The 72,089-nt window shown below is 35.2% G+C and overlaps 3 protein-coding genes and 1 long non-coding RNA gene across 8 annotated transcripts in view; 1 reads left to right on the forward strand and 3 right to left on the reverse strand.

The window, feature by feature from the left end:
- Positions 1–13,628: 13,628 nt before the first annotated feature.
- LOC115959241 (serine/threonine protein phosphatase 2A regulatory subunit B''alpha-like) lies at positions 13,629–29,372 on the forward strand. Its single transcript, XM_031077580.1, has 13 exons — positions 13,629–14,639; positions 18,746–18,988; positions 19,119–19,224; positions 19,352–19,451; positions 20,828–20,933; positions 21,085–21,175; positions 23,553–23,694; positions 24,147–24,294; positions 24,654–24,763; positions 25,740–25,896; positions 25,988–26,113; positions 26,226–26,376; positions 28,624–29,372. Exons 1-12 carry the CDS (start codon positions 14,490–14,492, stop codon positions 26,364–26,366), a joined length of 1,620 nt encoding a protein of 539 aa, XP_030933440.1. The 5' UTR covers positions 13,629–14,489; the 3' UTR covers positions 26,367–26,376; positions 28,624–29,372.
- Positions 29,373–30,278: 906 nt separating this feature from the next.
- On the reverse strand, positions 30,279–46,026 carry LOC115960425 (TMV resistance protein N-like). 5 transcript variants are annotated; one of them, XM_031079325.1, is made up of 9 exons: positions 45,242–46,026; positions 36,475–37,552; positions 36,062–36,370; positions 34,899–35,975; positions 34,015–34,812; positions 33,695–33,818; positions 33,082–33,257; positions 32,366–32,546; positions 31,032–31,432 (listed from the first exon to the last, which is right to left on the reverse strand). In XM_031079325.1, the coding sequence occupies exons 1-5, from the start codon at positions 45,745–45,747 to the stop codon at positions 34,078–34,080; spliced, it is 3,705 nt and encodes a 1,234-aa protein (XP_030935185.1). In that variant the 5' UTR covers positions 45,748–46,026; the 3' UTR covers positions 31,032–31,432; positions 32,366–32,546; positions 33,082–33,257; positions 33,695–33,818; positions 34,015–34,077. The 5 variants fall into 5 exon arrangements, with proteins under 5 accessions (XP_030935182.1, XP_030935185.1, XP_030935181.1 ...); XM_031079321.1 differs by having other exon boundaries at positions 33,082–33,330; XM_031079322.1 differs by lacking the exon at positions 31,032–31,432 and adding an exon at positions 30,279–30,636 and having other exon boundaries at positions 33,082–33,818.
- A 7,044-nt stretch (positions 46,027–53,070) lies between these two features.
- LOC115962331 lies at positions 53,071–55,033 on the reverse strand. The gene is made up of 3 exons (XR_004085382.1): positions 54,932–55,033; positions 54,223–54,397; positions 53,071–53,250 (listed from the first exon to the last, which is right to left on the reverse strand). It is a non-coding gene; the product is annotated as an uncharacterized LOC115962331 (long non-coding RNA).
- A 12,816-nt stretch (positions 55,034–67,849) lies between these two features.
- LOC115961728 (TMV resistance protein N-like) overlaps positions 67,850–72,089 on the reverse strand; it is a 4,334-nt gene continuing 94 nt past the window's right edge. Inside the window, exons 1-3 of the mRNA XM_031080654.1 lie at positions 71,987–72,089; positions 71,895–71,903; positions 67,850–68,363 (exon numbers count right to left, since the gene is read on the reverse strand). The exon at positions 71,987–72,089 is cut by the window's right edge and continues 94 nt beyond it. Of these exons, the coding sequence (XP_030936514.1) occupies positions 67,850–68,363; positions 71,895–71,903; positions 71,987–72,089 (626 nt within the window). The remainder of the gene's footprint in view (positions 68,364–71,894; positions 71,904–71,986) is intronic.

A 72,089-nucleotide genomic window follows, 5' to 3' on the forward strand; every position in this document is an offset into this window, starting at 1 on the left:
ACGAGTGGATGATTCCCATCATCCGTTACTTGAAAGAAGGATGGCTCCCTGAAGATAAGGCGAAGGCAAGGAAGATACAGATCAGGGCAACTCGCTTCGTCATTATTGACGACGTGCTGTACAAACGAGGGTATTCGCTCCCATATTTGAGATGTGCCAATTCAGAAGAAGCAGATTATATACTTTGCGAGATACATGAGGTAATCTGTGGAAACCATATTGGGGCAAAGTCTTTAGCAGGAAAGGTGCTAAGAGCAAGATATTACTTGCCAACCCTACAGAAAGACACATACAACATCGTCAGAGCATGCGACAAGTGTCAACGCTTCACAAATGTCCAAATGAGACCAGGAGAGATGATGACACCCATATCCTCACCATGGCCCTTTGCCCAATGATGAATTGATATTATAGGTCCATTCCCTTTAGGGAAGAAGCAACTCAAATTTCTAATCGTGGTAATTAATTACTTCACAAAATCGGTAGAAGTAGAACTAGTGACGACAATAACAGAGGCTAAAATCACAAGCTTTGTGTGGAAAAACATCATTTGTAGGTTTGGGGTCCCATGTGTCATAATATCAAACAATGGAAAGCAATTTGACAACCCCAAGTTTCGAAAATTTTGCCAAGACTTAGGAGTTAAGAATCGCTATTCTTCTCCAAGACACCCTCAGGCCAATGGCCAGACCGAAGTGACGAATAGAAATTTGCTCAAAATTATCAAAATTAGGCTTGAGGGGGAAAAAGGGGCATGGCCTGAAGAACTACAAAATGTCCTTTGAGCATATAGGATGACCACAAGGGTTCCAACAAGAGAAACACCATTCAGACTGACATTTGGCACTGAGGCCGTCACTCCGGTGGAAGTAGGACTGATGATCTATCGAGTCAAAACATATGAAGACCAGAAAAATCTGGACCTAATTGACGAAGTCAGAGAAGAAGTTATGAAGCGAATGGCCAAGCACAAAGAAGCAATGGCCAAATACTATAACAGAAAGGTCAAGGTGAGAAGATTCAACACAGGGGACCTTGTCCTTAGGAAGGTGTCACAAGCAATAAAAGATCCATCTCAAGGAAAACTTGGACCGGCCTGGGAAGGCCCCTACGAAATAATCTGTCATTCTAGAGAAGGCTTATACTAGTTGAAGTATTTAGACAGCTAAGAATTGCCTCGACCATGGAACATAAAACACTTGAAGAAATACTACCAGTAAGGAACATTTTACATTTCCAAGTTGCTTAATCTTCATTTCTATGTGTATGACAACCATTACTTTCATCATTCATAAGATCAATAATACATGAAAGCATTATCCATGCGTATTCATCAATGACTTGTCAAATGCGATTATTCATGCCCTATCACTATCAAAATGTGTGCAACGCTTAGGAGTTGTCCTTGGGAGACGTCTTAAGGATCTCCATCATTAATATTTCAAATTAAGAGCGATTCACTCACAACCAACGGCGTCATAAGCCATCAAAGTTGTTGATACACAACTACCAAAGTCGACTAAACTAGAGCTATTCAAATACAACCAATAAATTGGCATTCAAGACGAAACAAAAATGGTTAACCTAAAAGACGCTCCAATACCACAACTCTAAGTCATGAGTAGAGCGCAACATCATCATTCAAACATAAATAGCTATCTAAACACAGCCCAAAAATACCAAGTTGTTCAAACACAACAGAGACCATCATTAGAATATAACTCAATAAAAAGCTGTTCATATACAAGCTAAGTACGGAAAAGCTGCTTAAGTGCAAGCTAAACATAAAGGTAGTCTCAACTAACATCATCACAAAGATTGTCCAAGCATAAAGGAGTTGTCTACTACAGCTAATAGCAAGAAGTCCATAAACCTATCTACCATCATTAAAGGAATTGTTTAGTTGCCCAAAACAACGGGCCCAAAAAGAAATATTGTTCTTGCCTTACAAGGAAATAAAAAGAAAAAGAAAGTAGAAAAAAATAAAAGGTTACTAATCTTTGGGACAGGGTTTGCAAGGGTTACAACAATAGCCTCCTTCACTCCTTCTGCAACGTCTGTGGCTTCCTCCATCACATTCTCTACCGTGGCCTCAGAAGGAAGATCAGACATAAGCTCTTTTTCAATGTCCTCAATAGCCAAGCCAGAGAGGTCTAAGCCAGGGTGATGCTTTGCCATCCACTTCACAAGAAGATCAAAGCCCTCCACGTAGTACTTGCATAAATCATCAGAGTACTCATCAGAGTCCTTAAAATCCTGTACCGCTGTGGCCCTAACATTTGTAGCTTCAGCTCCAGGTTGTTGATCTGCTTGTCCTTTAGCTTGTAGAAGTCTTTCTCCACTTGTAGGCTTTTCTCCAAGGTTGCCACATGCTCATTGTCATTTTTAGCTTTGGTAGTAAGGATAGCAACCTTATTCTTGAACGTCTCGTTCTCAGCAAAAAAAGACTTGATCAGGGGCTCGGATGTAGCCACCTTCTTCTTCAAGTCCAAAAACTTCCCAAAGACGAACAGAGATTCACCCAAAGCTTGCAAAGAACCTCTCTTAGCAGAAATATAGCAAAGAAAAAGGAGAAGTAAAGACGGCCTACAACGCTCACTTGTATGAGCTTCTAAATGTGAGACGACATCACCTCATTAGATGACTTCGCCATCAAGGGACTCAGATCGTCCACAAAGCGCGCCTCGTGAGCCTTCAAAGTCGCTGCATCAGCATTATCCCATAAAGTAGGAAGGAAAGATTTACCACCTGACTTCTTCTTCTTCCTAACCTCCTTTCCACTAGAGACAATCATCTCGAGTAACAAAGTGGGAGAGGCAGGACGCTTGGCAAGAGGAGGCGTTTTGAAGGTTCTTGCTTAACCACCTCACCAATTTTCTTCTTGGACATGAGGCCACTGATAATTCCTCCCTTGGCCTTCTTCTCTTGAGCTTCAGCTAATTTTTTCTTGCTAAACCTAGTCGTCATTCCTAAAAGGACAAAGAAAATGTCAAAAAAAAAAAAAGATGAGAAGAAGACAAAAGAAGAAGAAGCACTCACTCTTTTTCAGAACTTCCAAGTCTTTCCAAACCTTAGTAGATGGTTCCGGACCTAAAAAATGATGAAATAAAGATTGAGGAAAAACAAGCTCGTCAAAATCTTTGATGGTCTCCAAATATTCCTTTAATCTTTCCACACATTGTTGGTACCTCTTATTCATACGAAGATGTTAGGAAACTGCAAAACATGAATACAAGTAAGTTACCTATTACTGTCACTCATAACGAAAGGAAAAAGCAATTGAAAAGACGAGAAAGACACACCAGACACAGGAACTCCCCAACTACAAAAAAACTTAGGGGCATCGTCTAGGTCCTCACTAGGGAAAGAAATTTGGCTTCCAGTTTCGGAGAGACGATAGGTAATCAAGGATTAACCTAGAAGCCCTATCCTATGGCTTAAACTCATAATAGCCAGAGTCCTTAGATTTTCTTAGATGGTAAAAATGAAGGAATTCATCTTTCTTGATGATATCCCCATCATTGGTGGACATCCATACCACCATACAAGAGACAAGGATTTGCCAAGAGTTTGGCACCAACTGTGTCGGAGCAAGATGCAAATAAAAAAAAAGCTCCCTAACAAAGGGATGAATAGGGAAACGAAGGCCACTAGTAAAATCGGCCTCATAAAAACAAACCTCATCAGCATAAAAGAGTGATAAGTCCTTTCTTCGTCACTCGGAATCCTAATTTTTACAGAATCAGGGAACTGAAATCTATCCCTAATCCGTTTTTCATCCTTTTCGGAGAGAGAACACGAGATGTTGCAAGCCTTACAGGGGGCAGAAACAAAAGTGGCCTCTGAGACCACGCGATCATCAGACGAGGATAACCCTGTCTCCAAGTCACTTGACCTTATCTTAGTCATCCTCAACAATCTAGCTACCTTAGCAGAATGGGATACTAAAGGAAACAAGGAAGAACGAACAAAAATATACGGACAGTCCTTTCCTATGAAAGAACTAATCCTTTCAAGACACTCCCCCCTCTACAAACTCAAGTAAACTACCTAAATGAGCAAAAAAGAAGGCTATAGAAGGACAATTTGCTCTAACAGCAGAATAATCTACCATGGAAGAATCAGAAAAGAAGGAGCGCGAAGGACTTACCAGGGAATTCAAAATAGAGAAAGGAAGTTCACATAAACAAACCCTAGAATGAAGAAATGAATTAGGAAAAATACAAAAGAATTAAAAGAGGAGGGAAAAGTGCAAAGTAAGTTCCCAAAACTCACGTGGGAAAACCGAGACATGTTCGCACGTTGAACACATCCTGGCCGTACACGTGGCACTCAACCACCCAAATATCAAATTGTCATAAATGCGCAACACACAAAATACGAAGTGTTAGACGAATTTGTTCTTATCTCGTCTAAAAGACGAGATAACGAACAAGGGGGCAGCTGATGAACCAGAAATTTATGGTCGTCATTATAAGAAGGTCGTCATTCATCCAAAGAAGACATTATGCATTTATTACGATCATTGATGACAAAACGTAACTGATAGACCAACGGTCATAGAATGAGTTGTGGCCTCCAAACAAAGATTTTGTAACGCACTAGCTGTTAAGCATAAATACAGCACATCATTGCCCATTAATGAGGCATACCACTATAAAAGAGAAGATAACAGAAACATAAGGTACGCCCAATTAGACACAAATACTCTACGAAATATCTCTCAGCTCATTTTCTCTCTAGAATCTTTCTCTCTTACTAACCTAATCATTGGAGGCGGTTTGGCCGATGCCATACTAGCGTGTTACTCTTCCTCTTTGTTCATTTTTATAGGATTCTTACCTACAGAGACGACCCTATTCACAGTATCGTCCATCCGCTACGACGAGGAGTTCAACTGTTGATTTTTTACATCATCAGTAATTATAACATTAGTATCAAAGGAAGTCCTAGGATGGAGGCATCCCACATATAGGTGCTGTGATATTGTTCTAAACCACTTTCATCTGAGATTCATCTAAAGAAAAGATCACATGTGCTACTTCATCGTAATAACCTGTTACTTTGACATGTGCCCCCTCTAAAAAGCCCTTGTCCAAGGTCATTGTTTTCATGTGTTCTAATAAAATTATGAAGAACCATTGTCGCAACAATAATGCATTTTTAAATGCGTATATCATAGGATGACATATTTTTCAAAATTCTCCATCTATTATTCCAAACTCCAAATGTTCGCTCTATGACAGAACGAAGTGATAAATGGAGATAATTAAATTTTTCCTCTAAATTTTGTGGTGTTCGACCTTACTGAAAATCGAGGAGGTAGTACCTCTCTCCCTTAAATGGTGCAAGGAACTCTTTCTTCATAGAGTATCCTGAATCAACAAGATAATATTTTCCTGCAAATGAAAATGTTTATTACATTAGCATTTTCACTATATAACACATATTTAATTGAAGAAGGTGACCTTCCTTTCTAGTCTACCATGTCTACTCCAAAACAATTTTAAAAAGGCCAAGAGAAAAAATGTTAAATTATTATTATTCAACATTTCAATGCCTGTGGTTAAATTTTTGAAATGAAAAATCAGATTTGTCCAATGCTGTTTTAGTTTATTTCCTTACCAATGTGAAATTTTTGTAACAATGGTTGAATATGAAGAAGTTGAAACTTTATGTCTGAATAAGAGAGAAAATTTCACCATGTACCAGCAATTGCTTCTTTAGATTTATGTCTATCTACTTCAAGCAATATTTAGAAAGTACCCAGTATGAAATCAACAAGAGAAATATGAATTCATCATTCCAAGCAAATAATCTTATGGATAATGGTTCATCGTTGCTTCAACAAATGTATTTTATTTCCATAGATAGCTCATAGTGGCATTTCAACAAACAGTTAATTGTATTTCAATTAGAGTCACTTCAAAGATAGGAAGACACGCACAAAATTAAATGAAATACAGAGGAACCCACGAATAAGTCACACAAAAATACAAAACCCACAAACAAACCTACACAATTCCATTGAAATTTTGTTCATGCAAAATTCGGCCACGCTCAACAAAAAGGGAAAACACACCGACACATCAGAAAACTCCAAAAATTTAAATACAACTTATAGGAGTCTGTCGTTGGCATCTCTCCCTCACAATGGCGACATTTGTTTTGTGATTGATTTTCTCTCACAGCCAAGAAAATCACAATGATAAAGGCTGTTCTAGAGAGTTTGTATCACTTTGTCTGAATAAAGGCTGTTTTAGAGAGTTTGTGTATCAGATGCTTCGCATAAATTGGGGCAGTTGGTGGTAGATGTAAAATTTAAGATATTGAGGATGAAGTTGGGGCATTAATAAGGAAGAAGAAGAGAGATCTTCTTGCAAGATACGGCTGAAGAGAAAGCAGAGATTCAAAAAATGACCATTGCTAAATGCACTGTTTTTGTAAAAAATAAGCTACGTTTTTTCTTTCAACTATGAGCCCCATGAACAGTGAAAATGGACTCACAAAAATAATCAAAATGCAAAAACACAGCCTACTTTCAGCATGCCAAATGCATGCTTAGTCCATGCAAGGTGATAAAATTTGCATTCGATAATAATCAACAATCAATTTTCAACAAACCATAGATCATGTGATTTATTTGCATGCGTGCATGTATATATAAACACACAACCATGTGGTCAATCATATCATGGAAAATTTTGATTTTGATTTTGATTTTGATTTTTTTTTTTTTTTTTTTGATGTTCATATTCTCAATCAACTATTTAAACTATATTCAATCAATACATCAATCAATTCTTATCATGAGATATGGAATCATTTATCATTGCAATTACTCTAATCATTTCAATTCATGCAAGCTGTATGAATCATACAAATTTTTGGACCATAAACATCATATTAACAAACTAAAACCTTAAATAGGTTAAACCATATCATCAAATAAAATCATATTAGTGTAAGAAATTTAAAATTACATAAGAAACTTAAATATGTGAAACATGGTATACTTGTAAGCTCACGCACTAACAATAAAAAAGCTGACAAATGATCTTTAGATTAAGATTTCGTTAATTTGAAAGGTGCAACTATTCATTTTCTCAAATCTATCATGAGTCTTGTCATTGTTCCCAAAGAGGAAATTGTGCCTTGGTTTCCTCTTATTGAATGGTTGGAGGAACGAAAGTGGTTAGATGATCCTATGAGCCAGGGTTTGGTGTTTGATAGATGGAAAAATGTTGAAATATTTTTTTTGGGCAAGTGGAAAGGAGTTTCTAATCTAAATTTCATGGGGTTGTAATATTTGTTTTGAAAATGGAGACTTGCCTGTAAGACTTTTTCTCTAATTCTCTCTAGCTTTTTCTAGAAGCTTATTGGTGTCTTTAGAGTTGTATATCCTCTATACATATATAGGAGTCAAAAGTGCTAGAGTTCAATTAGAACTCTTTAATTTTAGAGCCATCTCAACTCATATCTTTCCCTTAAGGTGATACAATAGGAATGCAATTAAAAAAAAACAAATAATCTATTGAAAATTTGAGTTAGAACAATGAAGTGTTGATGAAGTCATTATGTATTCCAATTGACATACTGTGAAAGAAGAAATTAAACAATATATGTTGGTTGTCAAAAGTGGCCCGAGCATGTGAAAGAAGTTAAAAAATATATATTGATAAGAAAAAGAAAAAAGAAAAAGAGCAAATAACTTTTATGACTGATTTTGATGATATGACTTTTAATGAAGAAGAGTAGGATGAGGTTGCTGAGTTAATGCTTGTGGCAAACAGGTACAAAATGTAGGTGGCAGTGGCACTAGTAAAAAGAAACCAAGGCATGTAAGTCCTATGGATGCATTTGTCACCCCTCCTAAAACAACACAAATGGGAAAGAGTGGAAAGGGAGTCCAAACAATAATTAATGATGCTAGCAAGAAAGAGTTAATAGAAAAGACTTGTGTTGATATAGCAAGATGGATGTATGAAGTAGCAGTTTCATTCAAAGATGTGAATTATGATGGTTCAAAGTTGCAATTCAATCAATTGGATGATATGGAATTGGTATGAAGACCCCAAGTTACCATGAAATGAGAGTTCCTTTATTAAAAAATGAAGTGGTCCACACCGATGAAATAATGAAGAGCCATAAAGAATAATGGGCAAGAACTAGATGTTCCATTATATTTGATGGATGGCAAGAATTCAATCAATTGGATGATATGGAATTGGTATGAAGACCCCAAGTTACCATGAAATGAGAGTTCCTTTATTAAAAAATGAAGTGGTCCACACCGATGAAATAATGAAGAGCCATAAAGAATAATGGGCAAGAACTAGATGTTCCATTATATTTGATGGATGGCAAGAGAAAAGTTATAGATCTTTGATAATTTTTTTGATAAATTGCGCTAAGGGAAGCATGTTTATCAAGTCTATTGATGTATCTTCATATATGAATACCGAAAAAGGATGTTTCAACTACTTGATAGCATGGTGGAGAAAATTGAAGCAGATAAATTTGTACAAATTATAACTGATAATGACTTAAGTTATGCAATGGCAGGTAAGAAGTTATTTATAAAACTATTTATTTTAATCTCATGAAATTAGAAAATAGTATTCATATTGTATCTTCCTCTTTATCTTAATTGTTACTAATTGTCATGCTTATATTTTTACATTATGAGGACGATTATTGGAGGCAAAATGACCTCATTTGTATTGGACCCCATGTGCTACCCATTGTTGGATTTGATGTAGGAAGACATTGCAAAGCTTCCTACAATAATGAGAACAATAAAAAGGGAAATTGAGCTTACTGGGTATATATATATATATATATATATATATAATAAATGTCTCATGAACATGATGAGACGGTTTATAGTGCTAAAGAACTTGCTTAGACCTACTAAAATTTGCTTTGCTACTTCCTTTCTCACATTATCAAGTATACATAAGTAAAATGAAAACTTGAGAAAGATGTTTACTTCTGAGGATTGGACTTGTAACAAATGGGCGAATGAGCTAAAAGGAAAAAATGGTGGCTCAAACAATTTTAATGTCTACATTTTGGAACACTATTATCTATAGCCTTAAAGTGTCAGATCCTTTTATTTGTGTGCTTCGATTAGTTAATGGGGGGAAAAAACCTGCCATGGGATACATTTATGAGGCTATGGATCGAGCTAAAGAAGCAATTGAAAAACCTTTTAATGAAGCAAAGAAAGATAAAAATAAATCTTGGAAATAATAGATCGAAGGTGGGAATGTCAACTCCATCGGCCTTTGCATACGGTTGGCTATTTCTTGAATCCAAAATATTTTTATGATAATCACTCTAAAATTAAGCAAGATGAAGAGGTGATATGGACTATACAAATGCATACAATGGTTGGTTCCAAACATTAATCAACAAGATACGATTATTGAAGACTTGACATCATATAAGAGAGACGAAGGCCTCTTTGAGTTGCCTATGACTGTTAGGTAGAGAAAGAAAAAAGCACCAGGTATTTGCTTTGTTAGCTTTTGTTAGTTATTACGTATTAGTTTATCCATTTTATCAAATGACAAAATTATTTAGTTTTTGTAATGTTTCAGTTGAGGGTTAAGAGTTAAGAGCATTAAATTTTCCTTAATAGCTAATTGGTGGTTCCCTTATGGATAGGGATAGCAATTTTGCTCCACCCCACTTGACCTGTTCCTCCCTGCTTCGTCCCGTGCGGGTTTTTCTTGCCCCGCAAAGGTGGTGGGGCAGGGATGGGGCAAGATTTTAGATCCGCACCAAAAGGTGGGATGGGGATGGGTTTACACTTTTTAGACCCACCTTGCCTTGCCCTGCCCCGCCCACGTGAGTTAAATTGTAAATTTTCCATACTCTAAAACCCTATTATTTAAACAAAAATATCATCAGCTTATTTTATTCTACTTAACGTGGCTCTCTACCTCTTTTTTCTCTCTAGCAAAGTTGGAAATAAGATATCAATTTTAATGGTTTTTTTTTTTTTTTTTTGTCTTTATTAGAAACAAATTTATGTACTATTGAATCATTGATTCTATTCAAGCATCTTTCTCAACATAGATTTCATCATGAACATAATAGAATGTTTTCTATTTTTATGAGATAAGGGTCTAAATGTTTGTGTTTGTGACATTGTGTGTGGGTGTGTGGCTGTTATGAGGTACAAGTCTAAAGTAGCTTTGGTCTGAGTCTATATATATGTGTGAAATTTATTTCATGATTTAATTAGAATGATATCATCATCTATGCATATTAATATGACTATATGGATTATGTAGGTATTATATTAAGTACAACAAAGCCTTGAAGCGAAGATATAATTTGCATATCACAATTGATTCAATTTCCTTGAAAGATATAGATGACAACAATGAGTAGTTGACTGGAATAGTAGAAAAAGATGAACTATATGAATTTGCTGAAGATGATCTTGTATTTGATGATGATATTTTGACATGGGGTAGTGTTGCTAGAGCTTCTAGAGTTAAAGAAGAAGGATTCAACTTGAGATTAAGAATGGGGCCACTAGGGCAAGCAATAGGTTCAAGTTCTAGTTTACAACATGCTCTTCATGATGGAGAAAAATTTGATGAGGACTACAAATCTTATGATGACAATGATGATTGTCCCTTGCTTAATGAGGATGATGATTATGTAGATTAGGATTGCATAGCATATTTGCATTGATTTTGTTAGGCAAAGATAACATTACTTAACATTCTAGTACATTTTAGCCTTTGCCTTTTTGGTTCTATACTTCTACTTTGATTCAACCATGTTTTGTAATCATGGCCATCAAATATCATGGTTGCATATATTTTGTAAAGCACAAGAGAGTTATATAAATTATATAAATGTTTTATCGTAATTTTTATGATCACTTGATTGTTGTATTGTCCATTAATAAAAAATTTAATTTATTGATTTTTTTTTAAAATGTGTGCTTTACATTGATCAAGCACACGATTTTGTTTTGCGTCTACAAGTTCCATAAGGCCTTTGCGTTTAAGCACACTCAATGCTTTTAACAATACTAATTTAATCATAATCTTAAGAATGTTTCCACAACAACTCAATATGAGTTGATCTTCTAGTTCAGTGGTTTATTTTTTAACACATTGTATCATTTTAATCGTTAAGAGTTCCAACGATGATTACATTGCTTATCTAATGGTTCATTTGACGTTTGTTGGGGAAGTTTTGCTCAAGGATGATTTTGGGATCTAACCTGGAACTCAACATTGGCTTAAAGAGAAAGCCCAACAGCTAACAGTGTGTGTGCTTACTTATTTCAAATAAGCCCAAGGCCTAAATCGTGCTCTTTAGTCTTTACAAGGCCGTGAATTTGGTTATAACCATAAAATACATCATGCAATGATGGATCAACACAATAGAGATTCCATTACAAATTGATGCTTGACAATATTCTAGCAATTAAAAATTAGCAAGGTTCGGTTGAATTAGACAAGTATAGACAACCATTGCATTCCATCGTCCAATAATAAATCCATGCAAACCACGAAATCAATAATATTGCATACATCATAACTATCAATAGTAAATTATTAATACATGAATATTGTCCCCATAATGAATCATAAGTTAAAAGACGGTAAACTTAGTGCGGTTAAAGGGAGAGAGCTAGAGAGTCCAACCATGTGTAGCAATAGCTTAAACAAGTTTCCTCTATGTCAAACCTGCTTAAGAAGATGATCTAGTGATGAGATATTATAGGATTCTAGTGAAGGTGTTCATGGGAGGTTTGGTGAGTGAGTGAATGAGTATGGAAGACAAGGAAAATAGGGTGTTTAGGGTTAATTCTAGCTGCTATAACCAACTGGATTTTCTCAAGACTCTTACTTAACTGCTTCTAACTTACCTGGTTCCTTCTAGCTTAGCTTGATTGCTTCTTGGTTTCCTTTGTTCTAACACCACCCTTTTATGGAGTGATCTTGGTGATAGTTGGTGGAGATAAAAGGGGCTTAGACTAATCAATAGAAGGTCTCTTCTCTCTTTCCTAGTCTTAGCAAATAATAGTAAATTCATTTCCTTTAGACCATTTGGTCTTCTTTCCTATTTGGTGAAGGTGTGCAAATTGCTAGACAAAATGCAATGTCTAGCATCTAAGTCTTAGGTCTTTGGGTTTTGAGAATAAGAAGTCTCATCATCTTAGGTTATGTTATGAGTAAGGAATGCATGCTTAATGTATTACTTGTTGCACATTGCCAGAGGCCCAGGAGGTAAGAGAAGACATCTCAAGTCTTATGCTTCCCATTTTAATGGACCTCCGCTTGACAACTCTTCATGCCCTCCAAACTATGTTTCCTTAAATTTACCTTCTTGTGATTCATGAATCAATCAATTACTTATTTTATGAAGGATTTCCAAAGTTGGTTGAAAGAGTCAGAGAACTTTTTTCTTCAATAGAGCTTTGGTTATGGTTTTCACACTATGGCCAAGTAAAGGGAGTTGCTTCTTCCCATGCTTGACAAGCTACCACCCATCATGAGTCTTGACCATGTTAATGGCAACAAATGGTGGGAGAAGGGATTCAAACTCAACTTGCCATGTGTTAAGTCCCAAAAGAAGCAACTCCCAACTACTTTCTTTTGATAGTTGCCACCTAAAAATAGTTTTCTTTTGATTTATTTATTCTAATGCTACCAAACACTAAAAACTAAAAAATACGAAAAATTATCTTTACACAATGTTTTTCATCGAAACAGAGCGTAAGGGAAGTCTAGTGAGATTAGGACATGTGACATGAAGAAAAAATTCTTCCTTAATATGCTCTTATTTTTCTTTAAATATTATGAAAAACCATTTTCTATAGAATTATTTTATTTTCCTATGTTTGGTCGTAATCTTAAATGGGTTGAAAAACAATCTCCTAACTTCCTTTATTTAGCTTAATGTGAAATACAGTTGTTTTCAAAAAAAAAAAAAAATAGTAATAAAATTCTCTAAAAATAAACCATATTTTTTATATTGACTAAAGATAGTTTTCATTTGACTTATTTATTTTGATGTTACCAAACATTGAAAAATATAAAAAACTATATTTACACAATGTTTTTCATTGAAATAATAGAGTGGAAGTGAAGCCTAGTGAGATTAGGACATGAGACATGAAAAAAAAAACTACTCCTCAATTTGCTCACATTTTTCTTTAAATATTGTGAAAATATTGTGAACCCTACTTAATTTAGTTTTTCTAATCCATTGAAAATATATTAAATTATGAGTAATATTATAGTCACAAACTATTTTACAGCATATCAGTTATTTATAAAAAATTTTATAAAAAAATTTGTATTTCTACCATTATTCTTAAATTATTACAAAACACCTCAAAATAGGAAAATATTAAGGAAAATAATCCATATTTTAGGGAGAAAAAAAAGGAAACCCAACTTTTTCCCAAAATAAGCCTAGGTGCACTTCATAATTCACAATTTCACATTCGCATCATAAAAAAGAAGAATTGATAAACAATGAGGTATTTTATTGACCATTCAAACCATGTAGTCCATAAAATGTAGTCCATAAAAAGCAAGCTCCACTGTAGAAGAAGATATTTTTGTTGACCATTTGACCACTGAGTCAGCCTCTCCAGGATATAATTTTGATCTTCAGTCAAGCGCCGAAGCGCGTGTGTGTCTCTCTCTCTCTTTAATTTTTTTTTAAAATTTTAATTTTAATTTTTAATTTAAGGTTCAAAATCCCTACAATTTCTGAACACTTTGCTACAGTTCGTTCCTTTACCGGAATTCTCTACGGTTCTGAAAGAAAAACAAAAGCCCAGTAATACTCTCACCATAGCTCCCTACTGTTTGCACACACCACGAAATTTCGCTTTTCGAAGCAAACAAAAACAAAAACGAGAGAGAAAACTGTTTTCTGGAAGTGTTTTCGGAATCTAGATTCATTGCTTTGGATAGCTCTAGGGTTTAACGTCATTTTCCCAGCGCTTTGAATTCCAGCTTTGAGTGAGAAAATCTTTTTTTTCTCGAAGCAAAAGTGTTTTTTGTGTTTTTGAAAGCGAAGCAAAGCAAAGGAAGGTAGTTCTGGTGTTAAACGGTGACGTTTTATTTTTTTGTTGTTGTGAAATTTCGAATTTCGAAGTGTTTTCATTTCGCGAAGCACTGAAAGCGAAATTCCTTGAATTGGAGTACACTGCAATTCAGACCTAGGGTTTTTGAAGCGCGAGGTTTTCGTATGTTTCAGTTTTGAGAAATTGAGCTACGATTATCGAATTCCGGAGTGTTTTCACGAAGCACTGGAAACAAAATCCATTGAATTATGATTCAATTCAAACCTAGGGTTTTTTGAAGCTCGGTTTTCGCCTATTTCAGTTTGAAATGGAATGGTGCAGATTGTGCTTTTTTGATTGATCATTTGAGGGACGTACTGTTGCAATTGGAAAATTTTCGAAGAATTAGGGTTTTTATCTTTTTTGAGCGATGGATATCGATGTGGTAGTAGATGATGTTACTTTGGACCCTGAACTATTGCAACTTCCCGAGGTGTCTCCGACGGCGCTCAAATTGAGCCCTCTGATTGCTGAGGAATTGTTCTCTCAGTGGCTTGCGCTTCCAGAAACTGGAAGACTGGTAATTCTTTGATTCCCATACTTTTATTCGATTATGAAATTTGCTAGTTGTATCGCTTTGTTTGAGCCTGCATTGTTTGATTTTGAAGCTGGATTGGTTTTTGGCTTGCTGCAATGTGCTTTTAGAATTTCTGTTTTTGAATATGGTTTTTACTGTTCTGAATTTTTTTTTTCAATTCAAATTTGATGTTGTATCAGAAAGATTAGCCGATATCTCTTTTAACAATGACTGGTCATGACATGATTTTAGGATTAAGTAGCCCTAAGTAGCCCACATGGTTAGCTTGAATCGAGTTCCAATATTATCTGATGCACAGTTCTTGCGAATGGGGTTGTGCATCTGGGGTTTACTTGACAGGGGTCGGTCCAAAGGGCCCTTACCTTGAAGAGTTTCCCTGTCATCAAAAAGAAAAAAGCAATTTTTTTTTTAAAGTATTAAGTAGATTGATAAAGTCTAAGTGAAAAAATTGAGAACCAAATGAATTTGTAAATATTGATAGATTATAAATTGAGAGAAAAGTGAGAATTTAACATGATAGAATATGGGTTTAAGTAATGGAAAGCTGTGGTTATCATGGGGGATTTTAGAGAAGTTTTGGAGTACAGATAATGATATGGATTTGTTTAAAGTCAGAAAGCGCAGAGGGCTTAATATATGGAGAGAAATTGGGCATTTGATGTATGGGTGATACTGGTTCACTACTCCAAAGGGCTTGTGCACACACTAGAAAATAACTATATAAAAAGTAAAAGCTTTTTGCTGGTTCATATATTTACCGATTTGAACAACTTATCCCCAAAATAAATTTTAAAAAAAAATTATTGACTTTATATTTAGTTTTTAACTTTATCTTACAATGTATTATTCAATGACCAATAGATTAGTGAAGTGGTAGCTTTATTGGGTAAGTGGCTATGGTGTTCTGCCATGGAGAGAGATGCTATTTGGAGGAAATTAGTGGAAAAGAAGTATGTTAATGAATGGGGTGGATGATGCTTGAGGTTGGGAAGTGGTCCTTACAGAGTATGTCTTTAGAAGCATGTTAGAAGTGGAGGGGGTAGATATTTTCCAGGTTCATAAGGTTTGAGGTTGGGAGTGGTACTAGTGTGGTACAAATGGTGTTGCAGGGATGGGGTTCTTAAGGAGGCATTTCCAGGTTTGTACAAATTGCTCAATTTAAGGAGGCTGCTGTAGTGGATTATATACAGTGGAATGCGGCAACCTTCACTGGATATTATGTTTATTATAGCTGTTGAAGATTGGGAAAAGGAAATGCAAATATTTTTTCTTAATATCATATATTCTAAAAGATAAGAAGGGATGAAGAAGACTGGATTTGCTGGATTCCAACAAGAAGCAGGCTTTTCAAGGTAAAAACCTTTATGAGTGCTATATGCTGGAGGCAAGCAATATTTTTCATGGAAAATCATCTGGAGTATTAAAGTTCCTGCTAAACTGATCTTCTTCGCGTGGACCATTGCTTTAGGAAAAATTCTCAAGATGGATAACTCATGAAGGAGGAATATAGCTGTAGTGGAATAGTACTATATGTGTAAGAAGAGTGGGGAATCAGTTGATTGCTTACTTTTACACAGTGATAGTGTTAGAGAATTATGGTCTTTAGTATTATGTTTGTTTGGAGCGTAGTGGGTTATGCCTAATCAGGTAGTTGATTTATTGGCATGTTGGAAGGGGCATTTTCGGAATTTTGGATGGTATACATAGAAGTGAATATATATGGAATGCAATCCCTTAATGCATATTGTGGACTGGTTGGAAAGAATGTAACAGCCGTTTTTTGAAGGGATTGAACAAACTATGATGGAACTAAAGATGATCTTATGTTCTGTATTTGATTGGATGATGTGGCCAGTCATTCTCTAATATGCTAGAGTTTCTTGAATGTTGTAATTTTAGATTCTCCAATATGCCACTCATTCTCTAATACACATTCTGTGTACTTGGGTGTGCTCTTCCTATTCTCAATTAATAAAATTGTTGCTTATCAAAAAAGAAAAAAAAATTGATATATAAAAAAATGCATTGTTGTTATGACATCAACCAATAGTTCCTTGAATTAAGAGGTTTCAGAATGATGAAATTAAATAAATATTCCTTAACCCTGAAATTGAAGACATCATGGGTGTGTCTCAAACATGGTAATACAATATGCTTTGGTTGGATTCATGTCGTATTCATTGTGGGAATAGTGGTAGTATGGTGTAAAATTCTGATGCAGGATAGAAGCCTTAATGGGCTCTGATATCATTTTGATGTAGGATTTTTAGGGATTCAACACTAATTAGATTTCTTGATGATAGTTTGAAGGGTTCCGGAATATGGTCTTAACGTTAGGCTTAGGTAAAGATTGGATCTTGAATGTGTTTGATGGTTGTTTGGCATTAAAAAAAAAAGAGAGAAATGAGAATAAAGAACCTAAAAATAGGCAATTACACTTAGGTAGGAAAAGGCAATCACACCCTCAAACCTCAAAATAAATTGCTGGGATTTTATTAAATCAATCTCACTATGACCTTTTATTGAATACATAAAGACTCCTTTATTGGGTATTGCCAATACTACTACTAGAGGAACTAGGACTCCTAATTAACATTTTCCTTGAAAGACTAGGACTTTTAATAATAATAAATTCAATCAAGAATGTCTAAATCAAATTGAAAAAGGACCCTAAATATAGTATAAGACTCATGGGCCTGGAACAGCCCATTCCAGAAAATATAGAAATTACCAAACTACCCCTATTTTATTAAATCTTTTAATTTTATATATATATATATATATATATATATATATTAGTAAAACACAAAGCCAATGAGATCGAGCATAAATGACATTTCCATAAAGAATGTGGTGGAGGATGAGATTGTGGTTTCAAATCGCATTGGATACATCTGTAACTTAATAATAAAAGAAGAAGAGGAAGAAGTGTAAAGCATAAAAGGGTTACATCTTGCACAATTGTAATGTAGGATCTTTAGGAAGTCAACACTAAATTAGGGTTCTTGAGGAGATCTTGAAGAATTATTAAATAAGATTTGGTGTTTAAGAGTTTAGTTAGGGTTAGGTGATAAAAAGTTTGGGCTTGAGATAGCCATTCAATACACACTTGTTTATTGTTATGCATCTTCCTTTTTTGCTAGTAAAACTTTTCATTACTTATCAGTGAAAAAAATAGTGATTAGAATGAGAACCAATCACACCTAGGTTTCCTAAGCAATTGTGTGCCGTTAGTATACTTGGGTTCCTGTTTTTATTTAATAAATTTTTGTTACTTCTGAAAAAGAAGAAAAAAAACCTAGGGTCCCTAAGCAATCACACGTATGAAGGAGAAGGCAATCACATCTTCAAAGCTTAAAGTAAGCTGTTGGAGTTTTATTGAATTCAACCTGTCTTTGAATGTTATTAGCTAAAATAAAACCCTAATGTAGGCTACTGCTAAATCATTTTTTAGAAAGTCTAGGATTCTGAATAACTTATCCATATAAAGACTAGGACTACTAACAATAAAGAAAAATTACTTAAAAACTTCTAAATAGAAAATGGACTGAAAACCCAAAATAAGACTCAAGGTCATGGGCCTTTGGTACAGACTGTGATAACCCATTCTATAGAATATGGAAATTACCAAATTGCTTTTATTTTAGTAACACTTAATTTAAATTGATCTAGCAGCAAATAACCAATAAAATAATACGCAATTCAACTTAGACTAATTAATTCATGGTCCCAAGAGAGATCTCCTTCATCCAAAATATCCCAACTTAATGCTTGAGCACTAGAACTTGCTTTCTCTTGCCTTTAAGTCTTCAAAGGGGGCTGCCAGTTCTGTTCCCCATCAAACTGGTAGACACATTAGTCTCTAGCCTTAATAAAAATCATGCAGAACAACAGCTTAATGATTTTTTTGAGGTGTTGATAAATTAGAAGTTGTCGTTAATTTACTGTATTGACTCTGGCATTTATCTAGTGATTGTTTTTCTTTCCCTTAGGTTCTCTATTTTCTACCCTAATCTGTTTCATTTTTTACTGGTATATGACAGTTATCTTATCTAATAGTGTTTATTGCTCATTTTATGTGAGTGCAGGTGAAATCTCTTATTGATGATGCAAAGGAAGGTGCTTCCTTTAATGCCCTTGCAAACTCTTTTAATGCAAATGCCGCTGGGAGTACTTCATTGCCTTCCATGTTTCCTGCTGGGAGTGCACCTCCACTTTCTCCAAGAAGTTCGTCTGGTTCTCCACGCATATCAAAGCAGAGAAGCAGTCCCTCTTCTCTTGGATCTCCTCTTAAATTAATTATTGAACCAGTGCGAGAAATCATACCTCAGGTTCAGTTCACATCTGGAAGTTATTTAAGATGATGCATGGTTTGCTTGTAAATATGGACACTCTGGTTTTGTAAGGAAGGAAAAAAAGACTAGTTTTTAATTAATGCTGCTTGTGTTGCTGTACCTGCAGTTTTACTTCCAAAATGGTCGTCCACCACCAGTGGAACTAAAAGAACAATGTCTTTCTAGAATTGATGACCATTTTAACAATCATATGGATGGATATCAAATACATGGTGAGATGTGTTTTTTGTTGAGAATTCTCCCATTTGTGTTTTAGGATCCTTTCTTCTTTCATTTCATTGTTGGGTGGGTGAGTTAATTATTTAACATGATTTTATGTTTCTTATTTTGTCTATTCAGAGTTTAGGTCAGTTACGAAAGAAATATGCAAGCTCCCATCGTTTTTTTCCTCTACACTTTTCAGAAAGATAGACACCAATTGCACTGGGGTAGTGACCAGGTTTGCACTTATCTATTCTCCTATTTAAATTATTTATTTATTTATTTTTATAAGTAACATAACTTTATTGATGAAAAGAGATGCCCCAGTACACAGGAAGCATACATGGGCACACAATCAATTTCTAAAGTACAATGGTCAATCATATCAAGGAGAGAAGTAAAAGAAAAGGAATTCAAAGCTAGCAACTAATGAAATAAATAATTAAAGAAAAACAATTTAAGGTCCAGAATAGTCCATCCACAGCCCTTGAAGCTTTTAGCATATCATTCCCATCAAATGCACCACATCAAACAATGAGGCACAGCTTTCCAAATTGCTATGTTCCGATGACAACCAAACAGCCCTTGAAGTTTCTAGCATTTACATTTACTGTTCACATTCCTGAACAGCAGAGTCCCAGCCTCTTAAAATTTTGTTTAAACCTTAAGTCAAATTCTTCTTCGCTAAACCTTTAGAAACCTTAAAATTGATAAACTTCCATCCTTTAATCAACCAGAAACCATTAGAACCAACTGTAAACCTTCCTTTTGGTTTTATTCACAAATTTTCAATTTCTTTCCTCAAAGCCATGACATATGTTATTCAGTATATAAACCCCAAAACCTTCCTCCTACAATCCTGAACTACAATTTTTTTTTTTTTTTAATTTTTAATTTTTTTATAAGTAACCAAAAAAAAAAAAAAAGTTTTGGGGTTCAGGTTCTCCAAAGCCCCCAACACCAAAGATTTGATTGCAAGTAGCTTTCAAATCTGTTATACATTTTCAAAATCTATCCTCTGTTGAATGCCAAGTTCTACACCAATAGTCTTGTGGAATAGTGGTAATCCTTGTAATTTCTAAAGGTGGAGGTCTGGGTTTAAGCCACTGTGGTTATGGAATTTATGGGATTTGTTGTTTGAATAAAAAATACAGAGTTCTGCACCACCTAATCTGGCAACTTATTTTCATATAAGAAAAAAGAGGAAAAAAAAATCTGAACTTGGAGGTAAGTTTAACCTGCTGCAGGTTTGGAATTTATGGGATATGTTCTTTGAAAATTAAAAAAAATACAGAGTTCTGCACCACCTAATCTGGCAACTTATTTTTGTATAAGAAAAAAAAGGGAAAAAAATTTCTTGTTATATGTAATTTTTGTTATTGATTCTACTGCAATTGTACTAGCCTAGAAAGAAAAATAGAAATACTTCTTCTTTGTGGACTTAGGTGTTTATATATGGATCAGACTTATAAGCTTATAATGGAAAGGGATTATAGTATTTGGTTGCCTGACTATTGACCTATTTGAGTTATCCTTTGTCAATTTTTCTGAGTTCATTGCACCTTTGAGCAATTACTTCCGTCATGTTTGCTTAGTTAAATTACTTGTTTGTAGGGATGGATTTATCAAATATTGGGTTGATGGCAATATGCTGACAATGGATGCAGCAACTAAAATATTCAAAATTCTAAGGCAGCCAGAATGCAAATACCTCACTCAGGTTTGTTGTTTCAACTATTCCTCTGTACAGATGGTTGGCACCAAATTGCATTTTGGAATGTATTTAAATGGCCACGCTTTTGCACTCTACATCAATTTTTCATGTTATTATTTTCTCAAATTATGTTTTTATTTGTGGGACTTGGACACAGTTAGACTTCAAACCTGTTCTTCGAGAGCTTTTGGTAACCCATCCTGGGTTGGAATTCCTACAGAGCACACCTGAATTTCAAGAAAGATATGGTATGTTTGCAAATCAGTTTATGTACTGCCAAGCAGGTGCAGTATATATACTCTGATTTTGTTTTTATTTTTTTTCCTTCATCTTTGATTTTTTTTTTTATTTTTTTCCCGTATCTTTGATTTTTTTTATATTGTTCATATACCAAGGTCCGTCTTTTGGTTTCACTGTTAGAAACCTAGATTTACCAGGCCACTAGCTGTTCAGATTAGTCAAAATGGGTTAAATTTCAAGGAAGTAATAGATCATGTCAAGCTGGACAAGTTTCAGAACTGGGCTCATATTGGGTGGTATGCATAGCTCTAAAGGAGATACCTGGCCTAGTGGCTGAATCTTTTGCATTTGTCCAAGGAAAAAAGAAAAAGGAATTGGTTTTAGATTTTAGTGGAGGATTTCCAGAAGTGGGATTGATGCTTATGAGGAGAGGGATGTGTAGGTTGCATGATGTCAATTCTGGAGATGCTACTTTTACCCATAAGGATAAAATTTTGAGTTCAAGCTCAATGGTTTCTTCACCTGTAATGTTATTTGAGCATCAGTGCTGAGCTCTGTTTTTCCAATAGGCTTCCTCCACCTCTCCATCTTCAATCTTGTCCTTCTTGATCTTTTTTTATTTATTTATTCAGTTTATTGGTAAAGTACACATGCATCTTGAACCCATGACCAGATGACTTAAAGCTCGACCTTATTTGCACTTTGCACAAGCAGAGAAAATGCATTTGAGTTAGAGCTCATTGCTCTTTTCCTCTAGATCTTTGTGTGTGATTGAACATGTGTTTGGTCAATTCCATGCGGCACGAATTCTTTAAAAAAAAGAAGTAAATTACTTCATTGAAAAAGAGATAAAAAAAATACAAAAAAAAAAAAAAAGGCATACAGGATGTGTTATAGAAACAATAGAATTTCTAAACTAACTAGCAGTGGAAGTACAAAAGTCAAGTAAATTACGCAAAGAAATAAGGGTAGAAACACCTGAAGCATTTGCCCACTCAAACAGAGTCTGAAGAAAGAAAGCTTCTAATCGTGAATTGATCTTTCATTCCCTTCAAAAGTCCATTCATTCATTTCCCTCCAAATACCCCACATGAGACAATGAGGGAACATACTTCAAATCACTGTAGTTCTGTCTGTTGAACTTGCCTGACCAGCTAGCTAGATGCTCCACAACACCATGCGGCATGACCCAATGAACCCCAAATAATGAACACACCATATTCCATAACTCTCAAGCTACAAGCCACTGTAGGAGTTAGTGATCAATATTCATCTCATTCTGCTTACGCATACAACATCAATCCACCAAAACAACTTGCCGCCTCCACAAGTTATCAACAGTCAAAATTTTCCCAAATGCTGTAGTCTAAATGAAGAAACTTACCTTTGTAGGTACTTTCAGTTTCCACAATGGCTTCCATGGAAAAGATAGCACCATGTGGCAGGAATACATGATCTGAGTAGCAAGTTTAATCACCGTGATATGACTATCATAAGGCTTGGTGGTTAGTTAAATACTTTAATTAAGTTTTTGTATCCATTTTAGGTGATTTTATGAATTTTGAAAGGATTCCAGGTAAAAATAGTTTTACCAACAGTCTGTTTTACCAAATCTATTGACTTAGTGGGCTCCTTGTTTTCCTTGGAATATGAAACTAATTTAGTTAGTTCTGGACATTATTGAGAAACTAAAGATTTTTAAAGTTGCAATTAATAGAATTGTATCAAATTACATCTTACACCCTTGTGTTTTATATGGCTCTCTAATCTGATACTCTATAGTCTATACACTGAATCAGTGATTGATTGATTTGTTAGGTATAGGTTTTGGTGCTTGACCTATGGCTTAAGGCTGCATTTTTGCCTCAGATAATCTCAACAAATGTGAAGAAAGAATGGTTTTTCTTCCTGTATATCTGGAATATGTAAAATTTGGTTATACCATGTAATGTGTTGGCACTTAGGAATCTAAAAAGCAGGAGGGATCTTGTAGCTGATAGAATATGGCTTGACTTTTTGTAATCTGATATCCTTTAGTTTTCAGTATGAGAATTGTAATGAAATTGTCTTTGAGCTCCCTACATCAATCTAGTATCAGCTGGTTATCTTCAGTTCTAGGGTGTTGTCCTAATTTTGATTGGTGTCTTTGGGTCTTGAACCCATGACCACACCCTCCACGTAGCCCTTACAAGGGGAGGAGGTTCCAGTTGAGATAGAGCTCATTGGCGTGTTGTCCTAATTGCAGACTTTGTGATGCCCTGTTATTTCTTATGGACCAAACTATAGATGCAAGTCTCTCTTTCTCTCTCTCACATAATGCCCAGCTGAAACTGTCATAGTCTATTACTGATATTGTTCTATATAAACTTCTCTTTAATGGCCCAGCTGAAACTGTCATATACAGAATATTCTACTACATCAACAGATCAGGAAATGGCCGTCTTACTCTTAGAGAGCTGAAACGAGGAAATCTAATTGCTGCCATGCAACATGCAGATGAGGAAGAGGACATCAATAAAGTCATGAGGTTTGTGTGCCGGTGGATTTCTTCTTATGAAATAGTATATCAGGAATGGTGACAAAACAATTCTTTCATGAGTATAATCTGGAAAGTTTCTCCATTATGTTTTCATTATCATTGTGGAGCCTAAACCTTTATTTTTTATATAATAATAGGTATATAATATTGAGATAAGGGAACTTAGCTCCAGAAGTCTCCAAAAATATTTGACTGGTTTACTTGATGGTTGATATTGAAACTACTTAACTAAAAACAAAATTGTTGATATTGGAATCTCAACTCAGAATAGTATGTTAGCAACATTAGTGTATTCAAAATATTTCAAAAGGATAAGAAATGTAACATTTGGCGTTGTTCTTAGATGGCAGGATCAGAAAATTAGAAAAATGGTTGCATCTTTCCTTTCTAAAATCATTAATGAAGGTGACTTATTTTTTCTGTTTTTTACTTGATTTCAGGTTCTTTTCTTATGAACATTTTTACGTTATATACTGCAAATTTTGGGAGCTTGATACGGACCATGACTTCTTACTTGACAAAGAAAACCTCATCAAATATGGTAACCATGCCCTAACCTACAGAATTGTTGATAGAATATTTTCACAGGTATAGTATGCTTTCCTTGCAGAGTTTTAAATCAAATTAAGTTATATTTTGTGGTATGATATACATTTTCCCTAAAAAAGGTTTACACCTTAGTGTTTGTTTGGGATCGGCTTGTTTAGTTTTTTGCTGAAAACTTTTTGCTAAAAGTGTGCTAAAGTATACTTGTACCTTGAAAAAATTTGAAAAAGTGAGAAAATGCGGGAAAAAGTGAGGTTTTAAAAAGCTGTATATAAAAACTAAAAGTTAAAAGCTAAAAGCTAAAGCTAAAGCTGATGCCAAACTGGCTCTTAGTACTCATCAAAAACAAAGAAAAGAGAGATTTCCACCTTGGTTGTGCTTATGCTTTAAATCCATCTTAGGTTGCAAGGAAGTTTACAAGTAAGGTTGAAGGGAAGATGGGTTATGAAGATTTTGTTTACTTCATGCTGTCAGAGGAAGATAAGTCATCTGAGCCCAGTCTAGAGTATTGGTATGTTTTGCTTTATTTTATTGTTTTTCTTCCCCTATTTTTGCTAATTGGAATTCCATATCTATTATAGAACAGAGAGAGAGCTGGTCTCTCTGAGTTAGTCCTCTCCTCAGTATTACACTATCTAAGAAAAAAAACTCTTATAAAAAGATAACATGAAAAAGCAGTAAAATCATAGTTTTAAAAACTAGTCCAGAGACTCCAGAAAGAGAATTGGAAAAGAGTGGTTTGAGTTTTGTGGTCTGACTGGGGTTCAACTGGTGGTCGAACTGGTGACATCATAAATAACCACTAATTCTTTGATAATACAAATAATTATAATTAGTTTATATTACCATAAATAATAATATTTACTGAAGATGTCCTAAATTTTAAATATTTTTAAATGAGTTTTCCCATCTTACATTAGGAAGGTAGACACTAGAAACAACAAAGCATAGTAAAACAACTTAATGTTACAATAATAATTATAATCCTTTTAAGTACAAAGAAGGAGTACGGTGTGAAGACCCTTTATTGGAAATGCTGCTGCTTCATGTATGACATCAAAACAAAGCACTTTTATTCTCCAACACATCAGCGATAAGTTCTTTTCTTAACTCCACACAACTGTTAACCCACTTTCATTTTTCCAATTTTGGTACATATGTTTTAACTCCAAATTTTTATGATCTAAAATCATGTCAAAATAAAATATAAATTGAAAAACGAAATTAGTTAGCTCTAAGAGAGCATGGCAATAATGTTTTTAACTAATTTACTTATATAAAAAAAAATTGTTTTAACTAATTCATTATTTCTTATATGGGGAGAAGAAGTGTTATTGGCTACTATGTATGTTCCCTTTTGCTTTACATTTTGCCTTGGGACAAGCCCTGATGTATCATGCAAACTTTTGCTCTACTCCGTGGAAATTTGTATATTTTAGAAAGGATATTTTCTGTTCCACATTTATTATATTCAGTTATATTTACAGGTTCAAATGCATAGATTTGGATGGAAATGGAGTTATTACCCACAATGAAATGCAATTCTTTTATGAGGAGCAGCACCATCGTATGGAATGCATGGCCCTAGAACCTGTGATATTTGAGGATATTTTGTGTCAAATTGTTGACATGATTTCACCAGAGGTCAAATCTTAATTCTTACTGAATCTAGGTTTATTGTATTTAATTTACTTTACAGAATGACTTCACTGTGAGTGACACATTTTGCTTGCAGAGGGAAGATTATATTACACTACGTGACTTGAAAGGATGCAAACTTTCTGGAAATGTTTTCAATATCCTTTTCAATCTTAATAAATTCATGGCTTTTGAAAGTCGTGATCCATTTCTCATCCGTCAGGTACATTCAACTTTTAACTGGTTTGCTTAGCCAGTGCCTGACTATGCATTGCTAATGGAATGAGTACTGTTTTATATATCTGGAATGAGATTGGAATTTTTGCTGTGAGCAGGAACGAGAAGATCCAACTTTGACAGAATGGGACCGCTTTGCACATAGAGAGTATATTCGGCTTTCAATGGAAGAAGATGGTGAAGATGTCTCTAATGGAAGTGCAGAAGTTTGGGATGAGTCACTTGAAGCTCCTTTTTGAGTTCAATGAGGTCAGTTTCAGCAAATGGAGTTCCTTTGACATAAAGTTTGCTAAATGTGTAGTGCTATGGTTCTAATTAGCGTTAGGGGTTAGCTGTGATTTAGTTTGTCTGAATTTCTTTTTTTTTTTGGGGATGAGTAAAACATTACATCAATGCACAAAGCAGGGGCATTACCCTGGTACACTGGGGGTATGCAAGAGAGAAACTTAGAGGCTAGAAAGAAAAGATGGTATCTAAAATTTAGGTTAACAATAAAATCTGATAAATTTGAAATGGGGAAACAAATAGTGGTAGTCATCCAATCGAACACAGAAAAAAGAAGCTTCAATTCCTACACCAAACCCTTACACCCTAAAATTTTGAGTGTTTCTCCCTCCAAATACATCACATAATTCAAAGGGAATTGGGTTTTAAATATTGCAACTATGATGGCTTCCAGTGTTGCTTCCAACATTACAACAAATCAATCAATAGGTCCTGTTCCTGGTCAGAAATATAGCGAAATCACCTTTCTAATTCTTTCCCCGGGGTCTTTTAAGGAAGATGTTCACTTCTTAAAATATCCCATATATGTAGGAGGGAACAGGGCAAGGGGTCAGATTTATCCTGACGGTAGCAAGAGTAACAATAATGTTTATAGTGCTACAACAGTGGGTATATTAGATGCATCGTATGGACGTTAAGTGGTTGATATTATCTCCCCTGGACCTGAACTTCTTGTTTCAGAAGGAGAATCTGTCCAAATTTATCAACCATTTACGAGTAATCCTAATGTAGGTGGATTTGGTCAGGGGGATGTGAAAATAGTACCTCAAGAAATGGATTACCATTGTCCAGAATTCTGGAGCAACATAATGATGAAGATCTTTATGATCTTGTTTCCTCACTCCATTTGCACGTGTGATTCCAATCCACTATGGTTATCCTACACTTGTATGCAAGTAATCCATCATTAGAATCTTTTGCACATGCAACAAATCTTTCCTAATTAAGTAAGAAAAGGCACTCCAATCGAGGATTTAACTTTCCAAATACTCCAAGAAAAAGATTACCATCCTTGGATCTTAAAGCCTTATGAAAGGCTTCAACTTCAAAACCTTAGACTTCCATTTGGTACCCAAATCATTTTAGCCTCTTCCTCACTCCCAACCTTGGTGTAATAAGAGTGCATCAACAAACAAACCAGGGATTCAAGCTTCCAATCTTACACCACTTTATTAAATCTTTAGTTCCATTGGGTTACAATTTTACTAATTCATGTATTCCATGACTATGACATCTGTCTTTATGACATGCAAATCATAAAAAGCTGAGAAAATATTTTCTTTAGTAGAGTATTTCTGCGCCATAAGTAATACCAAAATAAATTTGGAGAATTTTCTCCAACCACCTGTAATATTAGGTATTAACTCATTTCTGTGATTTAAATTTTTTTTTTTTTTTGGGGTGATAAGTAATAATTGAACTCATTTCCAATTACTAATTCATGTTTTCCATGACTATGACATATATCTTTATGACATGCAAATCATAAAAAGCTGAGAAAATATTTTCTTTAGTAGAGTATTTCTGCGCCATAAGTAATACCAAAATAAATTTGGAGAATTTTCTCCAACCACCTGTAATATTAGGTATTAACTCATTTTTGTGATTTAAAAAAAAAAATTTCTTTGGGGGGATAAGTAATAATTGAACTCATTTCCAAAATCACCTATAAAATTTGAAATTGAACAGCCTCCATAGGTCCTTGTTTGCTTAGCAATACAACGAGAAAAACATCTGAGCCTTGCACCTAAGTAAAGTTTCCACCACAATTGGACACATGACACTAATCCATTAGGTGAAGCTTTCATTACTATTACCATTTGGAAACTATTGAATATACATTAATGAAAAGCTTAGAAATCATGGTTCGATGATATGAAAGGAGGTCATTAAAAAAAAAAAAAAAAAAAAAACCTTGAGAGCGTGGAACTTGATTTTGCAAGCAGTGTGACTTCCCCATTGTTTTGGAGATCCAGATAGAGCTTGTATGTTATTACCTGAACCACCAACTGCCACATTGTGCCTGATATATTCATGCTTATAGAAGGGGTAAGTTTTTATTTTTATTTTTATAAAGCTTGTTGAAGCGAGAAAGTCAATCCTTATAGAAATTGTGAAGTACTTAGATACAAGGTTTTTCATAAACAAAAACATGCTTCACTTTCATATACATAAATCTTCATGCTAAGTAAACCTTTTGTGTCTCTACAGCTACATATACAAATGCTGTTCATGTTTTCTTGAGTTTGGCCATGGAATGAAGAAAAATTGGCAACTTGGAGATACTTCTTGAATGAAAACTTACCGGGACTGCAAACCTTATCAGCAATAACTTCAAGCATGGTCATGTAATCTTGTCACACACCTCCGAGTTGGCAAATAAAGCTTCCCTTCATGAAATTAAAGTGAGCTGCGCTGTGGATGACTAAATCGATTTGCTTCTTTGCAATGGGAGGTTGGGACTTGATTGCTGTCCACTTATTAATTGTCACCAAGCTAACAATAGTTCATGCTATTGTTATTGAAGAATAATTTTGTTTCCAAGGAATTTGCTCCATTGCTGGTTGCTTTCTATCTTGCCTTTCTTATTTACGGGCAAAGATGGCTGACTTGAAGCTTCTAGTGGTTCGTTGTATTGTTCTGATGCCCTTCCCCCTGCATCCCTAGCTTCTATACCTTGTTTATATGTTCTTTATTGGATTTATGTTGAAGGAGAGAATTTCCAACATAAAAAAAAATGTAGAAAGTGCAATATCATACAACACTTTTTGGTTGGAATTGATGAAAGATTTATCTGAGCAACCTGACAAAACCTGTTATATTGTGTTTATTATCCATATGCTTTTTCAAAAATTGTTTAGTCAGTGCTCAGAGTCAGTGATAGATCTATCAATTTCAATAGAATGTTCTCCTTCGGCCGGTGTTAATAAAATATTTGTAGGAACAATCATTTATATCCACTGTTCTCTTCGCCTCCCCTCTCCATATGTTATTAATTGTCGTGTGCCAGCACTCTTTATTTGAGGCTTGACGATGATGCACTCTTCATCTGAGATTTGATGAAGATCATGTCGGTGGCCAAATTTGGCAAGATCTCCCACCATATTTGGTGAGATCTCATCACAGACACAATACAACAAAAATCTCCACCATCAATGAGGCAACCTGCGGCTTTTTGAGATCAAATTATTGAAGCTTTCATGCAATGGCAATTAATAACCCTCGATCCAATTATTGAAGCTCCCATGCAATGGAAATTAACAGCCTGTATATCAGTGGTTGATAGGGGGTTGAGTATTTTGTGTAATTGTTTCGCTTAAATTTTATTTATTTATTTGTACTCTTATGTAAATTTATATTTTAAATCCATTACATCATTTTCTATTTTTCTATTTTTTTTTCTTCACTTTCTCACCATTTGGCGTCTTCTCTTCTTTTCCTCTTTGGCACTTGGCAGCGTGGACAGTGTGCTGGCTACTGGCTAGCTTGGTCGGTGGACTGCAATTTCCTAAATCCGTGATCCCTCACTTCAAGCCTAAATGCAGTGGACAGTGGGGGTGGTGATTGGGTGGCAGACACTGGGGGTAGGGGGTGGAGGTTAGGTTGATGAGATTTGAGTTAAGTGGAAAATAGTTCATGGAAAAAGAAAGCTTAACCAATTTTTGCCGTACGTACTTTTATTTTACTGTCAACATGAAAACAATTTTCGGTTGACCTGCATTTTTAGTGGCTCCAAACGCTTGTAAATATGGAAAATATTTTTTGGAAATCAATTTCCATCAAACCAAACACATTATTGTTACTTGAATTTCTTCACGGTTCAAATTTCATACTTTCAATATTGTTTAATAATATATTTACTTTAATTTCTGAAAATGTTTTTTGGATTGAAGATTCACCTGCTCCTGCTACGGAGGCTTTGGATTCAATCATAAATGAAATCGTTGTTCATGTTTAAAAAAGAAAAAAGAAAAAAAGAAGCCCAAGTGGCAAGTCCTACATCCTTTACGGATTTGAAATTTGCATCTTCGTCTTTAAAATTTTGAGTATGGCATATCTGATTTTCTGTCCATATGTTAGATATTGGCAGCCTTGGCTACTTTGAAGTGTAGGTCCAAAGCCGCTTCCTTGCATGGCTTGTATAGCCCATTTGAACTCTTTTTCCCACTGATCAATCTGACTATGTATATAGCAACAATCCAAAAGGCATTATGTATTGCGAAACTGTCGGCAGAAAAAAATTGCTATGTTAGCTTTGTTCAAAAGGGGAACTCTAAAACAGTATATCTATATATGGCACAAACTATGTAAACTTGCAAAGGCAGTTCAACTACAGTCCAATCTTTATCTAAAAAAAAAGCTACAGTCCAATCTGAGCTTATAATTTCCTGTGTTCATAATATACAAGGTACAAAGAAAGATGACATGTCAGTAAAGAAAGTAATAATAAATAAATTCCAGTGAAAAAAAGATTAGTAACATAAATACCATCAGTTAGTTTTGGAAATGCAAACCAAGCGTTACTCCTAGATAATAGCCTACTGCCAATATATGCATAAACAAGTTATGGCAAGTGAAACATGCAGGTCTATCATCACTTTAAGAGAGACTAAATTCAATTTTCAATACAAGAAGCAGATTAAATTATAGCACTCCTCTGGAGTGGCTGAGTCCACAGCAACCATAGAGGCTTTAAGTTCATGCATTTTATACATAATCCAATCTACTGAATCTGAAAACAGATCAGGTATTCTATGAGGTTAAATGGGAGACCTATTTGTGTGCGGACACAATACAGAATGCGACAAATAATGAAGTTCCACAATTGTCAATCTTCCAAAAGACACCTCTAACACCATGTTTACATTATAGAATCTCTTGATTATATTAAAACCCTATATATAATTATACAAATTCACTTGAATAAAACCAGAATACAAAAAACTTTAGATTCCAGCTTCACTAACTGGATTTTCATACGTCAAAACTCCATTTCCTATGTTTGTTTTGTCACTGGATCCTGAAATGCAAGCAACTTCAAATTTCAACATTTTGATGTAAAAATAAAATGAGAATGCAGTTCAATGTAGAGAAATATACAAGCAAGAAACTCAAACAAATTAGATTACAAGTAACTGTGCATCATTATAATATAGTGTAAGTACTTATTTCCCAAAAAAGAAATGTCAAAAACACTCAAGTCTGTTAAAGTTGGCCGAGGCCAAATTTCTGTTACAGTTAAGAGAATACTGTATACCTTAGGTATGTAAGCATTCGTATAGTTAACTGCAAACATCAACAATCCAACAAATTTTAATTATTTTACAATCTTACAGCATTAATCAATGATGCATGCAGCCATTAAAGCATTTAGATTTGCTAGATCTTGCTAATTACAACAGCAAGAGGTGGCGCATGTGATGAAGAGATAATTTGATAGCTGTGAAAATCATTTCCTGTGACACTTTGTCACCAGATAAAGAGGCCATGCAATGCCTCTACACATTGAACTGCAATAGCCCACACTTGCACCATCAAGGTCGGCCAATTACTAGCAATTGAATCCTCAATACTCGAAATTGACACCAAATATTTTCCGGTAGTCAAGCCTTATTTTGATTTTGTTAATATATTTCAAGGAGTAATGAGGTTGTAGTATAATCATGATTCTATTTATTAAATTCCAGACTCCCTTCCAAGGTGAACTTGAAGCATGCAGAATCAAAAAGCCCCTCTTAAAATCACGATGAAAAATTGCATAAATAAGCACTAAAAACCAACAGCACAACCCCCTTCTCATGCCTTGCACACCTACCACCTCAGCCAAGCCAAGGAGCACACCACTTCATTATTGTGCATTGTACCAGCTTAACTTACAAAAATTGTCTCAAACTTAAATACAACCCAAAATCGAACCTCAATTAACAAAACCAACATGATAAATTGTATTTACCTGCTGAACCAGAGCCACCTTAGGCGTAGGGGCAAGAAATACACATGCTATTATGGGGCTTCCTTATCAAGCGACCCAGCTCGTGAATAAGCAGCAAAGCAATGTGGGTCTTTCGACAAGCTATCCCAAATATACAGTTATATTCTCCTCCAAAGCTTTCTGTCATAGCTCCAACTGGTACCTTCAGAAAACATATATACAAGACTACATAATTCACAATAAGCTCCTCCAATTTTCTTGGTAAAAAAAAAGCATTTATGTTAAGGAAAAAAATTGCCAGCAAAACCAAACAGACTGACTTGCAAGAGCAGTGCTTGTATGTTATGAAAACAAAAACCATAAGAAAGCATTAACCCCAGCATTTTGTCACTCATCCAATTTCTATGACAAATAAAAAATGTTGGATAAGATAACAAAATATATATGTTCCAAAGGGAACCCAGAATGTAGAGAACTCAAGAACTAAGTCTGGCGCCACTATTTCAGGCTTTTCAGCCCATATTAGTCAGCATTACAACTCCCGAAACTAAAACATCAAAACAGGATAGAATCAAAAGCTTTGTACCCTTTCTATGTTAATTTTCATCTAGTTTCCTTGCAGCCAAACAGAGAAATAGTCACACACAAGAAACAAATGTAATGAAAAAGGAAAGTTTCTGGGAAAGAAAAGGAAAATCCACATTTGAAAAAAAGTAGATAGATGTAAAAAAACATACTTTCTGACAATCTTTCTGGGAGTTTTTTGCAATCTTTTGAGTTGCTGAACCAGTTCCTCTCAACCATCAACAGCATCAACCCCAGATTACCAAAAGATGGTGTAGTCGGCGGTGGCACCAAAACCCATGCTACTGGCAGTAGGACAATGTCTCTGCCATCCACCGTTTCATGGCCTCTTTACAAATAAGATGATGAGAAGTTTCTAATTAATTCTGAATTGTCAAGAATCGTATCTGTATGCTCATAGACTGAAAAAGAAATGCATTGACAACAGGTACAACTAAATAAATAAAACAGAAGTTTGTGCTGACTACATTAATAAAGATGATTCTGATCAGCAATAACACAATTAAAGATATTCAATTGATAGAAGATAGTACATTGAAATTTGAAAACGAAAAGGCAAAATTTCTACAGCATTCTAATCAACAAACTTAACAAAATTCATCATAGCCTCAGAGATCATCAATAATACAACTGAAAAAATCATTGGCTCCATTTCAGAATTCAAAAGGGAACGGCCTGAATAAGTGGGATGCATCTATTGTATTCTCCTATGGAAACTTGTACTTGTAAATACCATAAATAGAGCAGCAAAAGTAATGATTTTACCCTCTAACATGGTTAAACAAAAATGATGAGCACACAATCAGTTGCACATATCTTGCCTGCTACAGTGTTACAATTTCCCTTGCCAACAAGGTCCAATAACTTCATAGTATCCAGTTTGGGGCAACTAGCAGAAATAAGAATCACAAATTAGTGAATCACGGAAGTAAAATGGCAATTGTCACAAATTAAAAAAAAATTAAAAAATAAAGCATATGCCAAGAAAAAGATTCTAAAAAATAAAAAACTAAAGAGAAAAGAAATATATAGCTACAAACAAGTTCAGTGAGAGAGAGAAGAGAGGGAGAAAGATGGTGACTTACACAAAAATCACGAGAAAAAAAAACAGGTTTATCAGCCTTGCAGATTCATCACAGCTACCACTTTCACTGGAATAACTCTTCCACTTCCTTCTCCACAGGATCAGGGTTACCTTGACCTGGTGTGCATAAATTCCCAAGCCAGTTTCCCAAACACAGCACAAGACTTTGAATTAGATCAGGGATTTGTATCCACTTTGGGTGTGGTGCTTCTCCATTAGGTCCGGCCTCATCACAACTTTGCTTAATTTTGGTATCTAAATCATCCTCATAAGGAGTGACGCTGCAGCTGCTAGGCCAAGCCTTAGTTTGCTTGAGATCTTCAATGTCTTGTTCGAATACCAAGCTGACCCCGCATTTTGTAACCTCCAAGCCTGGACCTTTGGTTTCAAATTTAACCTCAATTTGGGTGAGTCCATTAGCATTGACTCCATTCAATTCTTCTTTCCAGTCTACAGAGGGTAAAAAAAACAGTAAAAGTTGACTCGATTCAATCTTACCAAATTCCTCGGGTAATGGAAGTTCCCTTTTGGCAATTTTACATCCGTTGGCGTACATGGAACAAATAAGCTCATGCATATATCTTGTATCTCCCAAATTAAAAATATGAAGTTGGTCAAATGGATGATGCTGGCGGTTTACAAAGACAAAACCCCCAGCGATTCCCATCAATTTGTTACAGAATAAATCTGAAGGCACTTGCAGATTCACTGACGTCCCCACGTTTTTGTGGCTAAGCCATTTCGGAATTTCGCTTCCAGGAATCACAAGACCGTAGTCCAGTTCCCGCTTATCATGTCTCTGAAACATAAAAATCATAATGCTTAGAACCTCACATGCAACACAAAGAGAGAGAGAGAGAGAGAGAGAGAGAGAGAGAGAGAGACCTGGTCATCAATGATATAACGTCTTAGCATTCCAGACAATAGGTCACTATAGTCTTGATTCTCAATCAATTTGACGCAATTGGTAAGATCAAGTGCCGGCACAAAATTGTCTTCTGGTCTTATTGAAATTTTTTCCAGTGAAGTACAATAGCCTGCACCAATAGCCTCAATATTTAATGGAAGCTCTGGCAATGATCGAAGATCAGTGCACAAACTCAACCCAAGAAATTTCAGATTAGATAGTTGGATCATACTTTTGGGAAGGCAAATAAAATTATTTCCATTTAGGAATAATCGTAATAAAGACGACAAACAACCAATTTCATCTGGGATTGACTGAAGATTGCAAAAACATAGATGTAGTTCGGTCAAAGAGCATAAACCTAATAAAGAATGCTCTAACATTACCATGGGATATAGACTTCTTCTTTGACAGCTGATGAGCTTATTTGATGAATTAAGTGATATCCCTTCACATCCATGAAGACACAGTTCTTTTAGATTTTTTAAGAGACTTATAGATGGAGGTAGCTCTTTTATAGCAGTTTCACTCACATATAACTCCTCCAAGCTTTTGAGATTTTCCAAATTCTCTGGTAGTTCATCAATTTTTGAGCAGCCAGATAAATTGAGAATTTTTAGAGACATCAAACTACAATAGGCATTCGGAAAACTTGAAAGATTTTTGCAATCTCTTAGATTCAATTCAATAAGGCCAGTTATATGCCCCACTGATAATGATAGATCTTTTATAGGAGTGTCGTTCAAATAAAGTTTTGACAAATGTGGCATATTTCCCACAATCTTCGGAAACTTCTCCAGTCTTGAACAACCACCAAGATTAAATATTTCAAGACCTTCCAAGCCGATCTTGTTAGGAAGGCTTTTGAGGGATTTGCAACCATTCAAATCCAATTCAATAAGCTGTTTGAGATTTCCAAGAGATGCATGAATCTTAGATAGTCTTGTACAACCTCGAAAAATCAACTTCTTTAAATTTGGTGCTCCACTGAAGTTCAGGGTCTCGATCAAGTTTTGAGAGTAACTTAGGTCAATAAGTTTTAACTCATCTAAAGTCTGTTATAAAGCAATAAATAATTAGATAAAGTCAAGCCTAAATGAAATTGAATAAATTACACATTTTGTATAAGTAAAAATCTTACCATAATTCCTTTCCATAGTTGTTTGATGCCACTAAAACACATCCTCAATTCAACAAGTTTGATTGGTTGGAAATTGGTTGGCATGGATTTTAAATGATATCCATACCATTCTAAAAATCGTAACTCATTAGAAAGATAACTGAGGCCTTGTAAAAATTTCACATTACCTCTAAAGAGGTCTTTTGAAGATTGTGTATTATTAATTTTTAGCAATCTTAGTTTTTTCATATTTGAGAAGGCTTTTGCACTCAAGTTTTCCACTTTTTGAACAAGTGCAATTAGCATTATGCTTTCAACAACCTCAGTTCCCTGATAACAAATGAAAATGAAATTAGAATAATTGGCATATTATTAGAAGAGTTTGTAACAATATATTTATTTCTTCAAGTTTAGATCTAGATTAGTCAACTTACAGTATTATTCTTCAACACATGAAGGGCATCCTCATAAGACCACAACCTACTTCGTCTACTAGGCTCTTTAGGGGATTCACGACGTATAATTTCTTGACCCATTTCTTGTAGCAAATCATGCATCAACAGTGTTCCATGTTCACTAATGGTTATGAGAGATTTCTCCATAAGAACACCAAGATTGTAGTCTAGACCATCTCCCATGCAATCTTTGTTCTCTCCTTTGAAAAAACATGCAATATCTAAAAACAATTCTTTTTGCTTATATGTTAGCCCATCAAAACTAATTTGAAGTATATCCAAGATTTTTTTATTAGGTTCTTCTTTTAGTTTATCTAGGGCACTTTTCCATTCTTCCGTTCTTTTAGCAAACAACAAAGAACCTAAAACTTTAAGAGCTAAAGGAAGGCCTTTAGCATAATTCACAAAAGCCTTTGAAAAATCCACATAATTTTCTTCAGGGTAAGGTTTTTTGAAAGTTTTCCAACTAAAAAGCTGCAAAGCATCATCATTACTCAACCCCTTAGCACTATATATATCATTCACACCCCATCTTTTCAATAGATGACTATCTCTGCTTGTTATAATGATTCTACTCCCTAGACCAAACCAATCATGCTTCCTTGCTAATGCTCCTAATTGTTCATCTTCATCCACATCATCAAAAACAATAAAAACCTTTTTATTACTTAATGCATTCCTCAAAAGATTGATTCCTTCAGGAATATTCCAAACATTTATTTCACTTTCCATGAGGATGTTGGAAAGAAGTTGTTTCTGTAAAGAAACTAGACCTCGAGTTTTAGTTTCTTCTCTAATATTAGTAATAAAGCTGGTAGCTTCATAGTTATGAGAAATACTTTTATAAATTTCATGTGCAAGAGTTGTTTTGCCTATTCCACCCATCCCACAAATTCCAACAAAACGAACATCATCCAACTTTTCAGACAAGTATGAATCCAACATTTCCTCCACACAAGAGTCCATTCCAACAAGATCCTCATAAACACTTGAGAATTTACAATTCAACTCACTAAATATCCTTTTAATGATTTCTTCGATAACTTTAGATTCAGGTCTGCAAAAAAAAAAGCCCCACACACCAAAAAAAAAAAAAAAAACATGAGGCAAAGCTAGCCATATTGATAGGGGAAAAAAAGCATTCGGCTTAAGCATAATCTAGAGCTTTGTGACAAAACCACTCTCTATCTCACTGTTACTGTGTTGCTCAAATCAGAAATGAAAAACAGAGACTGAAAAGATAAACTGAAAAGCTTCAATATTATTGCTATCAAGAGAACAATACAATCCAATAATTATACTGGTGAATGGACACAATATATATACAGGTACATCAGTGAAGGAGGGAGACGAAGCTCAACTGATTCTGGTATAACAGAATCATAACCGCCTCACACGAGCCATAACAGAACCATACACGTGCGTGATCCTTCAGCCTTCAATAACTGATATAGTCTAAACGACATCGTTTGGGTTTAATGAGAAACGACACCGTTAGACTTTAAGCGTGTTTTGTGTTTAGCCATTTCACTACACGACACCGTTTTGGACTGAGAACTAGCCGTTGGAATAGTTGCTTCTTCTCCTTCAACATTTGATTCTGAGCTTGCACTGTCATCCCCCCTCAAACGAATGGGGAACTTCCACATAAGTTTGGATGTAAGCCAACGAAACCGGGGAGAGGAAAGACCCTTGGTAAATAGATCAGCAAGTTGATCATGAGTGGAAATGAATTTAAGAAGCAAGTCATGTCTGAGGACCTTTTCACGAACAAAATGGTAGTCAACCTCGATGTGCTTTGTGCGAGCATGAAACACAGGATTGGAGGCAATGGCCAAAGCACTAACATTATCACACCATAGAATCGGAGGTTGAGGAAGAAAGATGCCAAAATCTCTAAGGAGCATTCGAAGCCAATACAACTCAGCAGTGGTAGAAGCTAATGCACGATATTCAGCCTCTGTGGAAGAACGAGACACAGTGCATTGTTTCTTAGCAGACCAGGTAATGGGGGAATTACCAAAAAACACTACCATACCAGTAATAGATCTTCTATCCACAGGATCCCCAGCCCAGTCTGCATCACTATAAGCAGATAAGGAGATGAGACCTGGAGTAAAAGCAATCCCAAAATGAAGGGAACCGTGAAGATACCTCAGGATGCGTTTAGCAGCTTGAAGGTGATTTTGGGTAGGTGTGCTCATATGCTGACAGGCCTGTTGAACAGCAAAAGATAAGTCTGGCCTGGTGAAAGTGAGGTACTGTAATGCTCCAACAAGGCTCCTATAGGATTTAGGATCAGATAAAAGGGTGCTGTCATTTGGGAGAAGATGATGATTAGGAGAGCAGGGGGTCTTACAAGGCTTGCAATCAGTCATGCCAAACTTCTTGAGAAGATCAGAGGCATATTTGGACTGATGCACAAATAAACCAGAAGAGGTGTAGTCAATCTGGAGGCCAAGAAAGTAGTGAAGCAGGCCAAGGTCTTTAAGATCAAACTCCCTGCCTAAAAGTGTGATGATGGTAGAGACAAAGGAAGAGCAATTACCAGTGATGATAATATCATCCACATAGAGCAACAAATACACAATGAAAGAGTGATGCCTCAGGATGAACAAATTGCCATCAGCAGCTGAAGCACAGAACCCCACATGAAGAAGTTGAGATGTAAATCTCTCAAACCAAGCTCGAGGAGCTTGTTTGAGACCATAGAGGGCTTTGTGAAGAAGACACACATGATTAGGAAAAGAAGGATCAACATAGCCTTGAGGTTGAGCCATAAAAACCTCCTCCTTGAGAAGACCATGCAGAAAGGCATTGGAAACATCCAATTGCTTCAATGTCCAACCATGTTGTACAGCTAAGGCAAGAAGGAGTCTAACAGTGGCAGGCTTGACAACTGGACTGAATGTTTCATCATAATCCAAACCATACTGTTGGAGATAGCCCCGAGCCACCAATCTGGCCTTATACCTGGCAACAGACCCATCACTATGCCTTTTAAGCTTATAAACCCATTTGCAAGTCACAACATTCTTATGAGGAGGGAGAGAAACCAAGGACCAAGTCTGTTGCTTCTGTAAAGACTGGAATTCAGCATCCATGGCAGCTACCCATTGAGGATGTTTAGAAGCAATTTTAAAGGAAGGAGGTTCTGCATCAGTATAGTCACATTGTACCTGCATAACCTTAGGCCTATATATTCCATGCTTAGACTTTGTAACCATAGGATGAGTGTTTGTGGAGGAAGGAACAAGATCAAGAGGAGCAGGATTGGAAGGTGAGACAGAAGGTTGGACAGAATTAGGTAGCACAGAAGGAGAAGGGGCAGATACTGAGGAAGGAGTATCAACAGGAGTAGGAACAACAGGGATAGGAGAAGAAGAAGAAAGAAATGAGGGAAGGAGAGAAGATAACAAATCAGAATCTGAAGAAAAGGAAGAAGTTTGAGGAGTAGCATCAGATATAGAAGATGCTGGAGAAGTAGGGACAGGATGAGACAACCAATCAGACAATGAAGATGAAAAAGGAACATGAGGATTAGTGAGATTGGGATTAGTGGCAAATGGAAAGAGAGTTTCATTAAACAAAACATGGCAAGCAATATAGATTCTGTTGGATGTAGGATCAAGGCAAATGTACCCTTTAGACAAAGGTGGATATCCAAGAAAAATACACAATGTAGACTTAGGTTGCAGTTTGTTCTTATTATAGGGTCTAAGAAAGGGATAGCAAGCACACCCAAAGGATTTAAGAGCATGAACAGAAGGTGTTTTAGAGTACAATCTTTCCCAAGGAGACTAAAACTTTAACACTGATGAAGGCAGCCTATTGATAAGGTAAGTGGCAGCAGTGAAGGCATATGACCAGAAATTGAGGGGAAGATGGGACTGATAAAGGAGAGCAAGACCTGTTTCAACAACATGTCTATGCTTCCTTTCTGATACTCCATTTTGCTCAGGGGTATGAGGACAAGAAGATTGATGGAGAATACCTTGAGCAGAACAATAGGCTTGAAACTCAGCATTAGTATATTCAGAACCATTATCAGTTCTTAGAATTTTAAGTTTGGAATGATGTTGAGTTTCAACCATGTTCTTGAAATGCTTAAAGACAGACAAAACTTCATGTTTAGACTTGAGCAAAAACAACCAAGTGAACCGAGTGTAATCATCAACAAAAAGTACATAGTAATTAAAACCAAGTAAGGAAGTAAGAGGAGAGGGACCCCAAACATCACTATGCACAATTTCAAGAACTGAAGTTGAAACAATTGAAGTTTTATTCAAATGAAGTCTGTGCATCTTAGCACTTATACAGTGTTCACAAGAGGAACAAACCTCATCAATCATGGACAAAGAAAGAGATGAAAATACAGGCTTAAGAACAGAATATAAAACTCTAGAGTGAGGATGGCCAAGCCTGTGATGCCAGAGCAGAATCTGATGTGGTTTGACAGACACAAAGGCAGAGGACTTGAAATGGTGCAGGGATGAGGATAGATCAGAGAGGGATGGAATTGGATAGACCCCATCCTTACTCAACCCTGCATAGAGGATCTTCCCCGTGGGCAAATCCTGAATTAAGAACTTGTTGGCATCAAAATAACAAAAAACATTATTTTGGAGACATAGTTTATGAACTGACAGAAGGTTAGAAGCAAGGTCAGGCACTCTTAGAATATTATCAAGCCTAAAGTTATGAGTTAGAGTTTGAAGCTTACCATTACCAATGTGAGTGACTGGCAGTTCCTGACCATTCCCAACAGTGACAGTCTCATTGCCTTGAATAGGTTGTTGATGAAGGGACAGCTGTGACAAATTGGGAGTTACATGATCTGAGCAGCCTGTGTCAGTGAGCCAAGAGTTTGAAGCCTGGACTTGAGCAGCATTGGCCACCATTGAAGCAAGTTTAGCAGGGGCATGCCTTTCTTGATATGCAAAGTCCATTCGATGGTAACAATCAAGAGCTGAATGGCCATTCTTTCCACATATCTGGCAAGTAGGCCTACTGGATTGACCTTGATTTTGAGAAGACTTAGGTTGATTAAAAGACTGAAATTGAGATGGAAAACCTTGATTACCAGGATTAAGACCTTGGAACTGAGAGCCAGATCCACCAAAGTTGGAGTAATTTCCCCCACCAAATTGAGAATTCATTCCACCAGAGTGAGGTCCATGTCCACGAGCACCTCTCCCTCTCTGGTTGTAGTTTCTTCCTCCTCTTCCCTTAGGAAAGCCTTGTGAATGGAAGTTTGCAGCCATAGCCATAGAAATTTGATCAACACCATTAGATCTTTTCTTAATAATTCTCTCTTCAGCATTAAGTAATGCATTCAATTCTTCTATGGACAACACATCACTCCTAGTTCTAATAGCAGAACTAAAAGAGTCATAGCTAGATGGGAGACCATCAAGAACAATGTGAAGAAGCTCCTCATCATCCACAAATACAGACACAGCAGCTAATCTGTCACAGGCTTGCTTAATTCTCTGAAAATAACTATCAATTGATTCATTCCCTTTCTTAATTGCATTCAATTCATTACGGAGACTCATAACATGAGACCTTGAAATTGATGCAAATCTTTTCTCTAACACTCTCCAAACTCCTCTAGCAGATTTTTGCCCAACTGTGAGAGCAAGAATTGCAGGAGAAAGAGTTGAATTCAAGAATGTGAACATTGCCTGTTCACGATTCTTCCAAGCTATGAATGCTGGATCAATTTCAGTAGTAAAATTACCAGATGAATCCTTAAGAAATCTATCTGGAGCAGTGACTGAGTCATTAAGAACCTCAATCATGTTGTAGGTATCAAGAATTACCTCGATTTGATGTTTCCACACCACATAATTCCCATGATCCAGCTTCACAGTCATCATAGATGACATATTTGACAGCAACAACAATGAAGAGTTCACTGGCAGACTTGAAGAAGCCATAGCAGGCACAGTACTCGAAGAAAACGATGAAGAAGATGAACTGGACTGAGTAGAAGCCATTGATATGGATCAATGCTCTGATACCATGACAAAACCACTCTCTATCTCACTGTTACTGTGTTGCTCAAACCAGAAATGAAAACAGAGACTGAAAAGATAAACTGAAAAGCTTCAATATTATTGCTATCAAGAGAACAATACAATCCAATAATTATACTGGTGAATGGACACAATATATATACAGGTACATCAGTGAAGGAGGGAGACGAAGCTCAACTGATTCTGGTATAACAGAATCATAACCGCCTCACACGAGCCATAACAGAACCATACACGTGCGTGATCCTTCAGCCTTCAATAACTGATATAGTCTAAACGACATCGTTTGGGTTTAATGAGAAACGACACCGTTAGACTTTAAGCGTGTTTTGTGTTTAGCCATTTCACTACACGACACCGTTTTGGACTGAGAACTAGCCGTTGGAATAGTTGCTTCTTCTCCTTCAACATTTGATTCTGAGCTTGCACTGTCACTTTGTTCAGTAAGAAAACGTGAATTTTAGAAATGTAAAATATGGCGCTGTAATTGAGGTTTGACTTTTTTTTTTTTTGGGTGACATTATATGCTCTATAATTGAGAGCCATGTGTTTCTTTATGACTATAAGAGTTTAATGAGTTGAGAGTGCCTGATTATATTAATTCCTCTATTGAACCTTTCTTGGATTGCCGTTTTCCCAATTTTATTTCATAAAAATAAACTGCATAATTCTACTTTTTGCCAAGCCATTTTCCCTAAACATTTTTACCTGCTTATCAAGGAAATTCTGCAGGAAATGCAAACTATAAAAAAGAGGCAAGCATTCAAATGAAGACATTATGGGTAGATTGTAAAATCCAAAGCTATGTAAAATCCTCAAGTCACTTGTATAATGTGGATTACCAAGTTTTTTGTTTAGACCTAGCAAACAGGTTGTGTTGGGTCGAGTTCAGGGTGAGTCAATCAGGTTAAGGTTAAAAATGTATCATCTTAAACAAGTTGTAAATTGGTTCGATGGGATTACAGGTCAACCTATATTTTTTTCACATGCCAAAAATAAATAAATGAACAAAAAAATTACTAAATGTCAAAAATAACAAAATAGTCAAAAACAAAAGTTAAATAATGCAAAGATTCTTAAGTTTACACAATTCAAAGTTACCGATGATATTGTCACTATAAAAGTTAGTTTCTTAGCTATTAAGTGCCCAAACCAACATAGTTTTGTTTTGGTTTCAAAAAAAAAAAATTTATTTCATTAAAAAAGTCCTTAAAATTAAAAAAAAAAAATTTAAGATTTTTTTAAAAAAGAAATAGAACAATAAGTGTCCACAACTCTAGTGGCATTCTCGGGTGATAGTGGTGCATTTATTCGACTCTAGTTCGCTCAACTTTGTTCCACTTGAAAACAATGAAAGAGATAGAGGTTCACTTGTCACAGATGAGACTGACAATGGCAAGGATGCTATGAGTTTTATTGCAGAAATTTGAGGTTTAGACCAATGCGTTGAGCATTTTATCACGGATGTAGAGATGTTATTTCAACTTGAGCTACTTGATACTCTCAAAATTTATATTATAAGCTCAATTTCTCTAAATCTTGTTGTCCTGTGGTCAAACCAGAAAATAAAAAAGTTTTAGTGATTGGTATTTGATTCAACATAGTCATTACCTTTGGATGGTTGATGTCATGTTACCTTTACATAATTTTGTATTTGGAGTGATTTGCTAGTTTATATAGTCTAATTTTTATTTTTTTTTTTAAAATTTAAAAGGGTTGGTCACAAGTTAGACGGATTGACCAGTACACTACCTAGGAAAAAAAAAAAAGCTAGATCCGGTCTAGGTCAACCCGTTTTTGCTTGTGGTAAAAAATTCTCTAGTTCAAATCAGGTATTTTCCTTCAATTTTGGGTCAAATTAATGAGTCGGGCTCACTTTTTCCAAGTCTATCTCTGTTTGCTCATATTGAATCATTTAGGGACTACCCTGCCAAACAATGAAAAGGTTCTTCAACCAAAGTCCTATTTGAGATTATAAATTCCAAAGTTTGTAATATATATGGGACAAAGAAAGTCATTGTTAGATATATTATGGGGGCAATGTTAGAGCCATTAGGGCCTTTAACTTGTTGTAACGCCCAAGTCTCTGTAAACATGTACTTGCTCGATAGACATCTAGTCCTACTTGGATTAGAATATGGTTAGACTTATAATGCTCTTTGATCATGTGGCCAAGTAAACAAAGTAACGAAAAATAAATTTTAGAAAATATAAAAAGTTGACAATAAATAGCATTATTTCAAAGAAATTCTTAGGCAAAAATGAAAATTACCTCCGTTAAATTTGGTCAATTGTCATTTTAGTCCTATAAATCTTATTTTTGTCATTTTGTTCCTATAAATTCACTTTTTTTTTTTTTTTTTGTCACTATTAGTCTTACCTCCACTTCATTAAAAAAAAATTGCAATTAAAAAGGACTAATGGAGACAACAAATGTGAACTTACATGACTAAAATGAAAAAAACATGAAACTTCTAGAACTAAAATGACAATTAACAAAATTTAGCAGGTGTAATTCGCATTAAAAAAATAATTTTTTGGTTTGATTATTTTATTTTATTTTAGTTAACAGGAGTTATGGACAGACTAATGGTGACCAAAAATATGAACTTATAGGATCAAACTGGCAAAAATGAAACTTAAAGAACCAAAAGACAATTGACTAAACTTAATAAATGTAATTTGTATTTTTGCCAAATTCTTACCTATTCTTTAAATCCCATCCAGCGAGATTAGTGACTTTTGTCAAAGCAACTTTCCACATTTGAACACTTCCTATGTTATTCTTGAGACACTCTTCATGCTTTGCAAAGGCTTCTGCAAAAGTCCCCATTTGATTCCGCACATGACCTGGATCCACATAATGGAAGACAGGTAGAACTACCAATCGTGTCTTTTCCATGCACTCAACAATCTTTGTTAGTTCAGTCAAGCACCACCTTGAAGAAGCATAGTCTCTTGAGAGAATAACGATAGCAAATCTTGATTCTTCTATTGCTTTTAAGAGCTCTGGGGCAATGAATGTTCCTCGCTTGAGTTTTTCATCGTCCCTAAAAGTGGATATGCCTTTTTGTTTCAAAGCACTATATAGATGGTCTGTAAATTTTGTGCGGGTGTCCTCACCTCTAAAACTAAGAAAGACATCGTATTTGCATCCACGGGGAGAGGAAGAAGAAGATGAAGACGAAGATGATGATGGGATAAAAGCCATGAAGGAATGGATGTGCAATGAGCTGAGTTTAGTTTAGTTTACAAATTTAGGAAATTGCAGGTGCGACTGAAAAAGCTCAAAAGCCTCTTTATATAACGCTGGTAGTGGTGTAACGTGTGAGTGAGAGTGTGAGACAGAGGGACCAGCAGTCATGGGTCAAACAATTCATTTTCTATTAGAGTTGGTGCGCAATTGGCCCTCCTCTTCTTCTATGTATCAACTGCTACTGCAATTGGCTGTTAAAGTAATTGAGAAATTGCTTGGAAGATAAGAATTTGGAATTCATTTTTGTTTTAAATGGTGACTTTCTTGTCAACAAGGTTTGATATTGTAGCATGTCTGGTATTTTCTTTCTTGGAATAAAGTATGTTATCGCTTGGAAATTCCAATAGGTTAGGTAAAAGCTTATCTTCTTTCTCAAAAAAGAAGAAGGTAAAAGCTTATCTTTAAAATAGACTGACGTCCACAGACGCTTCCCCTCTCGCCCCACCCTCAAAAGAAGAGAAGAAAAAAGAAAAATCATACGAAGGTGCTAAAGTGGGAACACAATGACAGGTGAAACCAATTCATCAAAAAAAAGAAAAAGAAAAAAAAGGACAAGAAAAACCATCAAGCATATATAAAGAAATTATGGTGTTAAGGCTTAAGGGCCTCTTTGGTTAAGAGAAAAGAGTGGTGCTTTTATTATTCATTTTTAGTTTTTTTTTGTAAGATTCACCATCAAAAAATTTAATTTGGTTTTGTTTTTGTACTAAATATTCATTTTTAATTTAAAAAAAATGAATTTGAATACAGAAAATAAATACAATTTTTCAGTGTTTTTATTTTTATTTCTATAAATATGAATATAGTGGCATATTCCTAAATATTATGAAAACATAAGGGAACCCACCACTACAACATTGCCTCGAGTCTGATAGTGGACATGTTGTAACAAAAGTAATGTCTATGGAATATGACTATGGAGTATGTTTATTTAGCATGATTGTTACACAGCTGTTGAACTGTATTAGTTTTATCCATTGAACATTCACTTGATATAACACACTATTTTTTTTTTTTTTTTTGATGTTAAGATTGAACTGATATCATTCAAATATTGAGATTGAAGTATAACAGAGAAAGACAGATTTAAATAGGCTTAAAAATAGCTACAGTCCGCTTGAACAAGGACAAAATTTAGCTACAAAATTGGTTGTAGTCTAATTGTCTAAAGCTACAATCTTACTTTAATATCTTCTTATTGAAGGTGAATTTTGAGAATTCCACCATTGGAATACATCTTCTTTTTATATTCTCTATACTTGCAAGATTTCAAGAAAATTAAAGATCAATAGTTATGCCATTGATAAATTATTTTAATTGTTAGTTTTTGTAGTTTAAGATTTTGCATAAAATATAAACTTATAGATCATAAACTAAATAATATCCGATTGACATAAAATTTGAAATATGTATTAAGAGTGTAAAGTATACATGCAATTCAACGGTTAGATTTTCAAAATATGTAATAATGTTTATTTTATTGAATAAGGTTATAGCCTTAGGCTATAACTAATTTTGTAACTAACTTTTTCCCTTGAACAATGTTTTGCAAAAGGGTGGAGAGGTGTTCTATGGTGGGTTTGATATAGAGAGTAAAATATATGTGAGAGATTCTAGTGGGTTTGATGAGGAGTTGTTACCGTTGAGTGATGTGACAATGTGTAAGTTGAGAACAGTTACTTAAAAAAAAAAATAGATATGATGTATTTTATACTCAAATTATATATTCAAAACAACTAAATAAACATCTCTAAATATGAAAATTGGTACTTTTTTCTCTATTTGAATTCAGAATTTGAATACAAATTATAGAAAATGAAAAGTGGATACACCACTTTTGAAACCAAACAGGCCCTAAGTGTCTATTTTGGGTGCTTCTCCTTACCGCTCAAGACTCAAAAGGCTCAAAGATTGTTGTATCCACACACGCATACAAAAGTGGCACTGGACGTTCTTTTATCATTTTTGAATAATGTTGGAATATTTTTATAAAAATTATTATAATTTATTTTAAATACTGTTTAAATTCTTATATTTAAGTGAATTGATGAAATCAATTTTCTTTTTACCAAATTTTTGTATTCATTTGTGAGTTATTTTGTATATAATGTTAGCATTTAAATGACTATAATTATCAATGAGAGAATATTATAATGTTAGCTAAAGCAAGTGTTATGGTGCTTTAAAAGGATGAATCTTATTGTCAAAAATGTTATTGATTCAGTGAAATTATATTGCCGTATACTATCCATTTGATAGGATAGATACATGTCTTATTAGGTTGACTTCCTAAGAGACTACACACTAGGGTTTGTCATGCCTAACTACCAATATAAATGACGGAGAAGAGTTAACATATATCTTATCAGCATTGGTTTGTAAATTATTTTTAGAAATTTTTTATGGGAGAAGAAAGAAGTAACTAAATTTTTTTGACAATTTTTTATACCTCTCATGAAAGTAGAGTATTAAAACTTTCCTAAAATTGTCAATTAATAAATGTCCTACAGATACCTATTAATAGGACCTTATTGAGTTATTTTCGAAAAGTTTTGATATAACTTTTGTAGAAAATATAAAAATCTATCAAAGAAATCAATTGATTTTTTTTATTTTCTCATAAAAAAATTTATAAAAAAATTTCTTAAATTAATGTCCCCTTAAAGCATCCATTAACTTTTCTAAATACTAATACTAATGCACGCACTATTGCACATGAAAACATACTTTGCACAGATAAAACTTTTGAACTGAAACTTGTGTGAAATAAACATTACTCAATGATAAAGGGGTAGGAGGTTAGGGGCTGTTGAAACTTTTTAGTAACATTAATTGTTTGTTCTTAACACCAATTTCATGGAAAAAGGGTTTAACTTACCTCCAATACTTTTTTAATTGGAGGTGTTCTTTTATTTTAAGTACACAATAGCAAGTGGTAATAAGTTTTAATCTTCACATCAATATATATATATATATATATATATATATAAAAGCAGAGACCTCATGCGAGAGAGCATGAGGTTCTGCTATGTGTTGTACTCTATGAAAAAATTAAAATACTCTTAATCCACATCAGTGATAAAAATAAATATAAAAATAAGGACTCTTTATTTCTTTTGATTCAATGTTTTAGGACTAATTTTTATTTTTTATTACATTTTTTATTCAATGTTTTAAGACTATTATTTGTTTCATTTGGTTGTTTCAAGACTTTTCCTCTTTCTCACACACAAAAAACTTTTTGCATTTCCGTCCCCTCTTTTAACTTCTACTCCTTTATATACACATGCCCACAACCCCTTGGCTTGATGCCATCCCATCTCAAATACACTAAGACAAAAAACGATACCATTTACCTTCAACCTTTCAACGACACCTACATAACTCTAACATTGCAGTACTATTTGATCCTAACCCATATGAGTAGGCTTTGACCAAGGAAAGGGGCTTGGGTTTTTATTTAGTGACGGAAGCTTACGGTTTTGATGTTATAGTCGGACATTGTGGATTTTGTGAAGGTTGTGATTCGCTTTGAGTCTTTGGATGTTTGAGATTTTGGTTTGGGAAAGTCATAAATGTATTTTGTTTTAGAAATAAAGAAAAAGAAAAAGAAAAATTCTAATTGATTATTTATGAAGTTAGCTTTTATTTTTTTATTTTTTTTTATTTTGTGTTAGAACTCATAATTTGTAGGTTTCTTTTTAGGTTTTTTACTGCTATTTTGTGTAGTATGAGCCATAGTGATAAAAAATCAAAATCGATGATGATTTCAAAGAATTTTCCGCTTTTTTTTTAAAGGATACGGAATCCCAACTAAAGACAATTAAATTTTGAAAAAAATCTTATTTTATGCTTTAAATTCTTATCTAAAGATTTCAAAATCATTTAATCAGCTTAAAAAATAAAATCTATTTTTAATGGTAAATATTATAATGTGTTATAGTCTTATAGCGTTATACAATTTTTTAAAAATAAAATATGAATTAAGAAAATCAAGTTTCAAAGTATTCAACAATATTGTGGGCAAACATAAATATTATTATATAACAAAAAAAGTATTATATGTAGGTCTTAATATATATAAAAATGATTTCAAATGAAATTGTAAAGTAATCCGCGCATCGTGCGGGACATTATCTAGTTTTATTTAGTTAGTGGGTGATGTAACAGTTTCTCATTAAAATAAAAGGAGATTCTAGTTAAAAAAGTACTAGAGGTAAGCCAAACCCCATAGAAAATATAAAAAGTTGTTGACAACATTTATTGTTTTATTATTCTCTTAATAAAAGGTCTCTTAACATTTCCTAAACAAAGAAAATGATCACTGATCAGACTAGTCTGAAATGCGAGCCAAGCTTTATTTAATAACATATTTTATTAGTGTGGTTGCTTAGTAGTTGAGGAAGCTCTTTCAAGTGTGACACCTTATGTTGGGGACAAAGTCCATTAAGTGAGTTTACTGTAAAATCAGCATATATGTTAAAAATGCAACAAAACAGCATCTCACTGGGGCCAATGCATGAAGCGGATTGGAAGATGTTGTGGAAGAGTAAAACACATGAGAGGCTTAAGCTTCTTCTCTGGAGAATAGTTTGCAAATCTCTTTCAGTCCGGGAGACTCTTAGTAAAAGATTTCCAATTCCTGACATGAGCTGTCCAATTTGTGGGGAAGAGGTTGAAACTGTTGAACACGTCTTTATAAGCTGCCCCATCACATTTCAGGCCTGGGCCAATTCAGTTTGGCCCTTAAACATGGTTGTATTCAAAGATATGAGTATTGATCAATGGATAAAGATCATAATAAATCCAAGAGAATTGTTATAGATCCAAGGCAAGGAAGCAAAGGAGTTTACTCTTTTTGCAGCAGTTCTTTGTGACCAAATTTGGAAGAACAGAAACCAAACAGTGTGGGGAAACCAACCAATAGAATCAATCAAGCTTTCCATCCAAATAAATAACGTATTTATTCAACACAAGCAAGCTTGGCAATCGATTCTTGAAGAAAAAGAGAACTCTCCCTCATGGAAGCCGCCTCCTCTTGGATGGATCAAATGTAACTTTGATGTAGCAGTGAAGTCTGATAAGGTGGTGCTGGCAGTGGTTTGCAGAGATAGCAACGGATCCATAGTAGTAGCACAGTCTCAGGAAGAATGCCAAGGTGTGTCCTTATGGGCGGAATCTAAAGCCTCTCTCTTAGTAGCTAGTTTGGCTCGTAAAGAAGGTTTCGCTAGAGTTGTGCTAGAAGGAGATGCCCAATCTGTGATAAAAGCTATCATAAACCCATTTACAACTCCTCACTGGTCCATCAAGGCTACTATAGAAGATATCTGTGTAATTCTAAGCTCTTTTGTATGTTGGAATGCCTCTTTTGTTTTTAGAGGCTCTAATGTTGTAGTTCATCCCTAGCCTAATGGGCATACTTTTGTAACAGTTTTGGGTCCCCCCCCCCACCCCCCCTTTCTCTGTAGTTTCTGGGTTTATGGAAGGAGGTGTAGGCTAAGTCTCTCCCCTTCCCTTGCTTCTGTTTGTTTTGCTCCCCTTTTTTTGTGTTAATATATTGCCTTATTCAGTGGAGAAAAAAAAAAAAAAAGAAAAAAAAAAAAAAAAAAAAAAAAAAAAAAAAAAAAAACTCTTTCAATTGCTTTGTATTGCGTGTTAGTCAAATGCAGAGACAAAATGAGTTAAGGAGGTGGTGGGGTAGACATTTTATCATCCTTTGTCCCTTTATTTTTTATCTATGATTTATTTATAGTCCTTATCATTCAGGGGAAAAAAAATATGAAGTCACTCACACCTGCTTCATTACGCTTTGTATACTGCATTGTGAAACACATCCACATGAATTCCTCCGTTTTGATAGCTTCACTATGAATTCCTCCGTTTTGACCTCTCCATGAATTCTTGAGTTTCTTCGAGACCAAATGTGATAGATAGTAGGTCTCCAATCCACTTTGCATAAGGAACTTATAAAGGTTCTTTTCTTCGATACTGGGCTAACCACATCCACATGGATGCCAATTAGGCCCAATGCCAACAAGAAGCATTTCTGAAATACCAGCAATATTAGGAGTACAACATTTGAACATATATCATGACAACATCTACTGATACTGACACACATTTCTAATAGTATATTCTATGTGCAGAGTACCCTTTTCCAAGTCTTTTTTTTTTCTCTCACGCTCTCTGGAACCTAGAATCATGAAACCGAAGAAATGTTTCTGCTGTTTTGAGAGACTATTTGGTAGAATGTAATTGCGGCCCTTCACCTTTGTTAATTATGTATGCATGATGGCATGGGTAAACTGAATTTCAATTTATAGAGTTTGAAAGTTAATTTTCCCAAAAAGAAAAAGAAAGCATTTTCTGGCAATTGAGCAATAGATTCATAAGTTCATCTATGAGGTGGACTTTCTTACATCCGAAATCATATAAGCAAAGGCTTCGTGAGGACGTCTTCTACAATATCAAGCATATTTATTTACTATGAGAAAATTGATCCGCGAGCTCATAATTCAATAAGCATTAGCTGGGGCAACAATTGATTTTAGTGTTGTAACATTTCAGACTATAAGGAAAACAAATGCAAGGGGTAAAAATTATATAGCTGGTGATCATGTGAACATTTATTGGGACACTATTTCTAAACCAAAATTGGGCATCATGCCATGTCCAGGTCCAACATTTTCATGACTTGCCTTGTTGCTTGTTGATATTGTATGATAACATAGGTTGGAAAAGATGTCATAGTATTCAAAGTAAAATCAATGGTCAATGAATTGCAAAACAAATTACATTTTGCTTCTACCGAAATTACAAGCCCTTAGCCTCTTATGCATCCAAACAACTCTTAAAACCAGTTTAATTCATCACCAGACAGCACATTTTTATCTCTTTACTTTGTTTTGCCTTTTCAGCTGGAGAAGAAATTAGTTTTGGAAATGCTAACTAAGCATTACTCCTATATATTAGCCTATTGCCAATATATGCATAAACTAATTATGGCAAGTGAAACATGCAGGTCTACCATCACCCTAATAGAGACTAGATTCAATTTTTAATTCAAGAAGCAGATTAAATTATAGCACTCCTCTGGAGTGGTTGAGTCAGCTGCAAACATAGAACCTTTAAGTTCATGCATTTTAGACATAAGCCGATCTACTGAAGCTGAAAACAGGCCAGGCATACTATGAGGTTAAACGGAAAACTAATTCGTGTGCGGACACATACAATACAGAATACAACAAATGATGAAGTTCCCAAATTTTCAATCTTCCAAATGACACCTCAAACACCATTTTTACATTATAGAGTCTCTTGATTATATTAAAACACTATATGTATCATACAAATTCACTTGAATAAAACTAGAATACAAAAACTTTAAGAATCGAGCTTCCCTTCCTGCATTTTCATACATTACAACACCATTTCCAATGTTTGTTTTGTCACTAGATCCTGAAATGCAAGCAACTTCAAATTTCAACATTTTGATGTAAAAAGAAAATGAGAATGCAGTTCAATGTAGAGAAATATACAAGCAAGAAACTCATACAAATTAACAAATTAGATTACGAGTAACTGCACATCATTATAATATAGTGTAAGTACTTATTTAACTTGAAAAAGAAATGTCAAAACACCAAAAACACTCAACTCTGTTAAACTTGGCCAAGGTCAAATTTCTCTTGAACTTGAAGAGAATAGTGTATACCTTAGGTATGCAAGCATTAATAAAGCAACTGCAAACATCATCAACAATCCATCACATTTTAATTATTTTACAATCCTACAGCATTAATTAGTTATGCATGCAGCCGTTAAAACATTTAGATTTGATAGATCTTACTAACAGCAACAACAAGTGGTGGTGAATGCGATGAAGAGATAATTTGATAGCTGTGAAAATCATTACCTGTGACACTTATTACCAGATAAAGAGGCCACGCAATACCTTACTGTTTGCTAAAACTCTACATATTACCATGCTGTTAGAAGAGTTAGGCCCACACTTGCACCATCAAGGTTGGCCAATTACTAGCATTTGAATCTTCAATACTTGAAATTGATGCTTATGTATTTTATTGCTAGTCAAGCCTTATTTTGATTTTGTTAATATATTTCAAGGACTAATGAGTTTGATTCTATTTATTAAATGCCAAACTCCCTTCCAAGGTGAACTTGAAGCACGAAGAATCTAAAAGCCCCTTCTTAAAATCACGATGAGGAATTGCATAAATAAGCACTAAAAACCAACAGCCTAACCCCCTTCTCATGGCCTGCATACCTCCCACCTCGGCCAAGCCAAGGAGCACACCACTTCATTATTGTGTAATGTATCAGCTTCAACTACAAAAATTGTCTTAAACTTAAATACAACCCAAAGCCGAACATCATTTTACAAAACCAACATTATAAATGGTAGTTTACCTGCTGAACCAGAGCCACCATAGGGGCGAGAAAGACGTGTGCTATTCTGGGACTTCCTTATCATGTGACCCAGCTTGTGGATAAGCAGTACAGCAATGTGGGCATTCTGACAACCTGTCCTAAATATACAGTTAAATTCTCCTCCAAAGCTTTTTGTCATAGCTCCAACTGGTATCTTCAGAAAACATATATACAAGACAACATAATTCACAATAAGCTCCTCCTATTTTCTTGGTAAAAAAAAAAAAATCATTTTATGTCAAGGAGAGAAATTGCCAGCAAAGCCAAACAGACTGGCTTGCTTGAGCAGTCCTTATATGTTATGAAAACAAAAAACATAACAGAGCATAAACCCCAGCATTTTGCCACTCGTTCAATTTCTATGAAAAATGTAGGATAAGATAACAAAATATATATGTTCCAAAGGGAACCCAGCAAGTGGAGAACTCAAGAACTAAGTCTGGCACCACTATTTCGACCCAAATTCTGCATTACAACTCCCGAAACTAAAACATCAAAACAAGATAGAATTTCAAAAGATTTGTACCCTTTCTATGCTAATTTTCCTCAAGTTTTCTTGCTGCCAAACAGAGAAATAGTCACACACAAGAGACAAATGTAAAAGGAAAAAAGGATAAAGTTTCTGGGAAAGAAAAGGAAATTAAACCCACATGAGAAAAAAAGTAGAGAGATGAAAAAAGATACTTACTGGAAATCTTTCTGGGATCTTTTTCAACCATCTTCAGCATCAGCCCCAGATACAAAAAGACAGTGTAGTGGGTGGTGGTAGTGGCACCAAAGCCCATGCTACTGGCAGTAGGACAATGTTGTTGGGGGAAACTTTTTCCCACTATGTCTATGTGTGAATTAAAATTAATGACTACTAAGCAATAGTAATATTATGGAAACAAAAAAAATTTTAGCAAGCACCACATAAATACAATCACACAAGAACACCAAATCTTACGTGGAAAATCCTCTAGTGTAGGGGGAAAAACCACGGGGCAGTTCCGAAAAATATCCACTATGAAATAGAGATTACAACTATCAAGTTTATGTTAAACTTGTGTTCACAATAAATTGGATATACAACAAATAAATCTCAAGGAGTAAATACAATCTCACCACAAAGCCAGTAGCAAAATCTTCCTCTGAATACTCCAACTCTCCATGGTTGTAGCACTCAAAAATTCCATGAGAACTCCACCAATTTATCTTCCTTGTGTGTAACTTGAGCAAAGAAAAATGTCTCCTTTTTCTTTTTCACTCTCTCACACTCTCACTGTGTTTCTCTCTATTTCTTCACACGGACTGCACCTTTCAAAATGGCTGAATATCTCTTTGTGTTTTGCTCTCTCTAGAACTCACACACAAGGCCAAGAAAGGCTCTCTGTTTCAGCTTTGCTCATAAGGCCGAATGGCCTTTGTTTTCCTTCTTTTCTTCTTTGTCAGTTTCAGCGTGTCTCACACGCCTAAGTCACTGCCCAAAAAAAATGGCATGCTGACTTTGGAACACTTCTCATTAAGAGAAGTTAGACCTCTCCATGTTTTGGTCACTTCTCAATAAATGGAAAGCTGAATTTGAAGACTCTTGGAACCAAGCTCATAAATGAGCTTTGACAAGGCATGGCAAGCAAGTGGGCTGGACCCACACGGTAAGGCACCCAACAATCTCCCCCTCCAGCCCACTACGGAGGAGATCTTCAACCCGAGTCTTCAATTAAAGTTCATGCCGGCCAACCCGACACAAAGCTTTAGCTTCTCTCTTGACACAACCTTGGTCAACATGTCAGCTGGATTTTTATCTGTGTGAATCTTCTCTAATTCAAATGACTGTTGTTCAATAACTAGTCTCAACCAATTGTATCTCACCTCAATGTGCTTCGAGCGTGAATGGTACATAGAATTCTTACTCAAGTCTATAGCACTCTGACTATCACAATTAACTACATACCCATCTTGCTTCAAACCCAATTCTTGGAGAAATCGTTTCAACCAAAGCATCTCTTTACCTGCTTCATTAGCTACAATATACTCAGCTTCAGTTGTAGATAAGGCAACACACTTTTGCAATCTTGACTGCCATGATACAGCTCCCCCTGCAAAAGTAAATGAATACTCCGATGTAGATTTCCTACCATCAAGGTCACCTGCCCAATCTGCATCTACATAACCCTCCAAAATTGGTTTAGAATCACCAAAAGTCAAGCACAATTTAGAGCTACCCCTCAAATACCTGAAAATCCACTTCACTGCTTCCCAGTGATCCTTACCAGGATTAACCATGAACCTACTGACAACACCAATTGCATGAGCAATATCTGGTCGTGTGCAAACCATAGCATACATCAAACTCCCAACTGCTGAGGAATAAATAGTTGATGCTATGTCTTCCTTCTCTTTCTTGGATGAAGAACAAAATTTCTTTCTTAGCTTGAAATGAGAACCAAGAGGTGTACTGATTGGCTTGGCATGCTTCATATTGAACCTTTCAAGAACCCGCTCAATATACTTCTCTTGTGATAACCATAGCTTCTTAGCTTTCCTATCACGTAGAATCTACATACCCAAAATTTGTCTTGCAGGACCCAAGTCTTTCATATCAAATGACTTGAACAAGTCCTTCTTTAAATTTCCAATCACACCTGCATCTTGTCCTACTATCAACATATCATCTACATATAGCAGAAGAATAACAAATTTACCATTAGGAAATTTTCTAACATACACACAATGATCTGCATTAGTCCTCGTGTACTCGTGACCCACCATGAATGAGTCAAACTTCTTGTACCACTGTCTTGGAGCTTGCTTCAAGCCATACAAACTCTTCTTTAACTTGCAAACCATGTGTTCTTTCCCTTTCACTTTGAATTCCTCTGGCTGATCCATGTAGATTTCTTCTTTCAAATCACCATGAAGAAAAGCAGTCTTCACATCAAGTTGCTCAAGCTCAAGATCCAAGCTAGCTACTAATCTCAGAACTACCCGAATGGAACTCATCTTGACTGCTGGAGAAAATATCTCATCAAAGTCAATCCCTTGTTTCTGATTGAAACCCTTAACCACCAATCGAGCTTTATACTTCACTAACTTGTCACCATCTTTCTTTAGCTTGAACACCCATTTGTTTCTCAATACCCTTTTGCCTTTAAGAAGTTCCACCAAGTCATAAGTCTTATTCTTGTTCAAAGAATTTATCTCTTCATGCATAGCCTTCAACCAGCTTTGCTTATCCTTATGAGACTATACTTCCTAAAAACTTTCTGGCTCCCCCTCTTCAGTAATCATAGCATACTCAGAAGTGGGGTATCTAGTCGATGGACGACGCTCTCTAGTAGACCTTCTCACCTGAGATTCTACTATCTCTAGTGGATGAGGCTGCTCCCCCTGCTCAACACCATCTGTATCTGTCACATCATCACCATCAACACTTGCTAGCTCATCAACAACAAATTCAATTGGTTCATCACCATAATTCTCATCTTGTACCTCTTCCCTATTTGTGGCATTATCTGAGGAAGAAGAGGTAGGTGTAAGATCAGGAACACCTCCAACTGTAGCTTTAGGCTTCTCAGTTTTCTCAAAGTCTGCCAAGTTTTCATTCTCATGAAAAATTACATCTCAACTTCTGATCATTTTCTTTTCTTTAGGATCCCATAGCTTGTAGCCAAATTTTGCATCTCCATACCCAACAAATATACAAGGAGTGGATTTGCTATCAAGCTTTGATCTTTGTTCCTTAGGCACATGAACAAATGCCTTGCACCCGAATACCTTCAAGTGAGAGTAAGAAACATCTTTCCCTATCCATACTCTTTCTGGGATATCAAAATCCAAAGGAACTGATGGAGATCTATTAATTAGGTAGCATGCAGTCACAACAGCTTCACCCCAGAATGACTTAGGCAGATTAGTCATTCTCAACATACATCTGATCTTCTCAACAATAGTGCGATTCATCCTTTCTACCACACCATTTTGCTGTGGGGTACCAGGAACTATCTTCTCATGTCTAATGCCTTTCTCGGAGCAGTAACTCTTGAATTCATTAGATGTGTATTCACCTCCATTATCACTACGGAGACACTTCAAAGGCTTCCCTTTCTCTCTTTCCACCATGGCATGGAATTTCTTGAAGTGCTCAAATACCTGGTCTTTTGTTTTCAAAACATAAACCCACACCTTTCGTGAAGCATCATCAATAAATGTAACAAAATATTTATTGCCACCTAAAGTCTCAACATCAATGGAACCACATACATCAGAATAAACAAGTTCTAATACATTGGGTTTTCTAGTAGAGGGTATATTAAATGAAACTCTATGTTGTTTACCAAATAAACAAAAATCACAAGGATTTAGTGACGTACCTTTGGCAAAGGGAATGAGAGACTTATTTGCCAAAATCTGCAACCCTTTTTCACTCATGTGAGCCAGCCGCCTATGCCACAAGTTAGGCGAAGAATCCTCTTGAGCTGCACTAACAACATCCTTGCACAACTTTACTTGTGTCTTGTAAAGTGTACAACAAATTTTCCCTCTAGCCAACACCAATGATCCTTTGCTAAGCCTCCATTTTCCATCACGGAAATAATTGCCATAACCTTCTTTATCAAGAACATGAGTGGAAATCAAATTCAGGCGAATATCCGGAACATGTCTCACATCCTTTAAAATCAAGGTGTATCTAGTGTTAGCCCTAACATATATATCACCAATTCCCACAATGTCGGCATAACTATCATTGCCCATCTTCACTCTCCCAAAGTTTCCCGCTTTGTATGAAGTGAATAACTCATTTCTAGGAGTGACATGGCAAGAAGCAGCTGAATCAATCACCCATTCAACATAAGGATCTGAAACTATACAACAATTATCTTCTCCTATGGCTAGGACCTCATCTTCCAATACTATAACAGCAGCAGTGTTCTCATCATCCACCCTTTTTTTATTTTTATCCTCTTTCTGTTTGTTCTTCCAAGCCTTGCAATTCCTTTTTATGTGACCTTCTTTATCACAATAAAAACACTTGAATTTCCCTTTCGACTCTGATTGACTTCTGGATTTACCTCGCCCTTTAGAATTTCTATTCTTACTTCTCCCCATGTTCTCTGTGACAAGAGCATGTGCAATATCCTTGCCCATATCCTTTCTTCTAGTTTCTTCATTAAGCAAACTATCTTTAACCATGGCAAGTTGTAACACACCATTTGGAGCAGAATTACTAAGTGACACTACCAAAGTCTCCCAACTATCAGGTAAGGAACTCAGAAGCAATAAAGCTTGCAACTCATCATCTATTACTAGCTTCATTGTAACCATCTGATTAACCAAGTCTTGGAACTCACTAAGATGCTCAGCAATGGACTTACCCTCTTTAAGCTTCAAATTCACAGGCTTTCTAGCAATAAAAGCTTTATTTTGAGCTGTCTTTCTTTCATAAAGACTCCTTAATTTTTCCCAAAGAGCCTCTGCATTTGTTTCTTGAGACACATGGTGAAAAACACTGACATCGATGCATTGTCTAATACATCCGATAGTTTTTCTATTTAATTTCTCCGAGTCTCTATCAGACATATCACTAGGCTTAACACTATCACCCTCAATAGGGTCATGCAAATCCTTGCAATAATGGACATCCTCCATCATCAGCTTCCATATCGAATAATTCGATGCCGAGAGTTTAATCATAGTGTTCATAGCCATATTTTCCATTTAATCCAACACAAAACAGTCAAACCCAAGCAACCAAAAGCTCTGATACCACTTGTTGGGGAAAAATCCTAATCCCCTCTATGTCTATGTGTGAATTAAAATTAATGACTACCAAGCAATAGCAATATTATGGAAACAAAAAAAATTCCAGCAAGCACCACATAAACACAATCACACAAGAACACCAAATCTTACGTGGAAAACCCTCTAGTGTAGAGGGAAAAACCACGGGGTAGCTCCAAAAAATATCCACTATGAAATAGAGATTACAACTATCAAGTTTATGCTAAACTTGTGTTCACAATAAATTGGATATACAACAAATAAATCTCAAGGAGTAAATACAATCTCACCACAAAGCCAGTAGCAAAATCTTCCTCTGAATACTCCAACTCTCCATGGTTGTAGCACTCAAAAACTTCATGAGAACTCCACCAATTTATCTTCCTTGTGTGTAACTTGAGCAAAGAAAAATGTCTCCTTTTTCTTTTTCACTTTCTCACACTCTCACTATGTTTCTCTCTATTTCTTCACACGGACTGCACCTTTCAAAATGGCTGAATATCTCTTTGTGTTTTGCTCTCTCTGGAACTCACACACAAGCAGGGGCGTAGCCAGGAATGAATACTTGGGGGGGCCGGGTTGTAACAGAAATATACTAAATATAATTCTTAAGTCTATATTTTTAGGTTAATGATGAGTATCATCATTGTATGGATAGTCTATATTTTTAGGTTGATATGGACCTTTTTCGATATAAGCTCGTTGGATTTCATCTTGCTTGTTGATAGGAAATTCACATATTTGTTTACGTGATCCTGGATCACGATCTATCTCTTCAAATTGAAGTTTTGGACATTTGGAGGGATGTTCATCAGGCATTGAAGTATTAACATTTGTTTCTACAGCCACAGGTGTCCTAATTTCTGAATTGCTAACATCTTTTTTCTTAAAGAATGCATCAATTGTTTTTCGTTTGCTCATAATTCTTTTAACTTTAAGAATATGACTCAAAAATTAACCTGAAAAAAATTTTAAAAAATAAAATTTTAATTAGAAATTTTTACTTAATTATATGAATGTTATTCATACTCAAGAAAAAAACAAAATTTCCACTATAATTTAAACAGTCAACCCATTTTTAATACAACTTTAATTAATAATAACCCCTTAAACAAAAACAAAAATAATTTAATTAATTTGTCTTTTATAATGTATTGGTTAATTTAATTATATAGCTTTAATTATTGTTGTTTAGCGTAACAATAAACTATATTGCTTTAATTTATTTGTCATTAATTATACAATTAACTAATTATAGTATAATAGTGATACTATAACTAATTAACTATCTATTGTATCCATTAGCTAATGGACCGCAACTAAAATAATATTAATCAATAAAAGTTGGATGGTGAAGTCCTTTAAAAAAAACAAAAAAAAACCGATATTATTTATATTATATGATTTTCAAAATTTTTTTAAATTGTTTTTTTCCAAGTTTCAAGTCCAAAATTGAAACTTGGGTAATATGTGAAGCTCAAGCCCATGTACTCCAGTGAATAACTTCAAAATCCATTCAAAGTTTCTGAGCCTTAAAGAAGTCCAAACCAAATAGGATACAACAAGCCCAACCCAATACACAAACACACCAACCAAAAACAAAAACACTTATAACACACAAACACACAACACACAACCCACAAACACACAACACACAAACATTGTTGTGGTTGTACAACAGGACCCAAAAAAAAAATTGTTGAGTGTAGGCGTGTAAGACGCAAGGGAGCACAGTGTGTGGACAGCCAAATTTAAAAAGACAAAAAAAAAAAAAAAAAAAGTGAAAGTCAGCCAAATTGGCCAATCAGATTCTCACAGTTCCACAAAAAAAAAAAAAAAAAAAGATGCTGAGTTTCATTTCATTCTTTATTCAGTCATTCAGTGAGATAAAGAGAGAGAGACTGAGAGTCTGAGAGAGAGTCAGAGAGAAAAACCTTGAGGGAGGCTCGGATTGCCGGAGGAAGCAACGAGCACCGCTCACCGGAGCAGAGGTAGAGGCGCAGAGCGATGAGCCGATGACCGATCTACCGTCTACGATGTTGATCTGCGATTCATTTCCTTTTTAATTTCAGTGAGATAAAGAGCGAGAGACTGAGAGAGAGTCAGAGAGAAAAAGAGCGAAATACCTTGAGGGAGGGCCGGAGGGAGCACTGAGCGGCGAGCACCGAGCACCGGAGCAGAGGCAGAGCAATCTGTGTTCTCCGATCTCCGATCTGCGATGAGGGGCGACCGGGCGAGTGACGACAACGACGACGACGGCGACGTGACCGTCCGTGGGTTATTGGGTTTGGTTTTAGTTTGTGTATTGGGGAATTTTTTTTTTTTTTTTTTTTGATAAACACCTCTGTGCTCTGTGTTTGGTTTACTTTTGTATTGGGGTTTGATCTCTCTGCCAGCGACGATGCGACGTGATGGGATTCTGCCAGGCGCCAGCGACGTGATGGGTTCAATTTCTGATTCTTTGCATTTTTTTTTGGTTGAGAATACGTGGGCTTGCCGTGAGCGAGCTACCTGTAATGGGCTCGCCGTGGGCTTGGTTTTGTTATATATATATATATATATTTTTTTTTTCAGATTTTAGTTCAAATTTTTTTTGGTTTTTTTTTTTTTTTTTTTTTTTGCTTGAAAGTAGAACAGATAATTTTTTTTTTTTTTTTTTAATTTGAGGGTGTTCCTAATTTTTGATTGAGGCCTGGGAGAATGGGTGAGAAATGGGTAGGGGGGCCGGCTGTCTAATGTTGGGGGGGCCTATTTATTTTTTCTTCATAGTCTGTAAGGTTGAATTTATTCAACCATCTAATTGGCTTTATTCCGTGCCAAATTTGCTTGTAATTCAGCATTTAGTAACCCTGTATTTAGGTGGGTTTGATGTAAGGGTAGTGAGTGAGATAGAGTGAAGTTTGCTCAAGAGTGTGCAAGAAAACAGAGTGTCGGCGGCTGGGACTCGCGGGTGACTCGCGGCTGCAAGCCGCCAGAAGCTGCACACGTGCCAAGCATGCTGGAAGATGAACAGTCATGCTAGCTGGAGCACTACAAGACAAACAGGACAACTGGCCATACGGTTATCTCGCGACTGGATCTCGCGACTTAGTCAAGCCGCGAGGTCAAGCCGCGAGCCACCCCTGTTTTGTAAAAACCTGACGTTTCACATTCCTCTCCACTCCAGTATAAATACCTCTTTTACCCACGATTGAAAGAGAGCTTCCAGAGAGAATTTTGAGAGAGAAACCCTAAAGAAAAACCAGATTGTTTCACCCACAATCTCTACCTTAGAATCTCTTCAAATTCCTCAACTTTCTTCCTCTCCATTGTTAAATCCTTGAGAGGCTTTATACCAAACCAGGTTCTCACCATCATCATCATTGTGAGACTGCTGTTTGGATTTCTGGGAAGCAGTTAGGAAGGAACCAATCTTCATTGGTTGATGCTACGGTCTAGTAGCGGAATCCGGGAAGCTAGAAAAGAAAAAGGTTCGGCGTAACCTCGTTGGAGCAAGAAGCTTGGAGGGCTTAGGTGCACTGGGTAGATTAGGCTTGGAGGGTCTATTGCTGTCCTTGTATCCCAACTATATTTTCTAGTGGATTGATTACCGCTTGGAGGGCGGCGGAGAGGTTTTACGCCGAGGACTTCGGTTTCCTCTTCGATAACACATCGCGTGTTGTCTTTGTGTTTGCATCTTCCTTCCTCTCTATCTTTGCCCTTTTATTTATCTGCTGTGGATATTAATCTGTTATGGCTTAGATAGTATTTTAATCAATTTCGTTTGATAGCATATGTTAAGTTTCCGCACACTAGTTGTTTGACATATTGCTTGAATTGATTAAGTTGTTATTTGGGGGTCTAAACGTTCAAAGGTGTTTTTGTACACGTTTTTGAACTTTCATAGTCTAATGGGAAAAAAAAAATTTTGCAGGGGCCACGGCCCCCCTAAGCCACTAGGTGGCTCCGCCCCTGACACAAGGCCAAGAAAGGCTCTCTGTTTCAGCTTTGCTCATAAGGCCGAATGGCCTTTGTTTTCCTTCTTTTCTTCTTTGTCAGTTTCAGCGTGTCTCACACGCCTAAGTCACTGCCCAAAAAAAATGGCATGCTGACTTTGGAACACTTCTCATTAAGAGAAGTTAGACCTCACCATGTTTTGGTCACTTCTCAATAAATGGAAAGCTGAATTTGAAGACTCTTGGAACCAAGCTCATAAATGAGCTTTGACAAGGCATGGCAAGCAAGTGGGCTGGACCCACATGGTAAGGCACCTAACAAATGTCTCTGCCGTCCAGCGTTGCATGGCTTCTTTATCTGATATTGGTTTCTGAATGACAAATAAGGTGACAAGAAGTTTCTAATTAATTCCGAATTGTCAAGAATCGTATCTGTATGCTCATAGACTGAAAAAGAAGTGCATAGACAACAGGTAAAACTAAATCAATAAAATAGAAGTTTGTGCTGAGTACATTAATAATGATGATTCTGATCAACAATAAGTTAATAACACAATTAAAGATATTCAATTGATAGAAGATAGTCCATTGAAATTTGAAAACGAAAAGGCAAAATTTCCACAGCATACTAATCAACTAACTTAACAAAATTCATCATAGCCTCAGAGATCATCAATAATACAACTGAAAAAAATCATTGGCTCCATTTCAGATTTCAAAAGGGTTAATGTAGTGAAAGAAAAAAAGAGCCCAAATAAGTGGGATGCATCTATTGTATTCTCTCATGGAAACTTGTACTAGTAAATACCATAAATAGAGCAACAAAAGTGCTGATTTTACCCTCTAACATAATTAAACAAAAATGATGAACACACAATCAGTCAACAAAGTTCAATAACGTCATAGTATCCAGTTTGGGGCAACTAGCAGAAACAAAATCACAAATTAGTGAATTACTGAAGTAAAATGGCCCTAGACATAATTTTTTTTTTTTTTTTTTAAATGCAAGCATATGCCAATGAATTTAGAAAGAAAAAGATTCTAAAAAAAAATAAAAAACTTAAAGAGAAAAAAGAAATATACAGCTACGAAAAAGTTCGTAGCGAGAGAGAGAGGGTAACTCACACAAAAATCACGAAAAAAACAGGTTTATCAGCCTCACATATTCATCACAGCTACCACTTTCACTAGAATTCCTCTTCCACTTCCTCCTCCTCCTCCTCAGAATCAGGGTTACCTTGACCTGGTGTACATAAATTCCCAAGCCAGTTTCCCAAACACAGCACAAGACTTCAAATTAGATTAGGGAGTTGTATCCACTTTGGGTGTGGTGCTTCTCCACTAGGTCCAGCCTCATCATGACTTTGCTTAATTTTGGTATCTAAATCATCCTCATAAGGAGTGATGCTGCAGCTGCTAGACCAAGCCTTAGTTTGCTTGACATCTTCAATGTCTTGTCCGAATACCATGTTGGCCCCGCATTTTGTAACCTCTAAGCCTGGACCTTCGGTTTCAAATTTAACCTCAATATGGCTGAGTCCATTAGCATCGACTGGTATCAATTTTTCTTTTCAGTTCCCAAAGGAGATGAAGTCTCTAGAGGGTAAATAATACAGCAAAAGATAATACGATTCAATCTTACCAAATTCCTCGGATAATAAAAGACTCCTTGTGTCAATTTCACATCCGTCGGCATTTATGGAACAATGAAGCTCATGCGTGAAGGTACCCAAAAAAACCCATAGAACAAGATTGAAGTTGGTCAAATAGATGATGCTGGCGGAATACAAAAACAACACATAGAACAATTCCTATCAATTTGTTACATAATAAATCTGAAGAAGGCACTTGCAGATTCACTGACATCCCCACATTTTTGTGGCTAAGCCATTTCGGAATTTTGCTTCCAGGAATCACAAAACCGCAGTACTGTACTTCTCGCTTAACGTGTCTCTGAAACGTAAAAATCATAATGCTTAGAACCTCTGTCACATGCAAGAGAGAGAGAGAGAGAGAGAGAGAGAGACCTGGTAATTAATGATATAACGTCTTAGCATTCCAGACAACACATCACTATTTTCTTGATTCGCAATCAATTTGACGCAATTGGTAAGATCAAGCCCTAGCACAAATTCGTCTTCTGGTCTTATTGATAATGTTTCCAGTGAGGTACAATATATTGCACCAATAACCTCAATTTTTAATGGAAGCTTTGGCAATGATCGAAGACTCGTACAAAAATTCAACATAAGAATTTCTAGATTTGATAGTTGAATCATACTTTTAGGAAGGCAAACAAAATTATTTCCTGCTAGATTTAATTCTAATAAAGACGGCAAATAGCCAATATCATCTGGGATTGTCTGAAGATTACAAAAACTTAGATCCAATTTAGTCAAAGAGAATAAATCTGATAAAGAATGCTCTACATTACCATGGGATCTAGACTTCTTCGTTGAAAGCTGATGAGCTTATTCAATGATTTAGGTGATAACCCTTCACATCCATGAAGAGAACTTTGAGATTTTTTAAGAGATTGATAGATGAAGGTAGTGCTTTTATAGCAGTTCCACTCACATTTAGCTCCTCCAAGCTTTTGAGATTCCCCAAATTCTTTGGCAATTCATCAATTTTTGAGCACCTAGATAAAGTGAGAATTTTTAGAGACATCAAATTGATCTTGTTAGGAAGACTTTTGAGGCATTTGCAACCATTAAGATCCAGTTGAATAAGCCGTTTGAGATTTCCAAGAGATGCATGAATTTTAGATTGTCTTGTCCAACCTTGAAGAATCAACTTCTTCAAATTTGGGGCTCTACTGAAGTTTGGAGTCTCAATCAAGTTTTGAGAGTAACTTAGGTCAATAACTTTTAATTCATCTAAAATCTGTTATAAAACAATAAATAATTAGATAAAGTCAAGCCTATATGAAATGGAATAAATTACACATTTGTATATGTGAAAATCTTACCATAATTCCATTCCATAGTTGTTTGATGCCACTAAAACACATTCTCAATTCAACAAGTTTGTTTGGTTGGAAATTGGTTGGCATGGATTTTAAATGATATCCATGCCAGTCTAAAACTCGCAACTCATTAGAAAGATAACTGAGGCCTTGTAAAAGTTGCACATTACCTCTAAAGAGGTCTTTTGAAGGTTGCACATTACCTTTAATGAAGTCTTTTGAATGCTGCACATTACCAATTTTTAACAATCTTAGTTTTTTCATATTTAAGAAGGCTTTTGCACTCAAGGTTTCCACTTTTTGAATAGGTGCAATTAGCATTATGCTTTCAACTTCCTCAGTTCCCTAATAACCAATGACAATGAAGTTAGAATAATTGGCAAATGTTTAGAAGTGTTCGTAATAATATATTTATTCCTTCAAGTTTAGATCTAGATTAGTCAACTTACAGTATTATTCTTCAATACATGAAGGGCATCCTCATAAGAACACAACCTACTTCGTCTACCAGGCTCTTTAGGGGATTTACAACGAATAATTTCTTGACCCATTTCTTGTAGCAAATCATGCATCCACAATGTTCCATGGTCACTAATGGTTATGAGAGATTTTTCCATAAGAACACCAAGATTGTAGTCTAGACCATCTCCCATGCAATCTTTGTTCTCTCCTTTGAAAAAACATGCAATATCTAAAAACAATTCTTTTTGCGTATATGTTAGTCCATCAAAACTAATTTGAAGTATATCCAAAAAAAATTATTAGGTTCTTCTTTTAGTTTATCTAGGGCACTTTTCCATTCTTCCGTTCTTTTAGCAAACAACAAAGAACCTAAAACTTTAAGAGCTAAAGGAAGGCCTTGAGCATAATTCACAAAACCCTTAGAAAAAGCCACATAATTTTCTTCAGGGCAAGGTTTATTGAAAGCTCTCCAACTAAAAAGCTACAAAGCATCGTCATTACTCAACCCCTTAGCACTATATATATCATTCACCCCACATCTTTTCAATAAATGACTATCTCTGCTTGTTACAATGATTCTACTCCCTGAACCAAACCAATCATGCTTCCCTGCTAATGCTCCTAATTGTACATCTTCATCCACATCATTAAGAACAATAAAAACCTTTTTATTACATAGTGTATTCCTTAGAAGATTGATTCCCTCAAGAATATTCCATATATTTATTTCACTTTCCATGAGGATCTTTGAAAGAAGTTGTTTCTGTAAAGAATTTAGACCTCGATTTTTAGTTTCTTCTCTAATATTAGCAATAAAGCTGGTAGCTTCATAGTTATCAAAAATTCTTTTATAAATTTCTTGCGCAAGAGTTGTTTTGCCTATTCCACCCATCCCACAAATCCCAACAAAACGAACACCATCCAACCCTTCAGCCAAGTATGAATCCAACATTTCCTCCACACAAGAGTCCATTCCAACAAGGTCCTCATAAACACTTGAGAATTTACAATTCAACTCACTAAATATTCTTTTAATGATTTCTTCGATAACTGTTTATTCAAGTCTGCAAAGAAAATAGCCACACACATAAAAAAATAAATAAAAATAAAAATAAAAATGCATTCAGCTTAAGCAAAATCTTAGCATTGTTTAGTATAATATGGCACTGTAACTGATCAGGTTTGAATTTTTTTTTTTTTGGTCACATCATATGTTCGTTAATTGAGAGCCATGTGTTTCTTTATGACTATAAGAGTTTAATGAGTTGAAAGTGCCTAATTATATTAATTCCTCTATTGTAAGTTTCTTGGATTGCTATTTTCCAAAATTTATTTCATAAAAAAAAAAATCTGCATAATTCTACTTTTTGCCTAACCATTTGCCCTAGACATTTTTACCAGCTTATCAAGGCAATTCTGCAAGAAACGTAAACTATAAAAAGGAGGCAAGCATTCAAATGAAGACATTATGGGTAGATTGTAAAAACCAAAGTTATGTAAACTCCTCAAGTGACTTGTAGAATTTGGATTACTAAGATTTTTTTTACCTAGCAAACAGGCTGTGTTGGGTTAGGTTCAAAGTGGGTCAATCGGATTAAGGTTAAAATGGGTCATTCTAAAGAATTTATAAACTGGTTGGGTTGATTAGGTCCAGGTCAACCCGTATTTTTTCACATGTAAAAAATAAATAAATGAACAAAAAATTACTAAATGTCAAAAATAGCAAAATAGTCAAGAACAAAAGTTAAATAATACTTAGATTCTTAAGTTTACAAAATTCAAAGTTCAAACTAATGATATCATCATCACTATAAAAGTTGGGTTCTTTATCGTTAAGAGCCCGAAACAACGTAATTTTGCTCTTTTAAAAAAAATTATTTCATTAAAAAAGTCCATAAATTAAACAAAATGTTTTTAGAATTGTTTTCTTTTAAAGAAATAGAACAATAAGCATCCATAACTCTAGTTGCATTCTCGGTTAATGTGCATCCCTTTGACTCTCACTCTCTCAAATAAAGACTTTGTTCCACTTGGAGATAGTGAAAGAGATGTAGGTTCACTTGCCATAGATGAGACTGACATTGGCAAGGATATTATGAGTTTTGTTGCAAAACTTTGAGGTTTAGAACAATACTTTGAGCCTTTTATCCCACCAAATGATGCAGAGATGTTATTTCAATTTAAGCTACTTGATGGTCTCAAAATTTATATTATAAGCTCAATTTTTTAAAATCTTGTTGCCTCATGGTCAAATAAGAAAATAAAGTTTTTAGCAACTGTTATTTGATTCAACGTAATCATTACCTTTAGATGGTTGATGTCTTGTTCCTTTTACATGGTTTAGCATTTGGAGTGATTTCCTAACTTATCTAGTCTAATTTTTATTTTTTAAAAAAAGTTATAAAAAAAAAATGGTTAGTAACGGGTCAAACGGGTTGACCCATACATGACCTAGAAAAAAAAAAAAAAAGTCGGATTCAATTTTGGGTCGAATTAACATGTCGAGCCCACTTTTGGCTAGTCTACAGTGGTGACACCACCTTATGGCTAGGGTGGTCCCAGGATCACCCTGACTTGGAAAAAAAAATTTATATATAATAATTTAAAATTTTATATTTATTTACCTTAAAAAAAAATTTTAGGAACACCCTGAATTTTTTTATGTCAATAAAATTAAATTTTGGTCCATAATTTGAGCAACTTAACAATATATTGGAATCTTTCAACTGATGATGGCAGAACAGGTCTGATCGGTTCGCAATAGACAGAGGTGTAATGCTTCTAGGCTACACTTTGTTTTGGTCCTTTCCTTGGGCACTTGTTTTAATGGTTTACTATTCCCCCGTTTCCAATGAAAAAAAGAAAAGAAAAAAAGAAATCTGAGCTTAATGCCCCGTCTTTTACTTGTATTCTATTTCGTTTCAATAAATTTTTCTATCGTTTTGAGTTCATAAAAAAAAATATATATATATATATATATATATTTTGGAGTCTTTCAAGCAAAAATGAAAAACTCAAAAAAAAAAAATTGAACTAAAATTTGAAAAAAAAAAAAAAAATTATAATAAAACTATTACAGGTTAGGCAGCGGCTTGATTTCTTCGACTCAACACACTGCCCAATACAACACAATTTTGAACCTTTTATTATTTTTTATTACAGTATTATTTTTTCTCACCAAAAATATATTACTTACTTCTCATTTTTAATTATTTTTTCTTGTTTATTCTTAACCACACACGTCTTCTGTTTTCTCGATTTTTACACTTCATACTTTTAAATTTTATCACATTTTCATCTACACTTTTACATCTACGTTTTGCTTTCCTCCTTGTTCTTTTGTGTCTTCTACCAATACCAGTGCAGCATTGCCTCTTCTCAAGTTTTGAGTTTTAAATTTCTCAATACGATTTTTTTTTTAGCTGTACAGGTACCTTTGTTCATTTCATTTCTTTTCATTTTTTTTTTTCCCTTTTGAGGTTTTTTGGTTTACAGAATGCAAATTTGTTCTGGTTTTAAGAACAATTTTTTTTTTTTTTTTTAAGCACAAACTTCATGCCGACCGAATCTTGAATTTCGGCTGGTATTTACCGAAACACCTGAAATAGACTAGAATGACTTGAAATTTTTTCTGATGTGGAATAGGGTGGGTTACTGTTTCGGTTTGTTTACCGGCACGGTATTTTCTGGCTGGAACGGAATGAAATTAATAACATTAAATCAAACCTAATTACCTAAAGGCTAAAAAAAAAATAAGATTGTGTAATTTATGCTTCCTAAGGAAGCCCCTGAACAAAATTTCTGGAGTCGCCATTGCTAGTCTATCTTTGTTTGCACGTATTGAATAATTTAGGGACTACCATGCCAAACCATGCAGAGGTTCTTGAACCAAAATCCAATTTGAGATTATAAATTTCAAAGTTTGTAATATATATGGGACAAAGAAAGTCATTGTTAGATCTATTATGGCGGCAATGTTAGAGACATTAGGGTCAAACCTGTTGTAAGGCCCAAGTCTATGTGTGCATATACTTGCTTGACAAGAATTTAGTCTTACTAGGATTAGAATAAGGTTAAACTTATAATGCTCTTTGATCATTTGGCCAAGTAAAGAAAGTAACAAGAAAAAAAATAAAATAAAAAGTTGACAATAAATAGTATTATTCCAAAGAAATTCTTTGGCAAAAATGCAAATTCCCGCTCCTTAAATTTGATCAATTATCATTTTAGTCTTGTAAGTTTTATTTTTGTCATTTTGGTCCTATAAATTCACACTTGTTGTCAACATTAGTCTTTCCTCCATTTTGTAAAGTTAAGAATGACTAATGGTGACAATAAATGTGAATTTACATGACTAAAATGACAAAAAAAAAATGAAACTTTTTTTATCAAAATGACAATTGACCAAATATATCTGGTCTAGTTTGTATTTTTTTTTAAATTAATTTGTTTTGGTTTGAAAATTTATTTTTTATTTGTTAACAAGAGTTATGGACAGACTAACGGTGACAAAAGTATGAACTTACAGAACCAAACTGACAAAAATGAAACTTAAAGAATCAAAATGACAAATGACTAAATTTAATGGATGTAATTTGTATTTTTGCCAAGTTCTTACCTATCCTTTAAATCCCATCCAGCGAGATCAGTAACTTTTGTCAAAGCAGCTTTCCACGTTTGAACATTCCCTATGCAATCCATGAGATGCTCTTCATGCTCTA

Source organism: Quercus lobata, chromosome 9, assembly GCF_001633185.2.
Source record: "Quercus lobata isolate SW786 chromosome 9, ValleyOak3.0 Primary Assembly, whole genome shotgun sequence".
NCBI classification, from domain to species: domain Eukaryota; kingdom Viridiplantae; phylum Streptophyta; class Magnoliopsida; order Fagales; family Fagaceae; genus Quercus; species Quercus lobata.

Coding starts and splice junctions, on each gene's coding strand:
- LOC115959241 (XM_031077580.1), top strand. CDS start 14,490: ATGGATATCGATGTGGTAGTAGATGATGTTACTTTGGACCCTGAACTA. Junction 18,989..19,118: donor TGCGAGAAATCATACCTCAG/GTTCAGTTCACA, acceptor CTGTACCTGCAG/TTTTACTTCCAAAATGGTCG. Junction 20,934..21,084: donor AATGCAAATACCTCACTCAG/GTTTGTTGTTTC, acceptor ACTTGGACACAG/TTAGACTTCAAACCTGTTCT.
- LOC115960425 (XM_031079322.1), bottom strand. CDS start 45,747: ATGGCTTTTATCCCATCATCATCTTCGTCTTCATCTTCTTCTTCCTCT. Junction 37,553..45,241: donor GGATGGGATTTAAAGAATAG/GTAAGAATTTGG, acceptor TTTTTTTTGCAG/ACCTGAATCTAAAGTTATCG. Junction 35,976..36,061: donor AACTATGGAAAGGAATTATG/GTAAGATTTTTA, acceptor GCTTTATAACAG/ACTTTAGATGAGTTAAAACT.